This window comes from Labeo rohita, chromosome 18 (genome assembly GCF_022985175.1).
Source record: "Labeo rohita strain BAU-BD-2019 chromosome 18, IGBB_LRoh.1.0, whole genome shotgun sequence".
In the NCBI taxonomy this organism is placed as follows: domain Eukaryota; kingdom Metazoa; phylum Chordata; class Actinopteri; order Cypriniformes; family Cyprinidae; genus Labeo; species Labeo rohita.
This window is the reverse complement of record NC_066886.1, coordinates 30,091,743-30,157,127: the sequence shown is the minus strand read 5'-3', so window position 1 is coordinate 30,157,127 and position 65,385 is coordinate 30,091,743. Positions and strand designations below refer to the sequence as shown.

General features: G+C 37.9%; 1 protein-coding gene across 1 annotated transcript; it reads right to left on the bottom strand.

Moving 5' to 3' along the window:
• Positions 1 to 8,122: 8,122 nt before the first annotated feature.
• cdon (cell adhesion associated, oncogene regulated) lies at positions 8,123 to 52,305 on the bottom strand. Its single transcript, XM_051135267.1, has 19 exons — positions 51,895 to 52,305; positions 35,944 to 36,083; positions 35,508 to 35,786; positions 34,609 to 34,755; positions 34,371 to 34,514; positions 33,920 to 34,210; positions 32,160 to 32,429; positions 27,052 to 27,335; positions 26,262 to 26,436; positions 24,983 to 25,096; positions 23,993 to 24,199; positions 22,857 to 23,038; positions 20,227 to 20,332; positions 17,774 to 17,896; positions 15,309 to 15,500; positions 13,634 to 13,929; positions 11,616 to 11,695; positions 9,062 to 9,324; positions 8,123 to 8,826 (listed from the first exon to the last, which is right to left on the bottom strand). The coding sequence occupies exons 2-19, from the start codon at positions 36,014 to 36,016 to the stop codon at positions 8,672 to 8,674; spliced, it is 3,381 nt and encodes a 1,126-aa protein (XP_050991224.1). The 5' UTR covers positions 36,017 to 36,083; positions 51,895 to 52,305; the 3' UTR covers positions 8,123 to 8,671.
• Positions 52,306 to 65,385: the final 13,080 nt, after the last annotated feature.

Genomic DNA, 65,385 nt, shown 5'->3' with positions numbered 1-65,385 from the left:
TAAATCTATATTAAATTATTATGGGATCTCCTTCAATGCTTTCAGAATCTTTACATTTTAAAATATATGTTTTATATTAACTATTTTATTTATCAAAATAAGCAGAAAATAGCACAAACTTTGCTAAAGTGACTGTTTTAAACAAGTATTAACATATACATTATTAAAATAAAACATTATTTTAGCTCAAATATTTGTATCAATACTGTGTCCCTTTTACCCCATGCTGGTGAGCCTTTTACCTCGTGCGTGGGGTATACATTTATGAGATTTTTAATTTTTAAAGATTAAAAAAAAAAAAAAATGACTTGTATGATTTGTTTGCACACAAAATCTGTTGCACAAACATACTGTATGTAACTTTCTGCAATCACTTTTTTTTTGTTAGGGGGTACCTACCTTTAGCCCCGTTGTACCCTATATATATATATATATATATATATATATATATATATATATATATATAATGTATACAAAATTTTGTATATTTATATATAATGCATTTTTGCTAAATATATCAGGCACAAAACAGAAAAGTTTGTATATGATTTCTGTAATTTGTAACAAACTTTCAGTCAGTCTGTGTTTGTGTGTGCTTAGGTCTAGATATCCCTGATCCTGATGAAATCGAGTACATCCGGCAACATGTGGAGGCAACTGCAAACAGCACTGTGCACCTTCATTGTGGATCTGATGTGCCAACATTGTTCATCTGGGTCTTCTCCAGGCCCGGGACAGAGAGAAATGAGCCTCTGGCCTACAACTATGGCCAGGGCTCCAAACTCCTGGCCTTAGCCAGCACCCTGGGAGAGATTTCCTTGCTTACCAACACAACCACTCTGGTGATTGAGGGGGTCTCTGATGAAGCCGAGGGGGTCTACACCTGCCAGGCCTTATACGACATGGATGAACCGCCTAAGGTTAGGTTTTACTACACCCAGCTGCATCTGCAGGATGAGGAAGAGAGATCCAGGGGGTCAGGATTCCCACCACCATCCAGCGATTAAGTAGCAGTTTAACTAATCACAGATTTTTAAAGACGTGACCAGTGTATGTGATAGTATACAACGTGTAATTTCACTTTGATTCACTTAGGCTTAGACTCAGCTCCCTAAGAGTAACATTCATATTTAAACAAATGAGTTCGAAATACAAATAAACTGCTGTTCGCTGTTGTGTTGCTTCGCATTGATTTTGTAATTCAAATTCTGTAATCACATTGATATTTTTAAACCAAAACATCTTTAATTTCAACAAATCTGATATTCAAATCTAACTGACTCAACCGTCATCCAAGTTTCCATCATTCCATTTGAGGAACAAATAACACAGTCAAACTGTCTCTGAATATCTGCATAGCTAAATATTTTGTTTGTAAGTTACCACCAGGAACATAACTATCCCTTAGTGTGGGAAATAAACAGCTTTTGGCCTTGAGTAATGGATCCATAAACCACCATGTCTGGGCTTCTATGCTGCAATAGATCAGTCAGAAAACCAGAGCTACAGATATAAATATTGGTCACATAACTCAGTTATTTTTATGATGGGAAATTCAGCCTTGGCCATTGCTGTGCTAAGGCAATGGGATTGCACCGCAATTGTAGCATATCCAAAATGTTATGTCTACAAATTGTGAACAACAAATTTCTTTGGGGCACTGTTCAGTCTTTGCTACCTCTGATTCACTATACTGAGATTACTGTGATTTTGCCAGGTACAGTGGGAGATGGTCCTGGAGCTACTAACATAGTTCTAACCCAATTCCAAACCACAACCCTAACCTTAACCCACAATCAGGAGGAAATGATAGGTTTATACGCCCTAGATAGTTTGCCCAAAAATGATAATTATGTTATTATTTACTCACCATCATGTCATTCTTCCAAAATATGTGGTTGGGTAAATTCAGGACTGTGGCAGTACACCGAGATCCTTAAAGAGGCACCCAAGTTTGTCAACAGAAAGGTACTTGCACTTTAAGTAGGCTTACTCCAGCAAGTTTTGGTGCCAAACAACTTGATGGGTGAGGAAGAAAAATGCATAATGAGGAGTGCATTTCTGCCACCTCCTGGACTGGAGTGTGAGGCACTAAATGGCACTCAGGAATGTATTGTTAAATTTGCTTAACTATTGGGTTGTTTTTCACCAAAACCAGTTGAAGCAATTGAAAATGATCAGTAGGACACATCTTTGCTGACACTCCTAGGTGTTTAATGCAACCCAGTTTCATAAAAATATGTACTTCTGGGTACTTTTCTGCAGCACCATTTTTACATACGTTACTGCACGTTTCACGGCAGTTTCAAAGAGAAATGTCCACTTGTCCGCTAATGTCCGCTAAAACAGGTTCAATACGTGAACCCTTGCACGTTTTTATCACGTTGATATAGGTACGTATTATTGTATTTTTGTTACGTTGCTTCAGGTACGTATTGTGGCGGTTCAGAGTTCAAATATCTGGGGACTTTCGCTAAGAGTTAATGCTCCATCGCATTGAAAATATGCCCTACACCAAACCCAACCCTAAACCTAACCGATAGTGTTGACCAATGCAAAACTAATATAAAAACATATTTGTTGATGCAAGCGTGCCGTTTGAATCTTTCGTGTGTGCAGATTTGAACTGTTTTGTCGAAATGTAATTACACGGGATTCGTACCGGAGCTCTTCAATTCTCAAGTGCATCTCTGTACTGCGTGAGCTATCAAACAAACCTACCAGCTATGAAAAGCCATAGATATGAAGCTGGATAGTTGATGCTAACATTTAAAAGCATCAGTATTCAAATCTCCGAGCATATTAAAATAGTTTCGAACATAACATAATATTCTTCAAGTAAATGTGCAAAAATTTCGCTTTATTAATCAAAACTCTTTATTCCACGGAATGTATGGATACTGGATTCTGATTGGCTGGCAGGTATGCAGTAAAATCGTTTAATGCACAGGTAATTCCAAGTCAGTTTAATCACCGTTCTATATTAATGCGCTGCTTTAATTGACGCACGAAACGCGCACACACACACACACAGAGAGAGAGGTCAGAGGTCGCATTGCGCTGCGCACATACATAAACTTGTTGTCAGCGCTTTCCCGTGATTCCTATTATTAAAATAGCTTAGATACTAGATCGCTACATTATATTCCTCAGCAACAAGGTGGTAAAACCACTGTTTTTTATTAAATTCGTTGTTTGTAGAGAGAGACGCGCAGACGTACAGCATGCAGGCAGGTACGCACATACACAACTGTCATCTCTATCTCTCTCAGTCGATCGATAATCTACTGAAATAAATGCTATAATTCATTTAAATAAATGTGATCTTACCGCACTATTTCATCTCTGTGTGGGCAGAACGCTAGAGCTGCGTCATAACTGACGAAAATAACCGTCTTTTTTACCCATTCGGTCAAATATTGCGCTGCAAACAGCAGTACTACTTTTAACTTGTCTATAACTTGACAAATGACCATGAAATAAGCGGGATAATTAACGGCTTGTCGTCGGGCGTACTTAGCCTCCACTTTGTGCATTTAAAATCCTTTAATGCAATTATCCCTTACGTAAATCATACTTTGTGCGAAAAGGAATAAAAGGTGTCGGAGTTTTACTGCCTCTAGTGTTCATTTCTTTTGGAAACTGCAGTGATATGTACTTATTGGTACGTATTTTGCGTCTCGGAAAAAAATGCCCCAGGTACGTTTTTGCCATGAGACCAGGTAAGCTTTATTATGTGTTCTGCCACTGTATGGAATTTGCCAATCAGGATTTTCATTCATGTCTCCTTATCTTTTGCACAGAAGCATAGGAATATTGATCTAGTTATATCACACCTGTCAAAAATACACTAAGCGACAATAAGGACATGCACTCTTTTTCTCACTCCAACAGGCAAGAAAAAAAAGGAATTGACACATGGAGTCAGTTGGGATTGGAAAATGTTGTGAAGGTTGACTGAGGTAACGGCTGGTTCTGTCAGCATGTATAAGTGACTTGTCATCATTGGCCTAATTATGAGCAGAAACACAGACACATGGAACGCAGAATCGTAACACAAGTCTGACCTCAGGCATAACAGAACGCTTGTAAATTAACTTTACGAGACCTTTATCCCTTCCACACAACAGAAATGTAGTGATAACCATACATAATTCAACCCCCATATGGAATAGCAACCCAATCATCAGCTGATCTGCAAAGTCTTGCATACATTTCCTGTCGGCTGCGGAAATCATGGTCAAGAAAATGGTAGTTTATTTGTACAACGCTGATTATGGGGCTGAAATTTGCTTAAAATAATAGAGGTCTGGGGCAGGGCCAGAGTCCCAGAGTCTTTGAGCGGTTTTGCAACCTCTCGTGGATAAACGCTTTGGAAGCCGAGTCAAATCAGGCCACTCTCAGAACAAGAGACAAGAAAAGAGAAAGAAACGCGGCCTAATTCATGAGTGTTACATTCATTCAGGGTGTGCCAAAGAGACAGGCGAAGAATGGTGGGCGGAGGAGGGGGTTGGAGAGGGTGCTAACAGGTCCTCTCAGAGACTGGGGGAGGAATTTTTGGGGTGGACAATGGCCACATTTGTTCCCATGGTGCCCTTAATAAGGGGTCTGAGTGCCGAGCAGGATGCAACAGGACGGGGTTGAGGCAGCGTAAGTAGAAAGCGACTTTAGACAGAAGCAGGTCTTTATCAGGAGGTCCTCAACCTTATCTTCATCTCATCAAATGACCTGAGACCTCTGTCAACATCTCTCTTCTTTCCCTCTGTCATAGTCACTCTATTCTTACTTCCCATCTATTGTTTCCAGACTCTTTCTCAGTAAAGCAGGGATGGGCTGTTTTGGTCCTGGAGGGCCACTGACTTAGAGTTTAACTCCATCCATGAACAACAATCTACCCTAAATTCTAAGACATGAAGGTACAGAAGCTGTTACTGGGGCGGTACCTTTTCAAAAGGGACACCTTTGTACCTAAAAGCGAACCTGAAAAGGTACTGCCCCAGTGACAATGAAGTTACTTGTCCCTGTAGTAGAAATGGTTTTAGTACCTTGCCAAAAAGTTCTGATTCTCTTGTTCTAGAGTGTCCTACATTGCATTCAAGGCATACGTTTGATCAATGTCTGCATTCCCTGGGAATTGAACCCTTGACCTTGGTGTTTCTAGATTCTTTGTGCTACAGGAATGCCTTTGTGGCTCAAGCTACACTGATCACCACTCTAAAAGTCATCTTCACAATACTAAACCAAATTCACAAGTCCAGGAGGATAAGATCCAATATCATTGTGTGATCTGATACACTTCAGGTTTCTGAGCCTTCCTTTGCCTGGTGTTTAGATCCCAGCTTTGGTTTTCCAGCTGAAGCCCAGTGGAACCGAAAGGAAATTTTAAAATCCAGACCCCGTAAGCCCAGCCAGAATTCAGGAAACCACCTTGAAGAGGCCTGGACTGTGCGCTAAACGGTTCACCACAATCTGGCAACGGCAAGACCTCCTGTCTTTCCTGTATCTTCATTTTTTTTTTTCAACCAAGAATGACAGATGTAGGGAATAACCAGCAGGCCTGAATGTCTGGTGGCAGTGCTGGCACTACAATTGGAGGACAGTGAATGGCTTTACTGAGGACTTTGAGACTAAACTCCACTCCAACCAGCCTACTTTAATTAGAACTCAGGCCAAAATATAGTCATGGGTGGGCAAGATGTCATCACATGAATATTAAGTTTGACCACATGCGATTAATCTCTTATCTGGTTTGTAGAGCATTTAGCTAAATTGCAAGTTGAAGTAGGAACATCAATGACCTATTAGTAACATTACATTTAACAGTGATATGTAAAAATTCTAAACAACAACAGTACCTGGAACGGCTATGTAACACGAAGAATTCTTGAAATTAGACTGAGATGTGGGTGCAATCATTCTTTTTGATCAGTGGTCAAAATACACAGTGTATTTTTGCATTCTTCTGGCAGCAACAAACCTTCAGTGCTCTAGGGTGTGATAAAGTAGCATTCAAATGTCTGGATTAATATTTAGGTACGTTGCTATAAACATTGACTTTGACTTGTTTAGCAAGATCCTCTCCAAACTGTTGCTCCACCATGACAACAGCAAAAACTGACAATAAAATAAATCATTTGCACCAATTCCTGCTATACAGCACCTTGTGGAAATAGTGAAAAAGCACATACTTGTAAATCACTCATAAATCCACTCATAAAAATATATATATATAGAAATTAGTGGATGAATTTTATATCAGAAATATGAGGGGGTTTTTTGTGTGTTTTTATAATACTTAAGTTGGCTTTGGATGAGCTATACAGAGAGTATGTATCAGAGCTGTGCAGAGAAAGTATTGGATGTTCTATGCTCTTTTTCAGAAAGGGTGTAGCAAGGAGTCACTATGTGTACAGGGATGTCAGGATGACATTAAGGGAACATATAATTCATTTTTATCATCATTGTAGTTGTCAGTGATCATAGCAAAAGTTCAGGAGGACACATTTTTGAAGCTTTGTATCAGTAAATGCTCTTTATGGGTGGAGGGGGAGGTTGGGGATCTGAAAGTTATGGCTTGTTTCCATAGTACATCAAGCTCTTGCATCTCCACAAAAAAAAAAAAAAAAAAAAAACCTGATATGATACGATATCCCATGACTATGAAAGACAGTTTCCACCACTGAATATAAAAGGGCCGGTGCCAATAGCCTCATGGGTAGCGGGCTGACATATAGCGCCGTTGCGCTGTGGGCGTCCCGAGTTTGAATCGCGGTTTGTGGACCTTTCCCAATCCCACCCCCTTCTCTCTCTCCCACTTCGCTTCCTGTCCAATTACACTGTCCTATCTAAATAAAGGCAAAAATAAATGTAAAAAATAAAAAAAGGTTGTTGTGACTTTTTAATCTCAAAACTGAGACCTTTTTCTCAGAATTGCATTATATAAACTCACAATTGTGAGAAATAAAATCAGTATTTCGAGATAAAAATAGGAAAAAAACTGTTATAAAGTGTTATAAAATTTTGAGGTGAAAAGAAGTCTATGTTCTCAGAATTACAAGTTTATATTTCACAATTCTGACTTAACTTGCAATTCTGAGAAAAAAAGTCAGAACTGTGAGTTTACATCTCGCAACTCTGACTTTTTTTTACTCATAATTGTGAGACAAACTCACAATTCTGAGTAATAAAGTCAAAATTGTGAGATATAAACTCACAATTGCGAGTTCTAAAGTTATATCATGCACTTCTGAAAAAAAAAAATCTACATTTGCAAGTTTATATCTCACAGTTTTGACTTTGTAACTTGCAATTGCGAGTTTACATCATGCAATTCTAAGACAAAAAGTCATAATTGCAAGATGTAAACTCGCAATTATGAGAAAAAAGTCAGGATTGTGAGATAAAGTTGCAATGACCTTTTACTATCTTTTATTCAGTGGCAGTAATGGGCTTCTATACATGACAGAAGGAATTATTATGAAAAACTATAATAAAAACATCTTAATCCAGCCAGCCTGAAATCAGATAAATATATAAAAAAAAAAAACTGCAAAACGTGACAATGCACCATGCACCCTTTGGAAATCTGCTTATGTAGACAGTCAACTCGAGTACAAACCACATCTGAGGCTGGAATAAGGAGACCGCAGTAATGAGCTCCACTAAGCAACCAAACAAAAACGCTCACGTGATGGCAACACAACTACTGCCTTTCAACACAGAGTCTAGGAGGGTCAAAGGTCATTCAAGCACTCGCATGTTTGTTTATGGTTAACAAAGAGACGTGGAGAGCAGCGAGGAGGTGTGGCTGGGGATTGACTGTGGGAAACTTCAAAGAGCTGTTGCAATTACTGGATACTTGAGCAGATATTTCTGATATCCCTCAGGCAATGACAGTGCAGAATGCTTCATTGATTATAGTAGGAGCAACCTAATTTTAAGCTAGGTAAAGGCCGCAAAACCAAACGTTTCAGATGCGAGCTTGCGGGCCTTCATATGGTCCAGCTGTGGATTACACATGTGTTTTAGGTATGCAATAAACCATGTTGAAACTATGTTCATATTCATCCGTGTTTGGCAATTTGAGACTTTTGAGTACGGTATAGCAGTAAAACTTCAGAGGAGGAAATGGATAGGTGTAATACTTAATCTTCTCTTTATATTATTACAAAACTTTACACATACAATGGCTAAACTCCACACTGTGTGGAACAAACAAAAAAAATATAAAGTCAAATGAACGACAAAAATAAAAAGCTTCTCATCAAAAAAAAAAAAAAAAAAAAAAAAAAGCATAAATAATATAAAAGACAAACTTTTTTCTTACAACAGATACATTCATATGAAATAATATTTTACTACTACAAAAAAATAAATAAGTCATCTAAAGAGTTTTTGTGTTTACTTTTAAAAGTCCTCCCACATATGGGACCATTTCAGCCTTTGAGTCTTCCATCATCTTTGCATAAAAGTCTGTTTATTTCCATCCTTCGTTCCCTCGTCAGTCTTCTCCAGCTCAGCAAGCAGTCCATGTCAAGTCTCACAATGTCTCTGACCATTCCATTACTGGCTGTTTCATTTTCATAGAATTCATTCATGTTCCTATTCCCAATTTCTTTCTTATGTTTAGTGTGTTTGCATGTTTGAAAAGTGTTTTTTGCTTTAAATGTGTTCAGATCTCCTGCACGGTAGGCTGGATGAGATCTCCAGTCAGGCTTCCAGTAGAGATCCAGGGTGTTTTTTCCTTACAGTCCAGATCAGGCAGTCCCAGCCGTTCCCAACACACCACAGGACCCTCCGAGTCTTCAAGCTGCATGGGCTGAACCCCTGTTATACACACACACACACACACACACAAACACACACAAACAGATAGAAAAAAAATTATGCACCAGCTCAGTATGCAGCAGTCTAGTCAGCTAAAATAATATTGCATGATGGGTAATTTACAGTTTGCCAATGCAGTAATTTCCTGGACAGCAAGAAGAAACACTGACTTTCCTCATTCAGAGGGTGTGCAGTGTGAATCAGAGAGCTCTTTATAGCGCTAAAACTCTCTCACCTCTCTGCTGCTCGAGGGTGGACTTTGTTTCCACTGGCAGACAAGGGGAATTCTGGGAAAGGGGTGGAGCTTTGCTCTCCTCTGCCTCTTCGGCTGGATCTCTTTCCAGGGAGCCGTTGAGCTGTGGGCTGTCACGTCCATGGCAGCGAGACAAAACGGGGTTGAGGGGCATCATTTCCAGCCCGTCGGGTTGGCGCGCTGCCACGCGGTGCATTAGAGGGAGAGTGCCGCCCGGGAAAGTGCCATTGGTTTTTGTGTAACACCTGTCCACAAAATACAAACACAAGACATAAGTAATGGCCACCGCACGTGTTAAGGCTGAAACTTGAACTTTTTTGAAACAAATTCCAATTTAAGCATTTTCCAGATATTCTCATTAAAACACAGATATAAATGTGTGTCCTTTTGCCAAAAGAACAGGTTTTTGGCCAAAAAAACAACCAAAAAGCATTAAAAAAGTGGTGTATGTGACTGTTTCACTATATTTAAAGAACTGCATATTTTTTATTTTTATATTTTAAGTCTTTTTTTTTTTTTTTGCACAAAATACTTATTTCAGAGAGATACAATTCAAGTTTTTATTAATAGTTTAAACATTTTTCTTTTGACATTTCCCATTTCTAAATTTTTGGTAAAGTTTTAGTAATTTTGTGTATTTGGTTTTTTATATTAGTACTTATTTTTTATTCATTTTTAATTCAGTTTTAGTTATTTTAGTACATTAAGTTAAACCAAACATATACATATACATGCATACATAGGGATCAGTAAGATTTTTAATGGTTTTTAAAGATGTTTTATTATGCTCATCAAGGCTGTATTTATTTGATCCAAAATACTGAAAAAAAATGTAATATTGTGAAATATTATTTCAATTTAAAATAACTGTTTTCTAAGTGAATATATTTTAAAATGTAATTTATTCCTGTGATACAAAGCTAAATTTTCTGCATCATTACTCCAGTCTTCAGTGTCACATGATCCTTCAGAAATCATTATAATATACTGATTTATTATCAATGTTGAAAACAGTTGTGCTGCTTAATATTTTTTGGAACCTGTGATACTTTATTTTCAGGTGTATTTGATCAATAAAAAGGTTAAAAAGAACTGCATTTATTTAAAATAGAAAGGTTTTCTAATATGCACTACTGTTCAAAAGTTTGGGGTCAGTAAATTTTTTGTTCTTTCTTTTTTTGAAAGAAATTAATACTTTTATTCACCAATGATATGTTAAATTAATATAAAATGATAGCATAGACTTACATTGTCAGAAAAGATTTATATTTTGAATAAATGCTGTTCTTTTTAACTCAAAGAGTCCTGAAAATATTTGGCAGCACAACTGTTTTCAACATTGTTAATTTTAATTAAAAAATCTGCATATTGGAATGATTTCTGAAGGATCATGTGACACTTAAGATTGGAGTAACAGCTGATGAAAATTTAGCTTTGCATCACAGGAATAAATTATATTTTATAAGCAAATATATAAGTATATAAAATAAATAAATAAATAAATAAATAAATAAATATATTACAGTATTTGATGAAAAATCTAAGCAGGGGCAAAATGAGCAAGTACAATATCCATTATTAACCAATAAATGAATAATTAAATAACTCATTTCATTTCAATTACGCATACCACTCATTCATTATAAACACAAATGTGTTTACATCCCTTTTCACAATATACATTTAGTGTACTGTGCAGCATGAACATTCTTAAAAAGTTCTACTTTTGTGTTTAACTGAAGAAAGTCACACAAGTTTGAAAGGACGTGAGGGTGTATAAATGACAACAGAATTTTAATTTGTTTTGGTGAATAAAATTTTCATAGTACAGCTTGAGCCAGAGTACCAGCTAAAAACAAGCATCTCTGCAATGTTCAAACTCTGATCGCATCTGAGATCACAGATTTATTTCCGCGAGACTCTACGCTGCCTGACCAGACTCAACAGCCTGTGTCTCTGTGTGTTTGCACATGCTGATAAGACACTAAGGCTTTAACACACACACACACGCACACACGCACGCACACACACACACACACACTCACTCTCGTAATAAACACATAAACAAACAATACCTGAGAGTATAAATACACAAACAGATAACTGTATGCTCACTGTATGCTCACTCAAGAAGTAATCAGGGATAAAAAGTGTACACAGATGCACACGGTTAGTTGGTACGCTGATATCAGCTCCATTCAGAAGGATTTCCCTCTGCTCTCCCGCTGGCCGCGGCTAAATAAACACTCCGCTCATTAAGACTGCAGCAAGGGTGCGTTCAGTGTAAACTGTTACTGCCGGACACACTAGAGTACACAAACAAGCCTCGTCGAGGGGAGTTGCCATGTGTGTGTGTGTTTAGCCCAGAACAGAATAAGCTCAGGTCAGGGGTGAAATGAGAACCAGATGGAACAGATGATTGGTTTGCTGACTGGAGGCGTGCTGAGCAAAACATAATTCTGCAGGCATGTAAACACCAAACAGTAACAAGCTACTGGGCTTGACTTTTCCAGCATAACATTTCCCTCTTTCTCACCTGTTGTTGTTGCAGAAGTTTTGACAGCTCATGCAGTCCGACGAGTCGTTTTGGGGCAGAGCCGTGTATATCCCTCCGCCCTGCCACAACAAACACACGACAGATATAACACTAGCCATATTTCACTTCCAGTCACACAGAAGTGTTTTATGGTACTGTTTGTTACATTCAGTATCGCTAAACTACACTATAATGAAAATTATATAGCTGAGTAGATGGACCATGGAAGGATGCCTTAAACTGGCCTTTTACTATATTATATTTGACACTACACCACTGTACAATACCATGTTATACTATACTATACTATATGTGACCCTGGAACACAAAACATAATGGTCAATTTTTTGAAAACGTCACTTTGAAAAAAATCACCTTTAAAGTTGTCCAAATTAAGTTCTTAGCAATGCATATTACTAATAAAAAATTAAGTTTCGATATATTTATGCTAGGAATTTTTCAAAATATCTTTATAAAAAAAAAAAAAAAAAAAAAAAAAAAAATAATTTTGACCCATACAACGTATTGTTGGCTATTACTATAAACATACCCGTGCAACTTATGACTGGTTTTGTGGTCCAGGGTCACATATCAGGCTACACTATACAATACTGTACTACATTACACTATAACACAACATTTCAGTGTACTTTACTGTATTATACTTTATTGTAAAATTATTAGGGTTACCCGTGCACATGTATTTGAGAGATATCCCTTTTTTTCCCTCACCAAGGCTGCATTTATTTGATCGGAGATACAGTAAGACAGTAATTTTGTGAAATATTTTTACGACTTAAAGAAGTATTTTCTATTTTAATATATTTTAAAGTGTAATTTATTCCTGAGATGCAAAGCTAAATGTTCAGCATCATTACCCCAGTCTTCAGTATCACATGATCCTTCAGAAATCATTATAATATGTAGATTTGCTACTCAAGAAACATTCTGATAATTATAAATGTCATCAAATTTTCAAATATAGATTTTTTTTTTGTGAAAAGGAGTGTTGTCATAAAAAAAGGGGTGCATCAAAAGTGATCTGGACAAAACGGTCAGTAAAGATATTTACAATGCTATAAAAGATTTCTATTTCAAATAAATGCTGTTCTTTCGAAACTTCTATTTCCACAAAAAAATTAAATAGCAAAAACCATTTTCAACTCTGATAGTAATAGTAAAAACCATTATTATGATTGAGTACCAATAATAAATAATATTAACTGAGCAGCAAATCAGCATATTAGAATGATTTCTAAAGGATCATGTTACACTGAAGAATTCAGCTTTGATCACAGGAATAAATTACATTTTAAAAACAAAAATTTTAATTAGTAAACTGATATTTCAAATTATAATATTTCAGAATACAACATTTTTACTATATGTGACCCTGGACCACAAAACCAGTCATAAGGGTCTTTTATTATTGAGATTTATACATCATTTGAAATCTGAATAAATACGCCTTCCATTGATGTATTGTTTGTTATGATAGGACAATATTTTGTCGAGATACAACTATTTGAAAACCTGGTATCTGAGGGTGCAAAAAAATAAAAATACTGAGAAAATCACCTTTACATTTGTCTAAATAAAGTTCTTAGCAATGCATGTTACTAATCAAAAATTAAGTTTTGATATATTTACGGTAGGAAATTTACAAGAAGATTAATGGAACTTGACCTTTACTTAATATCCTAATGATTTTTGGCATAAAAGAAAAATCGATAATTTTGACCCATACAATGTATTGTTGGCTATTACTACAAATATACCCATGCTACTTACAACTGGTTTTGTGGTCCAGGGTCACATATATTTAATCAAATGGTTTACTGTATTATATCATGTGACACTTTACCACTCTACACTGTAAAATGGATTGATAGTAGTTCTGGATTCTAATTGCAACAGCTATAATACAAAAACTGCATGGGAACAAAAGACGCCAGCAATGACAGGTCCTTTATTACCAGAATCTAAGCACAATCACTCATGCACACATTTTTACTTACGTTATGAAGGTGATGAGGGTGTGAGTGATCGTACTCCATGGTGTTGTGCGGCAGAGAGGAGTCATGCGTGTGAGGATGCCCAGGAGGGTAGAGGCCTCCTGACCCGTTCAGCAAAGCCAGACCGTTGGGCAGTTTGTGGTGGAGGTGATGGCAGGCCTGGGGCATCATGGGAGCAGTGTGACCACAGCCCGTGTGCACGCTTCCATTCACATGGCTGGAGCCAGGCAGCGTGGAATATTCCAGAACGTGGCCGTTCATCTCCGCAGGCTGGTACATGTAACTTGGAGAGTCGAATTCTACAGAGAATATTTTTTTTTACATTAGTAATGATTTAATGGGTAGTTTATGTCTTGTTGTGTGACATGCTGAACTCCATCTAAAACTATTTGTTAACTCTTCTGTAATTATTATACAATGCTATTCAAAAATTTATGGTAATAAAGATGTATTTAAATTAATAATGTTATACCATTCATAATTTTGGAAAGAAATTAATTACTTTTTCAAATCAAGGATAGTAAAATACATTTATAAATGTAACAAAATATTTCAAAATAAATGCTGAATTGTCCATCAGTGAAAAACATCAGTTTCCACATAAATAATGTGCAGCATAATGGTTTTAAACATTAATAATAATAATAATAATAATAATAATAATGTGTTTTTTGCACAGCAAATCAGTATATTAGAATGATTTCTTTAGGATCATGTGACAGAAAACTGGAGTAATGATGTTGAAAATTCAGCTTTGCATCACAGAAATAAATTACATTTTAAAATATACTTAAAAAAGAAAACATTATTATTTTAAATAGTAATAATATTTCAAAATATTACTATTTTTTCTATACTTTTTATCAAATAAATGTAGCCTTGGTGAGCATAAGAGACTTCCAAAAATCTTACAAACTCCAAACATTTGAACAGTAGTGTAAATGGCAATACCTAACTTTTTTTTCTTTTTTAGAAAATATTTACACAAAACATAACTACACTAACAAATTATAGTCAAGTATATGTCAAAATTGCATTAAAAATGCTGAGGAAAAAGCACAAATATGAAATGATGAAATGAACAATGAAATTTACTACAAAAACCGACTAGTAGCAAACCAGAGTGTGTGTGCTATTAAAGTTAGCAGGCCCATTTGTGGCCTATTTCAGGGGGAGGTGTGTCTGTGTTACTACTTATACACACCGCTGTGGCCAGCGCTGTTTATTCTGTTACCCAATCTCATTGAGAGTGGAAGAGAGAGAAAAAAAGACAGAAAGAAAGAAAACTTCAAAGGGCTGGCTGTCGAGAAGAGGCAATGAAAACCAGGCCTGGATCAGGAGGTGGACTCTAATTCAATTACATAAAGAATTTATTGACATAACATAACCTCTCTTAACCTTACAGAAATACTACATAAACTAAAACAACACAGCGCTGCTGGTCTCATTACTACATATCTAAATATAAAAATAACAGTGGCTGCAAAAGAAACTGATACTTAAAGTAACATATATACTAAACAAAAATATACAACTTAAAAAACACAATGCTACAATGGTGGAAATTCAATCTTTTTTTTAATAATCATTTAGTACTGTGGTACACAGTGTCCCCAACAAGCATATAGACAAAAAGTCAAACCTAGACCTGGAAGTAAACAAGAAGTGTGGCACTTACTATGCAGACTGTTCTGCTGACGGTTCCTCCACAAGCACATGACAATGAAAACCAGCAGAATGAGCACCATGACGCCCAGAACACAGCCCACGATCAGGTAGAGCAGGCCGCCCGGCTGACTGGGTGTATCTGCAGGGTAAAAGCCTGGAGGGGTTATGGGCCGCTGGCTGGGCACACCTGGAGGTTGACGGGCTGTAGGGAAAGAAATAGAACAACGTGAGTTTGAAGGGATGAAACATCTGGGTGTCTTTCAAGAGAATATGTCACAAGCTCTGCATTTATTAGATAGTGATTTAGTGGTTTTTTTTTTGTTTTGTTTTTTTAACATTTACAGAAGGAAGTGCCCGTGCAAAATTCACTGACATGATACAAACTGTATTTCAGTTTTTATGCATATGCTAGGATAAGTGTACAGTGGGCAGGATGCAAATTTTGTCATCAGAGTGGTTTTAGCACATTGAACAGGTATATTTGTAGCAATACATTGTTACAAAGACCATGTTTCATGAAGATATTTTTTAAATTTCCTACTATAAATATATAAAAATTTAATTTCTGATTAATAATATGCATTGCCAAGCACTTATAGAGTGCAACAGTTGGAAGTTGCAACTGTTAAAGTAAAAATTCCATTACTTTACTCTAAAAGGGAATTGATTTTGAATGACAACTTATAAACATTTGAAAACTGTGAGTTTGAGGTTCTTAATAAATTGTTAACAGTGTGGGGGAAAGTTACTTTTAAAAGTAATGCATAACAATATTGCATTACTTCATAAAAAAAGTAACTAATTGTGTTACTTACTCTTTATAGAAAGTAATACACTGTTGCTTTTGCATTGCTTTTTGTCATATGGGCTGGCCTCACTTATTTATTTTTAAAATTATATTGTGTATATATATATATATATATATATATATATATATATGTATATGGAAACTGACCACAAAACCAGTCGTAAGTAGGTGTCTATTTGTAGCAATAGCCAAACATACATTGTAAGTGTCAAAATTATCGACTTTTCTTTCATGCCAAAAATCATTAAGTGAAGATCATGTTCCATGAAGATATTTTGTAAATTTCCTACTATAAATATATCAAAATTTAGTTTTTGATTAGTAATATGCATTGCTAAAAACTTCATTTGGACAACTTTAAAAGCGATTTTCTCCATATTTTGATGTAATCTGATTACATCACTCACGTTACTTGTAATGTGTTACCCCCAACACTGGTTGTTAATGAAAAGTTTAGGCTTTTGTCGAAGCCATCAGCTCACGCTTCTTTAACTTATTTTGTAAATCTGTTTAACAATGGAATTCCAGGTGAAAAGTTACATTACCCATAATCATTACAGATAATTGTGACAAGCAAATTTCATTATAAGACAAGTCTAGTGCCAGTCCACTCCCATGAAGTACTGTGAATGAGCAGTTTCAAACTACATAATATTTGTATGCATAATATACATATTTTACAATAAAACATCGTTTTTATATACATAACACCTTTGAATCAATACATTTAGATTTCTTCATTGTTTTTAATTTAGCTATGTAATTCACAATGCTTTACAGAATTGCAGTTTTTTCACTAAAGCCATGTAGTGTCTTTTTGTCCATTTTTCAAATACTTTTTTGCTTCAAATCAAAGTTCTATAACGTTCTGATTCACCCTGTAGATGGTTGGTTTAGTTCATTTGGTTGGTTATAATTCTGAAAGAAAGTCTTTTTAAAAATCCCTACAGGAAAACTAAATAGTAACAATACTTCCAGATAAAATGCTACTGAAAAATGGGCAGCACTGTTGCACTCTGTGTTTGCTTGGCCATTGCTAAGCTGCTATGCAGTTTGGAGTGATTTTAGCACATTTACTACAGTGTTATGGAGCCTACAGCAAGTCTCTATAATATTCTACTCTATGGATTATACTTATATGGATTATTTTTCCTCTTGTTTACTGTGTTCCACGTAAAAGAAATATGGTTAGAAACACACAGCTCTCCTTAACAAGCTGCATGATTTGATGAATCAGTCATGTCTGTATAACTAATGGGACAGGATAAATTATGCACCGTTTAATACTAATGCTCAAAAATTTAGGATTAGGGGTTTGTTCAAATCTCTAACCCAAGTTTAAGCAATAATAAAGCACCACTAACAAGTGCTGGCAGATAACAAAGCAACTGTTGTCAGTCTTAGACTCTGTGGTAGCAGCAGGTCTGTTTGCACTCCACGATTTTTATTTGCTCTGGCTGTGAATGACGCTCTGGTTTGATTTCAACAGTGCTGTATTAGGGCAGTTATCAGTAAATGATGTCAAGGAGACACAGCACAATGTCTCTCTTTGTCTAGCTACTAATAAAACGATAGCTCGCTTTCCTCTGTCATTACCGCAGGGGCTTTATGGGTTCCTGTCTACACGTTAAATATAGCATTCCTGTGATGGCACTTCAGCCTCTCACCTTTGGTCTCGCAGATCATGACGTTACTATATTCGCTCTCGCCGCCGTCGTTAAAGCACTGCATCTTGATGTCGTACGACGTCTCAGGTTGAAGCTGACCAATCAAGTGCCAGAATTTGAAGCCTAGGGAAAGGAGGCGGGAAGAGGAACGCAATGAATGAGAAGGGCTTTTCTCAAAGCATGTGTTGTTCTCTCCAAACCACAATTCATTTTCTCAATCTCATTTTTCTTCCTCGCACACACACACACACACACACACACACTCTCGCTCTCATTCTCACAGTGTCCCTGAAGGATTCAGACAGTTGCTTTGCTGCAGACAGACTCCTTATAAGGAAGCTTAACGTTTGTTCTGGCCTGGCTCCAGTATTCCCACTGAACACACTCAGGGCCCTGTGTACACACACACACACACGTCGTAGCAGCCGCTCACCACAGTCTCTCACACACGTATGTTGAGAGCCAGCTCTCTAATTACAGTTTGTGTCACAATATTTTATTTGTGTAGCTGACTTCTCTTTTTTAATACAGTGAAGACATGCTGTACACTAAACGACCAGCTGCTGTACTGCATAATGAGAGAGAAAAACACAAAACACAGACTTACAGAGTCGCACAAGCATTAAAAAAAAAGCATCACAGACTGTTTAGTGCAGTTTTTTTCCCTGCACACACAATACATCAGTGTTTCCAGCACTGCTATTAAGCGCCACTGCTGAATCAACAGTGACATGGCAAAAGACATATAAACTGTGACTTTGCAGTCTGAAGTTTATGTGATGAGAAAATTTAAAGTACCACAAAATAATACAAATATAATAAATAAAAATGTCTTCTATTGCACTGTTTTTCCTGGATATATAGCACAGACAGTGTAGCCTGATTCAAAAATAAATGACTCTTATGAACCAACTCTCGCAATAAATCGGTCAAAAAGAGACACTTACAAGGTTTGAATCAGCCTCCCGAATTTAATCAAAGTGGTCTCATCTGATTGGATCATGTTTATAAAAACATGAGGTTATACACACTTTCATAAAAGAATTGTATTATATTTATTATTTTAAAGTTAGCAGGAAATTAACCCTGTGAAGCCTGACATATGTGACCCTGGACCACAAAACCAGTCATAAATTTGTAGCAATAGCCAAAAAAAAAAAAACTAAACTCATTACTATATTAAGTAAAGAGCATGTTCCACGAAGATATTTTGTAAATTTCCTACTGTAAAAAAATTGAAAACTTAATTTTTTATTAGTAATATGCATTGCTAAGACCTTCATTTGGACAACTTTAAAAGCACCCTGGGTTCCAGATTTTCAAATAGTTGAACACAATACGCTTATATATATATATATATATATATATATATATATATATATATTATATAGAACATATTATTGAAATTTTAGAAAAAATATGTTTTTAAAAAATCTTCAAAAAAGCATTTTTTTTATATATACATTTTTATGGCTCATAATAGGAAAATATTTTTAGAATTATACTAAAAGGCTTTTTACTTAAAAAATATTAACTATCAATCAATATATATCTTCAGAATTTTTGATTAAGTTGATACCGTAGAGGCCTTAGATTAGAAAATGGTGTATCAAGTATGACACATTACACTTTTTAGGGTTAAAAATGACCCTGCTTAGTTTCATTATTCAAATTCTAATTCATGATCCAGTCCATTTTTTTTATGATCAAAATAAAGTCCCATCCTACATTTTATGTCCTGTTTCACTCAGAAATGTCGGATTACAAGTAAAATGGGTTGCAAACAGCATTTCACATTGACTTAAGACTATAACAGTCTGTAGGACACACTCCTGAGGTTTTCATAAACGCTGAGACTTATGAAGTCATCTTATCTGCCCAGCATGTTTCTGACAGCTTGTTGTTTGGATGGACGAGGAGAGGTTTATGGGGCCAATGTGAAGAGAGAGAAAGAGGGGGTAAAAAGTAAAAATAGGAGGCGGAGGAGAGGCGACGGCAGTTAACATTCCTCTCAGAAACTTGAATCCCTCTCTGAGCGGTCAGTGTTGGGTTTCAGTTCAGGCCCATTAGTATGGCAGCCATTTATTAAAAACACATTTTACACAGGCTCATTACTCTGAGCGCGGAACTCGCTACACATCAATCAACAGATTACGCTTTCTTTGTCCCGCCCCCTCTGAGACTGAATATATATTACACACTCATACTACACGGCTCTCTGGAATACTTCATCCTGATTGGTCTGCAGCACTTACCAAATACTTGTGTGTAATGTCTACAAAACTCTATAACTGACCACTGTCCTATGCAACTGCTTTCCTGTACAGCTGTGTTTGTTTCATTATGCATATTCTCACAGAATGAAATTTCAAATTTCACATCGAATTGTTTACATATCGTGTACGTCGCCATGTAATAAGAGCATCAAAAGAAGAAAGACACCATGATCTCACCTTCCACCACATCTCTCTTGTAATCACTGTCATTGTCGCTGTCTGTTGGCCGATAGTAGATGTAGAATCCCTGGATGGGGGTGTTGTTATTACTGGAAGGAGTGTACTATGAAAGAGTGGAAAAAAAAAATAAATAAATAAATAAAAAAAACATATTACATATATTTTGCTTCCTCAATATACACTCGCTAATAATTATGCCATCAAAGATAAGAACCTAACTAAAGTTTAACTAGGATCAAGACATCCTGCTCTACTTAAAACGACCACAATGTACACATTTGCATCACTTTATTTTTATTCTTAATAATGTCAATCATGGTTTCTTGCACCAAAAAGTCATAATTTAGTTTTACATAACAGTTTTACAACCTTTGAATGATATATTGTTTTGTTGCTGTCACTTTAAGGCCTAGTTTGACAGACAGAGTTCAATTAGGACATTTAAGTAATTTTTATAAACGTTCCTTAAACATTACTGGTGTCCATCTTGAGACAAAACAAAGGCACTGACATATTTAAAGATCAGTCAGTGCACGTTTCTTTCAGATGAAACAGCTCAGACTTACATTTTAGTCTAGGACTAGGCTTAAAGGAGAAGTCCACTTCCAAAACAAAGATTGACATATAATGTACTCACCCCCTTGTTATCCAAGATGTTCATGTCTTCTTCAGTCATAAAGAAATTATGTTTTTTGAGGAAAACATTTCTGCATTTTTTCCCCATATAATGGACTGATATGGTGCCCCGATTTTGAACTTCCAAAAGGCAGTTTAAATGCAGCTTCAAACAATCCCAAATGCGGTTGTAAACGATCCCAGCCGAGAAAGAAGGGTCTTATCTAGCGAAAGAGTTTGGCATTAAACAGCGTAGTAATTGTATTACTTTTATTAAAATAATCGATTGTTTCGCTAGATAAGATCCTTCTTTCTTATTTACAACCGCATTTGGGATCGTTTGAAGCCGCATTTAAACTGCATTTTGAAAGTTCAAAATCTGGGCACTATATCAGTCCATTATATGGAGAAAAAATCCTGAAATGTTTCCCCTCAAAAAACATAATTTCTTTACGACTGAAGAAAGAAAGACATGAACATCTTGGATGACAAGGGGGTGAGCAAATTATTTGTAAATTGTTGTTCTGGAAGTGGACTTCTCCTTTAAGCCTTGTCTGTGAAACCAAGGAAAAGACTTCTATACAACAATGACCTCTGTTAAGATTGGCTAACCTTTTACCTAAAGATTTAGTTAAAAATAAAATTTCTGTTTTTATTTATGCACCCAAACATGCATGACTGAATAGGGACAAACTCTACAAAAAATGCATGTTAAAAGCATTGCAATGGAGTGTGCAGTGTCTAATTTGTAAAAGCAATTCATTCTTTATTCAAGTTTAATCTTTTCAAAGAAATTGTTTGTTTCTTAAATTCAACTCTGGATTCAATCCAGGATCCAGATTATTTAGTCAGTAATGACAGATTTCGATTTGTTCCTTACACAATGTTTTTGTTTGACCTTAAATGAACTGCAGAAATTGTATGGACTACTTTTATGATGTTTTAATGTCATTTTTTAGGCTTGAAAGTTAAGTCAAAAACAAGTAATTTGAAAGTCAATATAAGTAATTATAATGGCACTGGAAAGAACAACCAGTACATTCTTCAAAATAATTTCCTTTTCCACAAAAGAAAGTTTGGAATAATTTGAAGGTTGATTACACCGCAAAATCGTAATTTCTAAATGAACTATTCCTTTAAGACACATCAAACCTTTTCTTCTCATGCATGTCTTCTAAAAATAGCTTGACTCGCTCTGTCCGTTCCACTCGTTAGAGCTGCATAAGTCCTCCTAATCTGTTCTGAACTCACACACACTTTTTCCTGCAAAACTGCACCAGTAACCATTGCCAATTACAGGTCTGTTTGGACATTCTAGGGTGGCTCTCAGGGGCTAAAGCAACTAACGCAGCGTCTGGAAAAGTGCACACACAAATACTCTGCTAACTTGCTGAAAAGCACTTCAGCACAACTGGCACTGCGGAGAAGAATAAACCTAGAAGGCATGTTGTGAGTGAGCTTGTTGTGGTTAGTTCTGGACAGTTTTGACACTCTTATTTTCGAATTAAGTATGAAATGTGAGCATTATTAGATTGGCTATTAGATATAAAAGGCATATGTATAAAACATTAACACACACACACACACACACTGGTTTAAACCCCTGAGCTGCTAATATGAGGTTCAGGGTTATTCCTTCATAGGCCAGAAACAGAAACAACATTTGTTTGTACAAGTGGTGAAACCCTTTTTAAGATTAATGTGCTAATGATACACATACAGAAGCATGGAATGATAGAAAAACTCACAGTTTATTCAGTGATGAGTTATTGAGTGCCTGACAGAAACGGTTCCAAAACCTAGTGAGCTGCCTCACTATCTGCTGCCTCTATATGCAGCTGTCTTTATTTTAGCCAGGACAGCAGCATATTTTGCTGCCTACTGTAAGCAACAACTTTTATGTCACTCTCTATATGCTGTCTAGATGGGAATCTCAGGTTTTGGGGTGGACTTAGTGTACTTAATTTGGCAGTTAATGTACAGTACTGCATTCGTGTGCCTGTTTTACTTACAGTCCAGCGTAACATGATCTGAGTATCGCTGACAGCGTCAGTGGAAGAGATGTGAGGGCCAGTGATCGGACGGTTTGAGACGGGTGGATTCGACAGGGAGACCTGGTATGGCCTGGAGGTGGCGCTAGCAGGGCTTTCACCATAATTATTCATGGCAATGACACGGAAACGATACGTGGAACCTGTCACAAAAAGATTTATTAGACCAAATGAGTTTTATTTTCATAGTATGCTCATAATACATTTATGTCCCCAGTTATTTGGACCAGATGGGGATAATTCACCCAAAATTGAAAATTCTGTCATTAATTACTCACACTCATGTCGTTCCAAACCCGTAAGACCTTGAATGTAGTAGCTGCGTTGCTGTCTGTGCAGGGTCAGAAAGCACTCGGATTTCATCAGAAAAATCTTAATTTGTGTTCCGAAGATGAACGAAGGTCTTACGGGTGAGTAATTAACGACAGAATTTTTATTTTTGGGTAAATTAACACTTAAATAGTTATTTAATTGTTAGAATTGGTCTTGAAACTAAAGTGTGAACCAAATAATATGTGATGCGATCCGAGATGTCACGCCGGGACGTTTTCAGGAAATTCGAAAAATAGCTCAAATGACAATTTTTTTTGTCAAAATTAGGATCTCATTACATTTTTATTCTATAACATCTTGTCTATCATCTCTGAAAATATCTTAACGAAATAGCGGTTTATTGCTGCAAGTGTCTTTCTCTTATGTTAAGAACTAACATACTATCTAAACATACAAGGGGTCATCAAAAGTTCAGAGACTAAGCCCATGCTAAAACAACTTTAGTCTGTTTGTGTAATGATGCAGTATAGCGCTCCTCACTTGATAGACAGCTCTCGTTAAACCTGTGAACTGAAAGTTAAAGCCGTCTCACTTTAAACCTGTTTTTCTCAAAATTCCATTCCTGAAAATCATAGCTATCAGCCAGCTTAACCTTTGTTACGTTCACGCTATGAAGAAAATAAAAACTGTTTTAAAAAGGGCTTTCATACGGTATCAAAACCTAAAAAAGGTAAAATTTCACCATGTGTTGGGTTTTCCTAGATCGCATCACATATATTTAAAGGACTGGGAATCAACCTGTGAAAACCCTGGTTTCACCTCACCTGGTTCCAGGTTACGCACTTCCACAGACAGTTTAAGCGGTGAGATATTATCAGCTGCAATGATCCAGTCACCACTTCTGCCCTGTTTCTTGTACTCCACGCGAAACGCCGTAATCGGAGATCCACCATTGGCTCGTGGGATCCATGTGACATAAACAGAGCTTTCTGTCGCCATAGAGATAGTTGGCCGGTCTGGGGCCTCAGGAACTTGGGGACGAAACCAACCAATTAGAAGTTTGGAAAAAGTAAATGCAAACTAAAGCCTTATTAGTCAGTTTTCCAAAAATAAATAGCAGCTTTCATGTCAAGTGCAAAATGTAAACTCTACATCCATCAGTGAAAAGAGCAAAAGAGCAGACAAAGATAAAATAAACCAACACACACAACAGACCGACAGCATGCCAGAGTCAATTGAGTACTTACTGAATGGGCTCTGAGCCATAGACAGAGACGCAAGCAGAGAGAGAAAGACAGAGCAAAATTTATGTGGCAAATAAAAGTGGGTCCATACCCATTACAATCGAAATGTGCACAAACACGCTCAGACTCTAACTACAGAAATACATCTCGCACATCTGCGAGTCCCTGCGCATGTTATAAGAATACTTCACCCAAAATGAACATTTACTCACCATTGTGTCATATTTTGACATGGAACACAAAAGGAGACATTTTGAACAGTCTTCTTGCACTCCTTTTCATATATATCAGCATACTGCATACTGAAAGTTCTCATTTGGCCTCAGAAGACAAGCCGTGTGGGCTTAAATTCTAGTAGGTTTTTTTTGGTGGTTAACAGTACCTGTTCACAGTATGGTTTCACTGTATGCAAAATAAGTATGAACACTTCAAAATATCTCCTTTTGTGCTCTGCAGAGCACATACAAGAGGATTTTCGTTTTTTTGGTGAACTACTCTTGGAGGTTAAGTATATCACTGATCATTAGTAAGCAGAAAGCAGTGTCAAAGTGTTATGGGATGTCCTCTTACCTCTGTCATGTATGACCACTCCATAATAAGTGTTAGTGGTTTTATCTTCCTGTGCTTTCTCTGGAAGAGACACAATTGGAGCCTTGGAGGGGTTCTTATTGGAGGAAGTCCTCTCTGAGAGGAAAAGAAAGAAACGCTATGATTTGATTCATAATGCTGTATTGTATAATACTGTATTGTGATGGAAAACATGGTTTGGTCTCAGTTACCAAACCAAGAATGTGCATTATGAGCAGCATGTGAGCAAGGAAACTTTGTGCTTTTTTATGCTTACTGTAATTCTAGAAGACGCATGAGCTAGAAAATAATAAAACATCTGCCTGTGCAATAAGGAAAATTCAATTAATTGCAGTAAATTATGTAAAAAATGCAAACTGATTACTTAAAAGTGCCATAGTACAGAATATAATATAATATAATATAATATAATATAATATAATATAGTATAATATATACCGTTAAAAGGTTTGGGGTTGTAAGCTTTTGTAAAATTTAATTAGAATTTACTTAGAACTATTTTTATATTTCATTTTATTTAGTCTTGCGATGACAAAGATAACATAACATGATCCTTCAGAATATTCTTCATTCTAATATGCTGATGTAGTGCTCAAGAAACATTTCTTATTATTATCTATGCTGAAAACAGTTGTGCTTCTTAACATGTTTGTGGAAATCATAATACATTTTTTCAGGTTTCTCTACTTTTCCTTATATTTTATTTTGTCTAAATAACTACTAATATTTGTATTTTACTTGTATTTTTACTTTTTACTCCCTTTTCTTTGTAGATGTGTATATCTGTGTAAGATGCTCTGTTTTTGTTTTAACATTTTGTCAGGGGTCTACAGATAAAAAAAAATAGCCTTTTTGGCTAATTCTGGCACATTTACAGTCATGTTTATTAATGTGCATTGGCCCTATAAACAAATAAAAAGTAAATAAAAAGTTCAAAAGAACATTTTATTTAAAATTAAAATATTTTGTTAGATTATAAATGTCTCTTCCGTCACTTTTGATCAATTTGCATATTTTACTGAATAAGAGTGTAAGTTTGCTTCAATTTAAAAAAAAAAAAAAAAAAATTGTACTGACTCCAAACTTGTTAACAGTGTGTATATGTAATGTAATATGCATTCATTTCTAAACCAAAACACAATTCTGGAGCTATTTTCCACTGTTCCGATTCAATTGTATGATCTAGTTCTGATGTAATCAAAGGCAAACAGCGAAAGTGAAAATGTGTTTCAGCTGGGTGAAATGCTAACTGAATTCTCACCCTTTCCAGTACGGAAGGTCAGCATGGCGGGCTGGCCCTCTCCTGCAGCGCTGCGGGCCACCATCAGAACCTCATACAGACTGGACGGCTCCAGCTCAGACAGGGGCAGGGACTTCTCACTGCCTGGCACCCGCACTGTGTGCCAGTTTCCCACTACATTACCCATGTCGTCCACCTACAGGGACATTCAGCACATGCACAGTCAGGTGATGGTTTTATCGTATGTAGTGATCTCATGCACACAGGTGTACCTTTCAAACCTCATATACGCTCAAAGTCTGACTTTGCACACATTGCATGTAAAGTTGAACAAAGAACAGTGATTGCTTTCTTATTCTCCTACTCTGAATCATGACAAAAGATCAACCCACTCAACTATTCCTGAAAGCGCAAGCTGTGTCACTTTTTCCTGAGCCAACATGACAAACGCCAATGCAATCTTGAAAAGAACCAAAGCCATTTTATTAGCCAAGGGAGCTTATTATTGAAGAAAACACAGGCTTTTAAAGAGGAAATGACCAACTTCTTACCAAAACGCTCTTGGCTGGCAGGTACTGCTGAATTGTGTTAGCACTGGCTTTACAGTAAACGGCACAGGGCGTTGTTATGAGTATGTGCTCATTCTCAAATCTAATAACTATAAATCTGACCTGATAACTAGTGCCAGGGGAAAAGAAGAGGGTGGAGCAAGATTCAGTCATTCTTGACGAGGTAATAACAGTCTACATTTTGTGCCCCACTTAAGAAGTATATCAGCAAAACATTAATAATGGAAAATATGATTTCCTACCTTGCGGTATTTAACGAAGTATGCATTGATGGGGATGCCCCAGTCCCGACCTGCTCGCCACTCTAGATCATACATGTTGGGTTTGTGCGTTTGCGGCGGGCTGATAATGATTGGTGCTTCTGGCGTAGGTTTTTCGCTGCTTCTTTCGGTGGGCGGCCCTATCGATTCGCCAATCCCCTCCTCCCCAGTGGAGGGGAAAAGTTCATCACCCTCATCGCTCTGGACAGGGTGGACAGAAGGCTGAGTCTCCATGGGAGCTCCAGACATGGAACTAGACTGGGGTTCTGTAAAAGGAAAAAAAGAGCAATTTTGGTCATAAATCTTTATTTTTTCAGATGTACATTTAATTATATGAGACTTATGGGTATATATGTAGCAACAGCCAACAATACATTGTATGGGTCAAAATAATCACCAAAAATCATTAGGGTATTAAGTAAAGATCATGTTCCATGAAGATATTTTGTTTCAAAGCTTAATTTTTGATTAGTAATATGCATTGCTAAGAAGTTCATTTGAACAACTTTAAGGGCGATTTTCTCAATATTTAAATTTTTTCTGCACCCTCAGATTCCAGATCAAATAGTTGTATGTTAGCCAAATATTGTCCTATCCTAACAAACCATAACCCAAAGAAAAGCTTATTTATTTAGCTTTTAGATGATGTATAAATCTTCATTTCATTTCGTTTGACTGGTTACACTATTTTAAGGTTCTGTTGTTAAAGTGTATTTAACCACATTACTATAGTACTTGCTATGGGGTATGTTTAGGATTAATTGCTTGTAATTATGCATAATTTCTTTACTATAATAAGTACATGCCACATTTGTAAGTACTGGCAATACGCAAGGCTGGAAACTACTTTCCACTTTCCAACTTTCCACTGGTGTTAAAATAAAAAGCTGGGAACCTTCAAAGAAGCATTTAATAAAGCTCTATTATTAATGAATTAATTTTTACTAAACCCCACCAGTCCACTTGGGAATCAGTGCTTCTGACGATGGCTTGGCAGCCGATCATCTGAACACAACTTGTGTGAACTTGGATTTAGTAAAAGGCGACAAAAACTGGCATTCATGTGGATTTCATTTACATGCAAGTACCCGTTCACCATGCACGTTGTATTCATGTCACCGCAAAATAAGGGTCAGATATCAACTGAATCATCCAGTTGAAAAGCAGTTGTAGGAGATGTGAGGTTTGTTGCTGATTCTTAGGGTCTCTCTTTCGTAGTTGTTGGGTGTGTGGCACTGGTTTACCTTACAAAACAAACAGCCCCAGAGTCAGTAACACTAGAGCTCAAACTGGGCCCGTCGCCAGCCACCACACATTCCTCCTTCGGCCATTAAAATACCGGAGTGAATCAGAGCCCTACACCAGCTCACAAACCCACCTTCCAATCATGTCCTGTTTGAGCCACAGGGCAAACCCTGAATGCTTCATGGGTAAGCCACAGTCTTACACCTGGCATCTGAAATGAATGATGAGAAGTGGACTCTTACATTTGAGTTTAACAATGCAAGACTCCGTCTAAAGTTGCCAGGCTGTTGCTGGGGTGTTCGGTGTGATTGCTAGGACATTGTGAGTGTGTTTTGGGTAGCTGCTTACTGGCACCCCGCTCACTTTCAAGTCAGTATGACATTCTGATCCCTAAATGTGATTCTGTTTCTCCCTACAAGTAAGTCTATTGGCCTGTCGCAATACTAGCACTTGTGTGTACACGTCAGGAAGTGCACAAGGCTGTCCCAGATCTGAAAAATGCCAAACCTCAGTGCCCTTAGCACACACTATTAAAGGGTTACTCCACCCCAAAATACAAATTTTGTCATTAATCACTTACCCCCATGTCGTTCCAAACCCGTAAAAGCTTAGTTCATCCTCTGAACACAAATTAAGATATTTTTGATGCATTCTGACAGCTTTCTGACCCTCCCATAGACAGCCATGTAATTAACAAGATCAACGTCCAGAAACGCAAGGAGATTGGTAAAATAATCCATGTGACATCAAGGGTTTAACCGTAATTTTACGAAGCTACAAGAATACTATTTGTATGCAAAGAAAACAAAAATAACGACTTTATTCAACAAATCGTGTCCTCCGTTTTCTATGTTTATTCACGCTTTGATTCGAATGAAAACAACGTATCCGTGTGTTGCAGCTGACAAAAAAACAGCATATGCCATTTGCATTCAGGAAATATGCCCCGAAATGGTGCTACGGTGATACAGAGACGAAGAATTGTTGAAGTCGTTATTTTTGTTTTCTTTGCGTACACAAAAAGTATTCTCATAGCTTTGTAAAAATACGGTTGAAACCCTGAAGTCAAATTGATTACTTTAATCTCGTCCAGAAACATGCTTTGTTTCTGGACGTTGATTGTGTTAATTACATTACTTTCTATGGGTCAGAGAGCTGTCAGAATGCAACAAAAATATCTTAATATTTTTAGCTTTTACGGGTTTGGAACGACATGGGGGTAAGTGATTAATGACAAAATTTTCATTTTAGGGTGGAGTAACCCTTTAAGTGCACCAAAGTTCACACAATCTCTAAAACCGCCAAGGAACAGTATTTAAGGCTAAGTGTATCCCATTATTCATGTTCAGGAACACACAGGAGAAGTTTTTAAAGGAGAACAACAATTTACAGATAATGTACTTACCCCCTTGTAATCCAACATGTTCATGTCTTTTTTTCTTCAGTCGTAAAGAAATTATGTTTTTTGAGGAAAACATTTCAGAATTTTTCTTCATATAATGGACTGATATGGTGCCCCGAGTTTGAACTTCCAAAATGCAGTTTAAATGCGGCTTCAAACGATTCCAAATGTGGTTGTAAATGATCCCAGCTGAGGAAGAAGGGTCTTATCTAGCGAAACGATAGGTTATTTTCATTTTTTAAAAAAAAATTTAAACACTTTTTAATCTCAAACGCTCATCTTGTCTTGACAGTTAGGGTATGTCAAAAAACTCCAATCATATTTTCTACCTCATTTTCAAAAATCATTTCAAAATCATCCTACATCGCTGCAGAAGTACTGGACCCAGTCTTCGACATATGAGCATGCAAAGAAGATCAAACACCCTTAACAAAAAAGGTAAAACAGCGATATAGGACGATTCTAAAGTTGAGAAAGAACATGAGATGGGAGTTTTTCGACATACCCTAACTGTCATGAACTGGAAAAAAAGTCAGGAAGAGCAAGACAAGACGAGCATTTTATACAAAAAGTATATAAATTGTACTATTTTTATGAAAATAACCGATCGTTTCGCTAGATATGACCCTTCTTCCTTGGCTGGGATTGTTTACAACCGCATTTGGGATCTTTTGAAGCTGCACTTAAACTACATTTTGGAAGTTCAAACTCGGGGCACCACTGAAGTCCATTATATGGAGAAAAATCCTGAAATGTCCTCAAAAAACATAATTTCTTTATGACTAAAGAAAGACATGAACATCTTGGATGACAATTATGGAGTACATTATCTGTAAATTATTGTTCTAGAAGTGAACTTCTCTTTTAAGGGAAGAAGTTAAATCAACTAGATATTACATATAATTTAGTAAGAAAATATACAATTTTTTACATTTTAGCTGTGCAGAGACGAGTATGCACATTTTGTAAAATGCCAAACTTATGCTTAGGTTCAGGGTTTGTTCAAATCCCTAATCATAAGTATGAGCAATAGTAATAACAATGCTTGCCTTAGCAAACACCACTAAGGAAAGCATTATACAGTAAATACTGTTCTGACATTTTGATCTTCTCTCTAAGTCTTTCTCCATTGTGACTCACATGTGCCCGACTATGTGTGATCATTAATGTCTGGTGCGGTGGGTATTATATAAACAATACAAGGGTGAGGCAGAGACACAGAAAGCGAGTTTGAGAGAAACAATCAGGCCTCAGACTGGCTCGGGCTGCACGTCATCTTGGTCAAAAAGGCCAAGCTCACTGGATGCCTTGCATGTGTACAGCCTGGATGCACAGGTTGCTGTACATCAAAATATAACTTTTGCTGTCTTTAAATTAATAACTGAAGTCATTTATATGCTTAAGACCTCTAAAAGGTGTATGACATAAACTTTTTGCATATAATGCATTTAAAATTGAACAGGAATACAAAAAAAATATTGATGACTCATCTTGTTTAAAGGGGCGTATACAATTTTTTGTCCAATCAGATGCTCTCTAGAATGAAAAAAGCCCCTCCTTCTAATTCCACCTGCTTTTGACCAGCAAAAGCAAGTCACAAATCACAGTTCATGGCTGTGACAAACTAAATTCTACTAGCTACTAAAAATACAGGAAATTAAACTGCTCAGTAAGATATTTTATGAGGTCAACACAAGTCCAATCAGCACCCTCAGTTATATTTAAAGCACTAAATCCAGTCAGCGTGAGTTGATCACGTCTAACAGTGTTTCTTCTGTTTCCAGCGGCCTACGGATCACGTATCTATCTCAAATCTTGCCATTAAACATAAACAACTCTGCTTTTACACTGACCTGCATTTTATCAGTGCGAAATAAATCACCCTTGTAGCCGAGCCAGGAAAAAAGCGATATGAGCCAACATTTGGAAAAGACCTCCGTCATGTTTTATCTATTCTGAAGTCTGCATATCTCTAAGCTTATCAATCATGTTTGGAGACACAGAGTAAGGCTGAGGAATAGCCTCGGAGGAGGGCAGGGGAGGGCTGTGTGTGTGAGAGAGATGTGAATTAATAAATATAGGGCTAGTTGTGTGTGATGTTGACAGCTGGGTGGTCTGGTCCTCGTCATAACCTTGTGTAGTTACTCCTTACATTCCGCTGTCCAAGAGCTTATCCCCAACAGCACGCACAAAGCTCACTCTCACAGCCTTCTCATTGCCAGCCAAATACACCCACCCCAACTCCCCTTTCTCCAGCCAACTCCAGCTAAACTTTCTGCCCTGCTGGAAGGATATACTGTCCCAACTCACTGTACAGTAAACCTGTATCTTCTGCTAGTAAAATTCTCTTTAAAGTTTCTATGATTACCCAGGGCATTCTGGGTAGTTGCCAAGCTTTGGTTAGGGTGTTCTGGAAAGTTGCTGCATTAGGGCATTGTCTTACCTGATTGGACATTGAGACTTCCTGCTGATTGTGCAGAGCTAATTCCATTGTCAAACAGGCACTGGTAGATTCCCTGATCTTGAACTGTTACTGAAGAGATTTGAAGGGAGGAGCCAGCGATTTGGAGGCGGGGTGAAGACGTGAGAGGGGCGGAGTTGAGGAGCCATGTGATGTTTGGGGTTGGACTACCACTGGCAGCACAGGTAAATCTCACAGAGGAGCCCACAGTCACAGCCTGATCTGACAAACCTTGCAGGATGCTTACTTGTGCTGTAAAGAGGGGAAGCGTGCTGGAGTTATTATACAAAATGAAATAATACAACTATTCCCCATTAGAGATGTAACGGCATAGAAATTTCTTATCACGATTACACTGACCAAAATGATCATGGTTATCAGTACTATCATGATATTGTTAAAAACGTGCTGGAAATGTTCAAAAAGTATTGACGATGATATTACCAATGATGTCTGAATTTTAAATGGCAATATGACTGACAACAGTTGATCCAATACCATGTATGAAATGCTCAAATAAAGCTTTAAAAAGGTGTCATAAAATGGTGAACCCCATATTTTAGCCTTTAAATAAAGAAAAGGGTTAAGTCAAAATCATAATTGGGTCATTCCGTGTCAAATCAACCAAATTTTCAGAAACTTCCCAGGCTCAAATTTTTGATTTTGCTAATATTATTTCTAAAGAAAGATAGACTTGTATAACGCTGAAAGCCAAAATATTAAATGTCATGGATGAATATTCACTAAGTGATCCACTATTTTGTTGAGGGAGGTCAAAATGGCAATTTTCACCTTAGATTCAGAGTCAAGTTACAGGGGGGGTAAAAATGACTTCAGAAAGATGGCAGCATCATTATCTTATTTTTACCCAGAGATTGTTAGTTCTATTAGTAAAATCTGTTGACTTTAGCAATCTTTGTTGCATTATGTGCCAATGGTGACTATTCAAAAATACAAAAACAGCACTTTTCAAGTTTTTCTCCAAAGTTTGCATGCCTGTAACTCAAAAAATTAAAGATATCTTAATGTCCTTTTAGATATTGGGTCTTAACAAACTTTTCTTTTTGGAATCTTCATTTTTAAGGCCCTGTATGTTCGGTTCCAGAGATAATGGAATTTCAATATGGCTCCAGGAGTAAATAGTTAAAATGTACACATTTTCAGTGGTCAAAAACCAAATGTGGGTCAGTTTGAAAAAATATGATACTTCCTTTCTTTTAAAGAGGAATGTCTGAAAAACAAATAATGTTGAAACTAGAGATGTATCTTGTTTCTTTCTGTCAATACAACTGCATTGAACATACCTGTCTGAGTGCCATAAATATTCTTTTTCCAAACTCTGAAAGGTGAAAATTGCCATTGTTACCTCCCTCTACAAAACAGTGCAAAACGAAAGTACTCTGTGTGCAAATTTAAAATTTGCTTTATGCTGGAGAGTTTATTTATTTATCCTGAGTTGTTCAAATCGTGGTAATCGAATACGGTTTTAATGATCATTAAAATATGAAACGGTAATACTATCCATGGGGAATTTTATCATGATTTATCATCAAACCGGTAATCATTCCATCCCTATTCCCCATGATTTAAAGAAACAAAATGACAGGTTTTTAATTTTCCAAGTTGGGTACCATGTCTCATTTTCTTGCATATTTTCCAAGAAAAGTAAACATGCAATAAAATATGTAAAAAAATTAAATGAGAAATTCTAACATGATGGGATATTGATATTAATTCCTTACCAAGCACATTCACATTGTAGTTGACACTGACCACAGCTCCACGGTCAGTCAGAACAGAGCAGCAATAATGTCCTCCATCACTCAGCTGAACATCATTTAACACCAGGTTGCTTTGCAACAACATCCATTTGGAGCTCAATGAAAGCTCCACCCCATCTTTAATCCATTTGACCTTTGAAGAAAGACTTCCTGATACAACACACTCAAGCGTCAGAGATCCAGACTGGTCCACTGTAAGACTGCGAGGGGTGACGGGATAGACGATCCTTACAGGTGAAGGGCCTTCTGAATCTGCATGAAAAGTGCAATAGCTTTATTAGCTTTCTTCACATTACAATTTTCCTTCCTTCAGAGACATGCACCCAATATCTAAGAACAGAAAAAGCATCTCAGAATATGTAGCTGCCGATTTTTATAGAAGGGAGAAAAATTAAGCATATGCTCAACCAACCTTTGACTATGAGTTTAGTGCCATGAGCCTCTACTTGAGCCTCTCGGGTTAGAGGATTATAAGCACCACACTTATACATGCCCTGATGTTCTGAAGACACTGACACAATCTGAAGATTCCCAGAGGGCAGGATTAAATACTCGTCTGAAAAACAGACAAAAAACAAACTCTCAAAATTTACAACCATTTCTTTACATGTTTCTGGAGGGTTTGGCAATTGAAGCTGTGTAGTCTGTACCTGTAGATTGTTCCAGCCATTTCCCCCGTATCCGGAAGCGTGGCAGCGCAGGTGGATTGCTGCGAGGAAGTGGGCATTCAATAACAGTAGTGTCGCCTTTATTTACAGTAAATGTCCTCCGATGGGTCTCGGCAAATCCCTCGATATCTGAAAGAAGAAATCAAAGGAGTGCTCAATCACTTCAAAGCAACACATGTAAAAGAAAAGTACACTGTACTACTTTTTACATGACTACATAAAAAGTAAACAAATAAATGAACATGCATTTTTTTAGTTGAAGGAGGAAGCTGCGCAGTGATTTGAGAGATATGAAACTAGCACAGCTAGTATCATAAATGGTTACCTTATTATACAATTTAGCAAGCATTATTCAAAGAATGTGCCAAGTGACCGATCAGAATCAAACATTTGTGAGAGCTGCGTAATAAACTGCATTCATAGCAGCAGCAGTTCACACAAAGCCCTTCTGTCAAAGAGGTGTTTATATTGGATTGTGAGTGGCAGAGAACATGTGCTTTCCACTGAATAATGCAGCCTTATCTGCAACCCTGATCAGGCCCTGGGTCGACCGCCGAGGGGTTTGCATCCAATAGGGCGCCCTTCCCGGCATCAGCTCTCGGTGCGACACAGGAAGCCCCCAAGCTCATTAAGGATACTGCTGAAGAGGTGTCTGGATAAGTGCCAGACTGAAAAGAAAGAACCATTTCCTTCCCCTCCAACACTCATCTACGGTTGGCCATTCTAACAGTGTTAATGGCTCGAGAAATCCGCCTTCTGACACTTCCTGTCTTTCTTCTCCAGCGACCTCTTTGAAGTGGATTTTTGTAAGAGTGTTGTTCTTACAGCTGCGCTGAAAGTGTATTTGTCCGCATAGAATGCGTGTGATCAAATGTGCCTACCTGCAATGCGCACTCGTGCGTGCCGGCTGATGATGGAGCCTTTCTCGGACTGAGCCAAGCACTGGTAGGAGCCCGTGAGAGCCGGTTGGAGAGATGAAAGCGAGAGGGAGCCTGGACTAAGTTCCACTCCAGACTGGTGGCTAGGGTCTAGCAGTTGACCCTGAAACAGCCAGCTGATTCTGGCGGTGGTTGGACGTACTGTGCAACGCAGGTGGACTGCACCACCCTGCTTCTGTACCACAGACAGAGGCTCCACACGAAAAGAGAGAGACAGGACGGCTAAAGGAGAGAGACATGGGGAAAAGAATTGAAAGAGATCAACAGACCATAATCCATAAATATTCCTCCTCCAGCTTGCTGAGAAGATTAGCTTGGATCATTGCATGTCATTTCTCTGTTAGCATTTCAATTCCAATGTTTTTTAAGTGTTACTAACATGGGCAGTTGAGGAGCAGGGTATGGCAGACGCACAGCACAGCGGACAATAATCTCAGGCCACTGTCCTCCATGACGCTGTTTCACCTCTGTGCACTAACCTGGGGCCTCACACACACCCCCTCCACACAGACTGCACACCTGAAACACATAAAAACAATTCAGAAACATTAAAAACTGTCATGGGCAAAACAAGACTGAACATGGTCAGTGGCATGGTTCATGCAACAGTAATCACAACAAAAGCTATTGCATGCAAAACATGAAATGTCGACACTCTTGCTACATATTTTGTGTTGTTTGTGGAGGAAACGCTGCAGAACTCTTCATAATTTAAAGTAAAGTGTATTTAAATACAGTCAAATTTGTCAAAGAGCGATTGCTATCAGAAACAATGCTATCAGAAGCTGAAATAATGTGCATATAGGCTAAAATTACAATTGTTTTGAGTGATTTAAGTGCATCACTAAGTGGTTGATATGGTGTCTCTACAATATTTTGGTCAAATCATTATGATTTGTTTTTAGCTCATATATTATTATGCAATGATAAAACCACACACAAACTACTTTGAAAGGTCACAGCATATTTCCCCTCAAAAAGCCACCCAAATGCACGCAGCATTCAATACACTATAGACCAATTTCCGTGTAGCAGCTTATGGAAGCCATTAAATAAAAGAATAAAAAAAGTTAAATCTGAGTTAATATTTCAAAATTCTGGCGTTCGCAATTCCGAAATTTTATCTCACAATTCTCATCATTCTCTCTTTTCTCCTCGCCTCCAAATTTATACGAGTTTATTCCCACACTTCTGTTTTTGTCCCCCAGAACTGACAAACTTTCTATTGTTGAGTTGACTCGAGTTGTAAAGTCTGAACTAGGAGATATAAACTTGCATTTGCAAGAAAAAGAGTCAGAATTGCGAGACAAAATAGGAAAATGCTACATAAAATGTTATAGGTTTAAATAGCATTATAATGCTATGAACTGCATATGTGAATATTATGTAGACCCATTGTTTAAATAAAATTTATGCTTTGAAAGTGGGGTAATTATAGCAGGTTTCATCCATTAGCCTGTCTGTTTAAATGTTAGTATTCTATAAAAAGAATTTGCATTCCGATTCTGACATCCACAGGCACAACAATATTTTTTCTTATCGCAGGGGTTTTACCCGTTTCCCTCCACTTGTTACCAGTGTTTTTCTGCCACCACAATGTGCGCACAGCTGCAAGTGACGTAACATTGACGTCTACTCCAAACTGGTCTATAGCACACAAACGACACAGAATAAGGTATGCAGGGAAGTTTAATATTTAGGAGTTTGTTCGGAGTTGGAGTGCCTCAACAAGCACCAATAACAAAAGTACATACATACACTTTCTACAGATACTGAGAAGCACTGTTTTCATATTTTTTATCTGTAGCTGGTTGAGAAGTTCATCTTGTAGGAATTACTAAACATAACATTTCACAGTTAATCCAAAACAATTCTTTCAACCTTTAGTACACATCCCTTTTACTCGCCTTGATCTTGCACAGCCGTCCCCCTAAGAGAAATTTCTTTCTGCTGATCTACGACCCATTCCCACAGAGCGCTTCTCTGGTGAAACAGAAATTCCTGAACTTCTACACCCCCTCACCCACCCTCAACCTACAATCCTTCTACTCCCTTGCTCTCTTTGCCCCCTTCATTTCTGCCCGTCTCCGACGGACTGCATTCGAGAGTCTGCTTGTGGTCTACTCTTAATATCACTATCCTGTCACAGTGCACTGCTTTCTCACAGACTCACTGTAGCCTGAAGAGCCTGCACATGGCGTTCACACACTCACACACAGTCACAAACGCCCTTAAAGAAAGACAAGGGGAGCACCCAAAGGGTGAGACACGGAAGAGAGTGAAAGGATCGTAATTAGGAGCATTCCTCCTTGCTTTTGAACCCATCCCTCCCCTAGCGCCAGTCCTCTGTATCTGGGCTGCGTTAATCCGGAGGGCCTTTGATCACAGGCTCCTGCTCTGTGAGTGTAGTTTGGGCCGGGGGCTGACAGACAATGGCCGCCCAGCTGTGATATTCACACTGTGGGTGCCATGGGGCTCTGTGCCCGGCCCAACATCAACCCAAAGGACAGGCCACTCGACTGGGTCAAATTAAAGAGGTTACGTCTGGGTGAGACCACTAAAGCTGAACAAGTCTGTGACAGGACACACACGCTCAAATGTACTCACATTCAAACATACTAATACTTTCTTCTTTTTTCTTTAGCAGTTTGATGAACATCGTGAGACCAAACTGAGAGTGGATTCACAACACCCTAGAATTCACCTAAAAAAAATGCCCTAGCAATCATTGCAATGCATATATCACAACATTGTGCTAAAACAAGAGCATATTAGCAACCGTACAATCAACTACCCACAACACCTTTAGATGAGCGCTGGACGTAAAAATAAATAGTTGCATTCTGAAAGAATTTATTATCCCATCATTCATTTCAGCTGCATTGAGACCTAAAAACACTCTTTGCCAGCATCAAACATGCACATGCATACATATCATCTCCCCCGCCCCCTGCGGGACCACTCAGAGGAAGACGAAGTAGGAAACACAGGAAATAATAAACTCTCCCAGCCTCCTGCTTACGCCCCCTCTAAACCCAAATGTCAAGGGTCAACAGAGAGCAGAAAGTCAGCGGGTGTCTGGCAGTTGTGGCCCCACCCCTTTGGGGTCACCCCAAAAAACAGGGTGATAAAAGGGTCTGCACTTGGCAAGCACAACATGCAAGGAGGGAGCAAGGCAGATGGGCCTTTAATAAATCTACACATTTTTGAAAACACGGTTCGTCAGCCCAAGGATTCTAAGGGTAACGTGTCTTGTCCACGAGTCCCAACAAGCCCCATGCAGTGCCCCTATGCCATCAGTGGAAACAATCTTCTCACTCCCAGAATAATAATATATAATTACAACAATAACAACAGCCTTGAATGAAACATGCAGACAAAAATGGGCAACATTGCCCCGTGTGCACATAGAAGGTGATGGTTTGTACCCTTGGAGGGGAGGGCATAACCCTGGATCAAGATATCTGGTGTGAGGAGTGACGCTGCAAGTCTTGCTATCTCTGCAACAGATCTGGCATGACGAGGAAACACAAGCATCATTCCTGTGTTTTATCTCTGTGCCTTTCTTTTGACATCCGCCTGTATGTGATAGGCTCAGGGCAGAGAGACACATTGCAGGATATCTGCTGTCCTCCATCAGAGAGAGAGAGACAGGCAGCTACTACTATATGCAGGCAAGAGAGACAGCAGGGAATTGGAGCAGTCTAGAGCCTTCAATAAAAGAGATATAAGTATAGAGAGAGACAGAGCGGGTAGCGGAGTGCTGAGACATGTCTGATAGCAGAAAGGAAAGGAAGTCCCCTATACCTGCAGAAGGCCTATATCATAAAGGCCACATCAAAAGAGAAGATTATGGACAAAGAGAAAACAGTACAGAAAGAAGCAAAGGGCTAACAAACTGAGAGAATTACAAACATTAACCTGACAGTGCCTCGGTTGATGTAACATCACTGTACTACCGGTGACTCATGCAAGAATGCTTGCTAATGCAGTTATTGAACCTATGACTGAAAAGCTTTATTCTTGGCCATCCATTCTTTACTGAAAGAACCTGCCTAAAACAGCCAATGTCCAGCATTAACCAACTAGAAACCTTATCCATCTTTCATTAGGCAATACATTTGGCTGGATTTTCCAGCAACCCTATCTAGTGGGCAAGAGCATTCTGTTCTCCAACAAACCCTAGACAAAAGTTTTAACTTAAGCTAGTTATGAAGCCTGATGGGGACGCTAGCACCACAGCATCCCATCCCAAAACAACATATGCTGGTCAGTAGGGGTGTTTGATTTACAGGGACAGATCTTTGGCCACTGTGCTACTCCAGAGTCTGCAAACGTTGTGGAAGACATCTCCTACATGCCTCTCTCCATTCTGTTTTTACATTTACAAGCTAGACTGAAGACTTTCTAAAGCCAGAAGAGAAGATTCACACACACTGAGTGTTTTTCTGAAAGGCTTCCAAAAAGCTTGATCTAACAGCAGTCCAACAAACCCACAGGCAGTTGATGATCATAAATCTCACCTTATCAGTTGTCAGAGTAAGAACTGTTTTTCCTTACTGTTTTCTCTCAGGAATGAGGGAGTAAGTCCAGGGTCAAACCTGAGATCCTGCCAAAGTGCAGGGAAGGAAGACAAGATTCCTTGGGGTGTCTAAGAGCACCCATCCTTAAAAATGAAAACTTCTGCCGTTTTACCAAGACTATTCCAATCATTAACTCATGTGCTGTACAGAGTATCCTTGCTGAAAGTAAAGATGTCTCTGATACCCTCATATCTGTATGTGACACATAGCCTCTGCAATAACATGGAATGCTGGCATTGGAATGCTGGGGCAATCTTGCAGAAAGATGAATGCAGTGTAAGCAGAAAATAACACAGGATGACAGCAAGGAAAATAAACAGTCTGACAAGCCCCTAGGTATGTGTGTGTGTATATGTGTGTGTAAAGGGGGTGGCAAGTGGCACCTGCAGTCCTATAAAAAAGGTGTGAATGAGAATGAGTCTTTTTCTGCAGGCAGTGCTTGAAGTGTCATCTGCCCTCTGCCCAAATCCCTGTCATACTGAGTAAACACAGACAAAAAAAAACCACAGGGTTATAGAAAGAACAGGTCACAACTGGTACAAATGTGGAGGCTTGAACTTCACAGGTTAAAAACAAACAAACCTAGCAGAGAAAGATTCACAAAATAAAAGCAAATGCTTGTCTTATTAAACAGACAATTGAGCAGTTGTATGGCTATGGTCATTAGAGATGTAGAAAATAACCAAAAACAGGGCACACACAGAGGCAGAAATATAAGTGGCACCATAAGAAGAAAGAGAATGAAAAACAGAACAGAAGACAAAACCAGGAGGAGGAGCAGAAGAGTAAGTAAATATCTGTTCTGATAGTCTGATCTGACCCTGTGTGGTAAAGTTGATACTCCTGCCATATCCTGAACCTGTCTACACTCGCCCCCCACAAATGCTGAGAGGAGCTGCTCTCCACACATTCCACAGAGAGAGAGGTGAAGGAGACAACAAAGAGGTACAAAGGTTACAAAAATAAAATAAAAAGAAAAATATGACAAAGACACAGTGAGAGAGGTGGAACTGAAAGAAGTAAGCCCATCAAAAGTGAGAGAAAGCCAAAAGAACAGGAGGCAGGAGACTATAAGGAAGGGAGTGCCAGTGGGAAAGAAAAGGATTCATCAGGAGGTGAATACTTGCCAAACCTTGGCTCGTTTCCCCAGATAATGCCTGACAGACAAATTCATACTTTGTGAACCTTGCTTGTAATCCTCCCAGTCAACTGACAGTACAATGTCTTGACTTGGTGCAATCAGAGAGGTCTGGAAACCAAGACAGATCAGGATAGGGAGAAGGACTAAGAGATTGGAAGAGAGGGTGGGAACCAAGGACCAGTACAGATGACCCGAGTGGGGATATAACAGACTACTATTGGTCCAAGTGGCAGGAATGAGGGCAGCTCCAGGCCATGCAGATGGGACTAATGAATGGAAATACTGGGCCTCTGAACTGAGCAGTGATTAAAGGGAGCAGACATTATTAAAAAGAGAGGGAGGAAGAGGAACAGGAGAGAGAGAGAGTCAGAGACATCTGTAAGGTACTAAGCATTAAAAAGGGATCATTTGCTCTTTTCTTTTACCATGAACAGAGATGGGAATCAAACTGCAGTTAGGCAGCGCTTATCAGCATTCAGAAGGCTGCAATGCCAAAGAAAGGGCAACCAGAGGTTAACCTTCAACAGCTCTAATTTGGTGTAAGAGTGCGTGAGTATGCATGTGTGTGAAGAGGCATTACATCAGGAGTTTGATGCTACTTCCCAGGACCGGCCTCCCCCAGCTGTAAAACGCAGCTTGTCTCTGTTGACAGGAAATCGTATCAGAGTCTACATAGTGCAGGCAGCCCCGGGGTGAGATGCTCGTGGGATGATGGGGCACAGCCTGGACGACCATGGCGTGGTTAACAGTGAAAGGAAAGATAGGAGGGGAGGAGACAGGAATGAGAACAGAGGCCCCAGGGATCAGACAGTCACCTCTAACAAAGCAATGTTTACCAAGAACACACACATCTCCTTCCCGCCTCTCTCCTCCCGGGGGGTTCTCAGCAGAAACAACCCGGTCTACCTCCGCCTCCTTCCCATGAGTGCCAGGCCTCAGACCAGGGAGACAGTGCTAATTCCTGCCCCGGGCAGCTTGGCCCTGGTCACAAACACTCCACACACAGATCGCCCGGTGAGACGGGGTGGGAGGGAGACCCTTAGCCCCAGTACAGTACAGAAGAACCCTCTTAATTGGAGTTTGTTCTGTGGCGTCTTGTTTGCCTGGGAATAGGAGGAGGAGGTGGTGACAGAGGAGGGGTGCAGAGGTAAGGGGGCAGTTTCCCAAGGTTTTCAACAACAGGGATTAGACAGAGGACTGAAACTCAATAGGGTCGTCTCGGACACTGGAAATGGATCTCAGGGTATCCCGCCGCACAAGGCCACAGTCAAAACTGCGGAAAAGCAACACGCATAACTAACAACACCCACAGTATTGTGGGAGCTACGGAATATCCTTCCAGCTGAGTTCACAGCTACTCAGAATCCTCGAGGGGACGTTTGCACACAGGAAGGGTAATTCTAATGGAGAGGAGGAATGTTACAGACAGGAGAGACAGCGGTTCTGTCTGCCCAGAGGGTGTGCTGAGAGACAACGTTGATAGGCAGGCTGTGCCAAGACTGTCTGATTCATCAGCCAAGCAGTGGAGGATGAGAACAAGTGTGTATGTGTGGGGGTTAGAATCGGCAGAGCATTGGATGACTTCTCCGGTAGATGACAAGCACTCAAATTCCAAAAGCTTTGACCTGAGAAAACAGTAACATGTCAGAGCCATGGCCTAGTTGAATGCACATGTTCCATACACATTGAGCTTTGGTGCTTGTGTAGGAAATGCACGTTTTAAATGTTGACTCTTCCCCGTTCCGTCCAGGTGCTCTTTAAAAGTCTTGCAAATTTAAAGACAGACTCCAGTTTTTGATAGGCTGCAGAAAAGTTGGAGGCAGCTAGAGGTTTTCCATCTACTGTCTGCATATCTTTGCTCACTCTCTCTCTCTCTTTGCTTCAGCTCAGATTCAGTCCTCCCTCGCCCTCCTGGATTCCATCACCTCTCTGTCACCATGGCAACTAAGCTGGACATACAGCTACACAACAGGTCCTGCTCAGTATCCCGCAGATAGGTCTTTGGCCTTCGACCAAAAGCACTTACAGGGCAGAGACATATATTAGAAGCTGCGATTCAAAGCATGCACAAAACAAAAACAAGATGACAGCAGGGCTTGAAATCATCACTGGCAAATAATGAAGACCAAGTACACCACTCCAACATTCATGCTGGCCAAAAAACCAAGAGTGTAAGAGATAAAATTCATAACTAGATGTGTAGTTACAAACTCAACCAAGAAAAAAAATTAAAGGTAAAAGGATTCATTGTGAATATTTGACTAGTTTAAGGGTATAATGCTGTGCCTCTTCAACCACTGGGTTTTCTCAAATTGAAAAATTAGCCTCAAAGAACAAAAACAAACAAGATGTAAGAGGCTGTGAAGGCTGAATTATACTTTCTGAGTGTGTTGAAAACCCCCCAAAAACATAAGGCCACTTCTCTGCCTTGTATGTACAAGCTTGAGGGCTCTGAAATAAATATCCACTCCAAACACTGCCTCTGACTGAATCTATTTAGGTTGTCTAAATGTTTATCTGTCTTGTCTTGTAGCCCTCTGCAAGCCAAGAGGTCATGTTTTCCAGTGCTTCCAAAATAACAAAACAAATTGTGTGGTGTGAGTTCAACAAATGTGCTTGTCTGAATTGCTATCACTGGCTTCATGTCAGATAGCTGAAATCTACGTCACGCGCAGGCTTCAGCCGTTCTGTGACCAGATTCTAAACAGTGGCATCAGACAGTGCCAAGACCAACATAACCTTAATAAAATGTCAAAATAGTAATAATAATAATAATAATAATAATGATAATAATAATAACAACAACAACAACAACAACAACAACAACAACAACACAGCTTGCATTCACTACATTCGCACTTGAAGGAGAGTGGCTGCACACTGGATTCAACCGATGGGGAAAGCTTATAAAAGGCCTCATTCAGAGCACCAATGGATGAGGTTTTACAGTCAAAGACCAGGAAGCTTGTTTGTCTGAGAATCATAAATATTATGTATCTCCCATCCTGTATCTTAATCTAATCTGGGTTGTTCTAAAGAGATGGGTCAGAGGCGTAACAATGCAGGGCTTTCTTTGGGCTTACCCTTGTAATTAATTCCTGTTTCCTCAAGCAGTTGAAAAAGACTCTATAAATGACCGTTTAACTTCGCTCCCCAGAGGGGCTGCCTCTTCCCGCATTGCGAGGCTCAAAATGGCACTTACAACCACAGGCCTCACAGTAGTAGTACCCACAGCGCCTCAGGCTCTGATCCACCAGTTATGCAGCCCTTCCAAACAAACAGTCTGTTTGTCAGGAGCAAGGGGGGAGTCAGTGGTGGCTGCTTTTGCCTTAATATAGTCCTGCTGATCAGTTGCCTGGCTTGGGCACTGGGCTATGGCAAAAACCCATGTCAGATGTCGCTTATGGGCTACAGTGTTTGAAATAGAATGCTGTGGTGTGGCTGGGCTGGTACTAAAGTAGAAAAAAGGAAAAAAAAGATACAAGGAAGAGTTCAGGCTACTCTTGAAGCTGAACTTAGAACAGGATCTGGTGAAGAAGGTTCAGTTCAGGAAGTCTCAGAGCAATGAATCTTGAAACAGGAAGGTGCTGAGGATGCAGAAAACCCCTCCTACAATCTGCTAAGGGTCAGGGCTCCCCTGTCTTTTTTAAAAGCGGGAACTGTCAGCAATGTGTAAAGTTCAGAAGTTCACCTCAAACATTACCCCAGGCAAGGATTTTCTAATTGTTCCATATATTGAGAAAGCCGTATGGGTTTATTTAACCAACAACAGCTAAGTGTGCATAATTTCATTAAAAAAAAACATTCTGAGTAATTTGTCTTCTCAATAATTATGATGTATTGTCAAGTATAGTGACCCAAAATTGGTGCTCTGCATTTAACCCATCCAAGTGCACAGACACAGCAGTAAGAAATGAACACACTCACACACACCTCCATCTTCAGTTCCTGCCGGTGCGGGAATTGAACCAGCGACCTTCGGGTTATAAGCCCAACTCTTAAGTAAAAACAAGCTCACTGGGGATTATACATTAGCTAATACCTGACACACGAATTTACAAAAATACTTGAAGTTTCTCCACCAAAAAAAAAACAAAAAAAACAGAAGTTCCTTTTGAAATTTTGTGGCAACAACATTTGGGACAGCCGACACAAAAATCTCAAATCTCGCATAAACTCAACAACCTACTAAAATAAGATTATATTAAAGTAAATATATACTCATTCCTCAATGAAACACGTTTAGTCATAGACCTACAACAGACAATGAAACAGAATTTGCATAATTGCATAATAGTTTACCCAAAAATCAAAGTTATGTCCAAGCGAATATGAATTTCTTTTTGCTAAACACAAAAGAAAAACTTGAAGAATGTGGAAAACAAAACCGTTTCTAGTTTTGCTTCACATATGGAAGTAAGTAGGGACCAGAAACAGGTTTGGAACAACTTGAGGGTGAGTAAATAATTAAAGAAATTTCATTTTTTTGGTGATTTATCCAGTAAATGTCAACACCTAACACATGAATAAACTTTGTGCAAAATAGTGCTGTTAACACATACACGAGTCAAAGCACATCTTTAAAGGAGAAGTCCACTTCCAAAACAAAGATTCACATATAATCTACTCACCCCATTGTCATCCAAGATGTCTTTCTTTCTTCAGTAGTAAAGAAATTATGTTTTTTTGAGGAAAACATTTCAGCATTTTTCTTTATATAACGGACTGATATTGTGCCCGGATTTTGAACTTCCAAAATGTTGTTGCAGTTGTAAACGACCCCAGCCGAGGAAGAAGGGTCTTATCTAGCGAAACAATCGGTTATTTTCATTAAAAAAAAAAAAAAATTTAAATACTTTTTATTCTCAATAAAAGTTCAATAGAAGTTCAAAATCGGGGCACCATATCAGTCCAAAAAACAATTTCTTTACGACGACTGAAGAAAGAAAAACGTGAACATCTTGGATGACAAGGGGGTCAGTACATTATATGTGAATCTTTGTTTTGGAAGTGGACTTCTCCTTTAATGCACTGAAAACTAGAATATTAGAACTGACTGTACCCATCATTTACCTTCTACTCTCCTGAAAAAAGCTATAATTCTTTTATTTCTGTCTTTGCAGTGCCACAAAGGGATAATGACAAGCTTGGAGATGAAAATATTATGATAGTGGCTCATATGCCAATTAATTATGCATTTTTGTTTTTGACATTAGAAGTATGATGGGTAATGAATCACGAGAAATAAATTCTTATTGGTGTCTCAGACCAGTGGGAGACGACCTTGGCGTCTATTGAATTCCATTGTGTTAGGATCATCTTTTTAAGAGTAAAATTTGCCGTGATACGCTGAGCGAGAAACAAAACCTGTGCGATATACCATTTACCCAATGTACATAACTGCTGGACGGTATCCATCACCACTACCAGGGCCCTAAATCACAGCAAAGCTCTGGCAGCCAGCCGTAATCCCTCTCCAGTTCCTACGGCACTCCAGAAGGACGACGGCTGTCAGCTAACCCGAACTAATGAGACCTGGACTTCAGGGATTAAAGGCAATTATTCCGGGTGGTGGACCAACTCAGTATCACTGTAGTTATGGTATGTGTAACGTACCATCATGAAATCTTCCAACTCTATGAAATCCTTTATACTGTTCGAAGCTGGACGTCATGGTCCCAATTAAAAAAAAACCTCAAATTTGTTTGGTGGTTCTTCTAATCAGAATGGGGTCGATTAAGTATGGAGTATGACGGTATGCTTGCCACATTGCATGACCACATCTGTCCTGTCTGCACGGAATGAAAGCAGGGCAATGTATTAAATATCTTCCGTATATTCACAACACAATGTATTTTGAGTACAAATTTAAAAATATTTTTTAAAACATTGTCCAGTCCAATGTGAAGCTATATTACTTCATCTCACCATCTACAGCCAATAGCTAATCTTGGAATGGTGCTGAGAGCAAAGATCATAGCCCCAAGCTAAATAAACCTTCAAACCACACAGCCCTACAAAATCACTTTCATCCCTCTCTGCCCAGGGCGGGGGTAAAAAGAAAGCTGCCTAACATCTGTTGGGCAGCACAAGCAGGGCAGAGGATGACTCCCTAAATACACCCTTAGTGCCCCGTCACTGATTCTCCAACTTTCTCTTTTTCGCTCAAGTCTCCCACGGTAACACGCCTAGGCTGTCGCTCAGAGCTACTCAAACACATTCATCACTCACTTATAATTTGCATTTACATTCTATGTAAACGCCCGCAGCCCAAACAAACACAGATGTAATTTTAAAACATAGAACAAAACTTCATCTGAATTGCTCAATCCACTTCTGCGATAACTCGCTCGCCTCTTCCACCCCAGACTGATCTCTCACAACAACCGCAGTCCTTACTACTTAGACAGGATTTTTGCTTGCCCATGTATTGATCTAAAGCAGAGTTTCCAACCCACAAAGTGCGACAAACTACGACAGACCACCAGAATGACTGGAAAGGCCATCACTGGGTCCGAATCATTACACATGCTTACATTCAAATTGGCCACTTAGCATACCTTTTCAACAGCCCCATGTGTTTATCATTACCCAGAACCCTTTAAGCGGCCAAACATTATTCTAGCGCTCTAAATAGAACTGCAGCGTTTAGCTCCAGTCTGTACTGGATAACCGATGCCCTGCTAATGATTTATAAATGCTCGTAATTAGTGAAGGAACACTGATGGGTCACGACTTTACAATCACAAAATGTCATCAAGTCATTTAATTGGGAAACTAAGAGGGCTTGATCACAAACATGAAAATGGAGAAACAAAAGCAATTGAAGATAAGTACTTCTCTATCCAATTTATCTAAAAAGATGCTAAGTTGTGACCCTAGAAACTAGAGGATATCAATTAACAGGAAATGCTCCCTTGTAGATCCCCCCTCCAGGACCTATCACAAATTGAGACTTGAATGTGGGTTCTCTAAAGGTGCCTGCCTGTGGCCCAAAGCCTCACCGAAAATATCCAGGGTAATGTTTTCTGGAACGTCAACTCCTCCACGTTCTAAGTGCAGCCCCTATGTAAGAAAAGTCTGTTTGAAACAGTGGAAGCATACGGGCATCATTACAATCCAGTAGCAGACAGAAAATGGAGATCCCATCTGAGATGTGGGAGCTTAATAAACACTATCAGCAAATGATCAAAGCCACTGGAAGAAAAGGTCAGGAAACTTTGTTTCATCCTGTTTTTACACTGATAAATAATACGAATGGCACGGGTATATTTTTTTTGCAAAAGCCAAAAATACATTGTATGGGTCAGAATTATTGATTTTTCTTTTATGCCAAAAATCATTAGATATTAAGTAAAGATCATGTTCCATGAAGATATTTTGTACATTTTCTTACCGTAAATATATCAACACTTACTTTTTTTATCAGTAATATGCATTGCTAAGAACATTTGGACAACTCTAAAGGCGATTTTCTCAATATTTAGATTTTTTTGCACCCTCAGATTGCAGATTTTCGAACAGTTCTCTGTATCTCTGCCAGATATTGTCCTATGGAAAGCTTCTCCATTCAGCTTTCAGATGATGTATAAATCTCTGTTTCAAAACATTGACCCTTATGGTTTTGCAGTACAGGGTCACAAATGACTGAAAAACAGAACACAATAAAAAAGTTTTATTGCAATAAAAAAACAGAGGGTAAAAAAGAGAAAAATAATTAAATATACCTCATTTACAATGCAGGAATTCAAACTGAAAATTACCATCTGTACAAACTGATTCCCCAGAAAAAAATAAATTTCCTCTGCTACATATGTACCCCTCACTCGGTTCTAAAGCGACGTGTGCAATTAAATATAACATAAACATTAATGTGGCAGTTTGTCACACTCTAGCAATACTTTTTGAAAAAAGCTGTTACTGGAAAAGTTACTGTTTTGAAAACAGCTGAGCCATCAAAAGATTAGAAAGAGACATCCTGAACTACACAGTGACTTGACAACAAACCAGAAATACGACCAAAACAACAAAACTGAAAGCTTCTACCACCGCAATGCATTTAAAACACAACTCAAGCTGCATATATGCTATACATTTGCGGTTATGAACTCTAAACATTGTTGTTATCTCTAACCAGAGCGACAGGAAACAATTTCGACAGCTCCAACTGTGCAAAGTGAGATTTTGTTGTGCAGTGATTATGATGAGATGATAAGCATGTTTAATCCATCAGCACAGTTGTATTTCTCACCAAACTTTATTCTGACAAGATCGTCTGAAGAATGAGAGACAGAGAGAGCCAACAGGTGAAAGAGAACGAGCTGGATTATACGTGACCAAGCTCAGCATTCCTGCCTGGATAAAAATAAAGACATGATAAAAGTTCACTCCACTGTCCTACAGTCTCTCATCCTCTGTCTACGCCTTTCACACGTCTCATAAGAGACCGCAACTTAACTACATAGCAATTTTCAGCTAAATGCATGGGGTGGTAAAAAGCTCTGAATGATTAAAATTAAAATGAGAAGAAAGTCACTGTCTTATATTCATTTATTAAACTTGCCTTTTCCTGGAGAGCACTTTTTAAAACTTTAATTGTGCCGGTATCTTGAGATCTCTCGGTCTCTTTCTCTCCCGAGCAGAAAGCATGAGGGCTTTGTTACCCAGCAGTCATGTTGTCCTAACCTCTCTGATCACACAAAAGACACTCACATGCCACATGTAGGCATCCATTTACGCCTCTTTAGAAGCAGAACATCAAAAGAGTCATTACGCCCACAGGAGGAACAATACACAGATACAAACCTCTATCTGTTGCCGGAATCATAAACATCAGTATGCAAATAAGCAGTCGTTTTTTTAAATAATCTACAAGCCTATGCATTTAAAATAAACAGATCCAAGATACGTCAACCTATGAAATATAGACTTAATCTATTCTGAAGTACACTGTTATTATGAGACATCTAAAACGAATTAATTTGTTATTATACAGAGAGTTTTATCTTTCAAAAGAGAGGTTTTTATGCAAATAGACACATTTCCTTAATTTATTTTACATTAAATAATGGCAATCTTTTCAAGAGGCAAAAAAACCTCTTTGACTCTGTTCAAACACTGAGAAGAGCAATTACTATAAAATATGACTAAATTTTGGCACAGTTTTACAAATACTAACCTATATTTTAATCTACAATTGAGAATATTTTCAAACCCCTTTAAACATTTATCTACATAATGAATTTGAACTCAACGGTCAGTCAACTACTAACACATTTTCTAATCTGTGAAGGGTTCTATGTTACATTTCTACAGTTTTATTGTCTTTCAATCTAGTGCTATTTGTTTTCCACAACAAAAACCCATGGGTTCTGTCTCACAGGTATCTCATTTCAAAGAGCTGAGTGTTTGGGGTCTGACTAATACATATTGGGGTGTTTGTTTTTTATCAAGAAATAGCTTTTATCAAACTGCAACGGTGATAAAGAAATCACCTTCTTTCCATGTTAATCAAGAGGTACCATTAAAAACATAAATTACACTAAGTGGATGTCAACTTGGGCACTTAAGAGGAAAGCCAACAAAAAAACAGTGTTACGTTAAGTGATTATGCACACCAATTCATTGTTGCATTTACATACAAGAACATGCATTTAATAGCCAAACCTTTCCTCAAGAGCTTATGAGCAGACTAACAATCCAAACAAAACACTTGTCACAGAAGAAAACTCGTCCAGTAGTTTAATGTTTTCATATTTACTAAGACAAACTCTACAAGTGGCCCCAGGGCCAACAGGAACATCATGTTGTGTTTATACAGTTCCAGTTATGATTAAAGTCACTGTCAGAAGAAAAAGAAAAAAACTAAAGTCAACCCAGTCTCAAAGAAAACTGAAATGGTTTCATTCATGGGACAGAAAGGGTTTTTAGTGCCACTTTTACACAGGAACAGACTCTAGATACTACACTTTACATTTGAAAAAAAGAGGTGTTTATGCGTTCCAACATAAAATCTTTTACATTTACACTTAGCTCGTTTCATTTTCCTAAAACTTGGTTTCTACACTTCAGGCTCCTTTGAAACTCTTTAATCTCTTTCCAAAACGTTTTAACTTTGTTTATACACTTTAAACTTTGTTCCTGCATCCTTTATAATTTTGTATATACGCCCTTTAACACTTTTAGTTTGTTTTAAGTCTTGAAATTTGATTTCAACAATTTAATATGTTTCTACCCTCTTTACATTTTGGGGAAGAGTTGTTTATGTGTGCCTAAACAAAACTTTTTCACTTGGCACTTTACATTACGCTTGACATCTATACAGTTTACAGTGAAGTTTGTTGTAAAGCTTTTTCACATCTAAACCTTCTGCACACTTTGGTCTGAGGGGGAAAAAGGATTTTCATCCATTTCCGAACAAAACAAAACACTTGGAAATGTACACTTTCCCCTCATGTATGATGTTTGCAGTGTGGACAGCTGCGTCTCCAGGAGGAAAAATAAGTGAATACACATGAACTTTTCACACTGTTACACTTTTCAGCGGAAGAGGCTCTTCACGCAGCACGTCCGTGGCGGTAGGTGAAGACTCTCCGAAGTTTCTTACCTTTTACAGGAGGGCAAAAGCCGCGGGCAGCCGGACACACTAGCAGCGAAACACATTCTCTTGATGGCAGATCCGCACGGGGCCCTCCATTAGACGCGGGCGCAAAGTGCAAAACAACGGGAAAAAATGGTAACGATATGCCGTTTCACTCGCCTTCTGTCCCAGACGTACAGACGCGTAAACGCCGCCGAGTCAAAGTACGTGCTCAAACCTTCAGATCCCGGTGAAGTTCGTAGTAAGTGAACCCTGCTCGTCTAACTGTTTCACTCTGTCTTCCCTTTTCCCTGCACACGTTCACTCTCTCCCTACTACTACTACTGTCTTTTTCTACACACACGGAGAGAGAGAGGGGATCATATTGCTCAGCAGCTCGTCAGAGCAGGAATGTTCCAGCCCTACAGCAGCAGCAGGGCAGAGCTTCAGTATGCAGGGGGTTGCCCTACTGCCGCTGCGTGTGCGTGTGTGTGTGTGTGTGTGTGTGTTTAATGAATATTACCAACATACCCGCCGAATGCACCACTACTACCCCAGTCATCCTCAGCCTGAATTTGAATGGAATTCTTTGCACTTTAACATTTCTTTACATTTAGTTCAGTGTTATATATATATATATATATATATATCAGAATTATGTGCAGTTTTAAACTGAACTGAGAATGCCTTTCAAATTTTAAAATTCTATTTTGGAATTTGAATTGCGATATTAAACAGGAATTAGAACTGTGATACAAATTTACTTAAAGCTGCAAACAGTGTTGAAAAGGCACTCGCACCTGGGGTCACCACCATCCGGTGGCTTTAGGAAAACAGCGAATGGTGGGCAATATTTAATATGGTAAATATAGAAGGAATATGTCAAAGTCAGTATGTTCCAAACTTCCTGCTATCAGGTGGTGGCGCTATGAATTTAACAGAATATTGGCATGTACATTCCCTGACAAAGGTCTTGTCGCCTATCCAAGTTGTAGGAACAACAAATAATAACTTGACTTCTAGTTGATCATTTGGAATCAGAAGTGGCTTACATGAAAGGCAAAGGCCTCTAGATTACGCTTATTTTACCAAAATAAAATCTTATCATGCCGTCATTTTTAATTATTTAATTAGGACAGAAAGGTCAGACTTTGCTTAGACAAAAGTCTTGTCACATCTTTAAAGGATTCAACCAATCACAGATTAGAGCGTTACCTGTGACAAATACTGTAATTAACACCTTCCCAGGTGTGTAGAAGAAGAACCCCAGCACCCCCAACCTTCATTTGAAATGCATCCTGACCTGACAGCATGCCAAAGATTCAACCACAGACCAAAGTGCTGATCATCAAGAGCCTGAAGACCAAGTCTCCTGCTGAGGTGGCAGAAATCTTTAATGTATCTAAACGTCAAGTGGAGAGGATAAGAAAAAGATTTGAAGAAACTGGTGAAGTTCATGACAGGCCCAGGTCAGCCAGACCCCATAAAACAACTGTTCAAGAGGACTGTTTGTTGGTTCGACAGTCCAGGGCCAGCCCTTTTTCAACTGCAGCAGAGCTACATAACAACTGGTCACCAGAAACCCCTGTATCTACAAGAACAGTCTGTCGAATTCTCTCACGCAGTGGTCTCAATGGCCGAATTAGTGCTCAGAAACCAGCATTAAACAGAAGACAAGGATGGACTGTGGAAAAGTGGCAGAAGGTTGATTTTTCCAATGAATCATCTATTGAACTGCATCCCAATCGTCACAAATACTGCAGAAGACCTATTGGAACCCGCATGGACCCCAGGAGTCACACAGAAAACAGTCAAGTTTGGTGGAGGAAAAATCATGGTTTGGGATTACATTCAGTGTGGGGGCGTGTGAGAGATCTGCAGAGTGGATGGCAACATCAACAGCCTGAGGTATCAAGACATTCTTGCTGCCCATTACATTCCAAACCACAGGAGAGGGCAAATTCTTCAGCAGGATGGCACTCCTTCTCACACTTCAGCCTCCACATCAAAGTTCCTGAAAGCAAAGAAGGTCAAGGTGCTCCAGGATTGGACAGCCCAGTCACCAGACATGAACATTATTGAGCATGTCTGGGGTAAGATGAAGGAGGAGGCACTGAAGATGAAACCAAAGAATCTTGATGAACTCTGGGAGTCCAAATGACTTTATTAATAAGTTATCTGAGTCATTGCCGAGACGTATGGATGCAGTCCTCCAAGCTCATGCGAGTCATACGCAATATTAATTCTTTTTCCACTGCACCATGACTTTATGTTCTGTACTGTACATTATTTCTGTTAAGTGACAAGACTTTTGTCTAAGCAAAGTCTGACCTTTCTGTCCTAATTAAATAATTAAAAATCAACGGATAATAAGATTTTATTTTGGTAAAATAAGCGTAATCTAGAGGCCTTTGCCTTTCATATAAGCCACCTCTGATTCCAAATGATCAACTAGAAGTCAAGTTATTATTTGTTGTTCCTACAACTTGGATAGGCGACAAGACTTTTGTCAGGGAGTGTAGATGTCTTCAATCTAGGACTTTGATTAAACATACAAAGTTTGGTGCAGACTGAACATATGTTTGAGTTAGTGCAAAGGATGACGTATTCTGTTGACAACGGGTGGTGCTATAATTATAAATTAATACTGGGCTTTAGATGTCTTCAGGCTAGGATTCTTACTAAACATATGAAGTTTGGTGCAGATTGGACATTGCATGTTTAAGTTAGTCTAAAACAAGTCATTTCCTGTTGCGCAAGCTTATAACAAAATATTGGCCTTTAGATGTCTTTAGGCCAGAATTTGTATCGAACGTGTGAAGTTCGGAGGCAGATCGGACATTGTATGGCTGAGCTACAACACCTTATATTCCCATGGTGAAACATCGAACTTTGTCAGGATGCCACAGACACGCCCTTCAGCGAAAACTCAAGATCTTTAGGCCTTTAGATTAGACTGACCAAATTTGGTGTTGATTTGTTTAAACCTCTAGGAGGAGTTGCCTGAAAATGACTTGCAGAGAAAATTCAAAATAACGGATATCCAGTCGAGTTTCGGAATTCATACCAAGGGAGTTTTTTGTAGGTATTGGTGTGTTACATGTTTCTACCAAATTTCATACATGTATGTAAAACACAGCTCGAGGGGCACTTCGTTGAAATTATATAGGTGGCACTGTCAAGCCATTTTGCTACACCCACTTTTGAAACCCATATTAGTTGTACCACTTTTGGTGCGTGTGCAAAGTTTTATGAGTTTTCGAGCATGTTTAGGCCCTCAAAAATGCGATTCGTTTTGGAGAAGAAGAATCTGAGCAATTCGAATAGAGTCCTCGCACCATTCAGGCTCTAATTAAACATTAGCAGAATTAAAATACATACAAATGTAACTACAATAAGTGTAACTTTTAACTTTTAGTGTGTTTGGCGTTGTCTAGACGTTTAAGAAAGATGAAAAAGTCTTGAAGATGAGAACAGTCCTTAGAGACATTAGCAGCAGAAAACATTTGTACAAATGTCCAAACTAAAACACAAGTGCTCACAATTAGGCCAGTTTATCTCATCCCACATCTAAATGTTTTAAAATCCCATTGATCTATCAGTTTACATCTACAGATAATTCAATTAAATTCTTTTTTAAATAATTGTTTTCGCATTGTTCTAAACCTGCGAAAAGTGAACTTCTACTGAGCTTTACTCAGACAGATGTTGGTGCGATTGGCAGGTGGTGTCCCTGTTTGCATGCCTCCATAATCCTCAGCAATGCAGGAGTTTTCAGGAAGAATGTGATATATTTGCACAGAGCACATTCCTCAGTCAGTCACCAACAAGGACAGTTACAAAAAAGGACAGTTTTAGAAGACCATACATGGATTGAAAACAGCATGCAACTTTTGCATTTGTATTTGTAGCGCCAGTGTTTGAGCCTTGTTTGAGTAGCTACATTCTGTGGGTCATTTTGGCCTCAGGAACGTTGGTTGGACGTCCCTTATGTTGTTTGGCTGGGACTATTTCCTCAGCACTTTGTGAGATGAGGGTGTGTGTGAGGAGAACTTCAGGTGTGGGAGGAATGGCTGGCTGGTTAATGTGTGAGCTTGTGTGTGAAGCAGTCATCTGTTCTGTGTATGGGTATGTGTAAATAACATAATCATCTTTGCACATGTAATCATCGGAAAAGACCAGTGATGGGACGGCCCACCCGGACCGGTGGACAGCAGGTGCTGCCTACCTTCTGACAGCCCATTCCAGTGGAAGGTGTGACTCAATTCCTTCCAGGTCTGCAAAGAAACATGCTGTTTGTGGTCTCAGCCAAGCTGAAGAGCCTATAGATTCCTGACACCAGAAAGAGAGAGCTGTTGGAGTGTAGAGGCCCTCTTATCTGACAACTGCTGCTTTTTATTCTGCTTGAGAGGATCTGGACATGCCAGCATGCCCTCGGCGCCCCACTTTTCTCCCTTTTGATTTTTATTTGAAACACATTTACAGCTGTTATCAATACTGAAATATTGTGAAATAAGCAAATCTTTGATTTTTTTTTTTTTTTTAGTGGTGGTTGCATCACTGTTGTTATTGCTAATATATTTGGGTTGTTCTTGAACAAGTATTAAAATTTGGCACGTAACTCATCCCATGCTGTGAGTGTTAAGTGTTATCATAGAGATGAACGTATCAATCCTCACATAGAAGTATTAAAAATGTGATTTTTATTATACTAGAGATTTCTTTTGTTCAACTTGAATGTTAATGCATATGATACATTTTAGAGAATTTTGGAACTTTGTAAGCGTTCTGAAGGAACTATTTTAAAATAACAGAAGTAGAATATTATAAGTTTGGAATAATGATATTTTTTTAATATTTTTGAAAGCAGTTATGCTCACCAAGGCTGCATTTATTTGATTGATAACACCATAAAAACAGTAATATTGTGAAATATTATTACGATTTAAAATAACTCTTCTGTTGCAATATATTCTAAAAATTTTATTTATTCCTGTGATGTAAAACTGAATTTTCAGACATTTTCAGATCCTTCAGAAATAATTAATGCTCAAAGAACCATTTCTTATTGTTATCAATATTGAAAACAGTTGCGCTGCTTTATATTTCTTTGGAAACCATAAGACACTATTGACAAAAAAAGGAAAGAAATAATTAATGTTTTTTAATTCAGAAAGTATGCATTAAATTGATTAAAAGTGACAGTAAAGACATTTAAAATGTTACAAAAGTCATTTGTGACCCTGGACCACAAGACCAGAGTTTCTTAAGTAGCACAGGTATATTTGTAGAAATAGCCAAAAATACATTGTATGTATCAAAATTATCGATTTTTCTTTTATGCCAAAAATCATTAGGATATTAAGTAAAGATCATGGTCCATGAAGATTTTTTGTCAATTTTCTACCGTAAATATATCAAAACTTAATTTTTTATTAGTAATATACATTGCTAAAAACTTCATTTGGACAACTTTAAAGGTGCTTTTCTCAGTATTTAGATTTTTTTGCACCCTCAGATTCCAGATTTTCTAATAGTTGTATCTCGGCCAAATATTGTCCTATCCAGCTTTGGTGAGCATAAGACGCTTCTTTCAAAAACTTTCAAAATCTTAATTATTCCATTTGACAGGTAGTGTAGTGAAATCATCATATTCTATAATTGTTCATTATGAATGGAAAACAAAAGTGTGATGTCTGCATTGTCGTTTCTTAATGTTCATGCCCATAATTACCCATGTTAGCTCCATAAATCACTAAAATTATCCATTTTATAAAGATATTGCTGACTTGATGTTAGATTAAAAAGTATCACCCATCTCTAACCATCAGACTTTTTAGCTGGTAACAATAGAAAGAGCAGAATTTCTCTCAGATATGAATGGGACATGAACCATAAGAATATTAAAATAAATAAATAATTTTGAGATTGGCCTGCTAAGCAGACATGCTAAAAATTACTTAGTGAAAAACGTAGTGACCACATGCAATACCTGCATAACCACCACCACCACCACAGTCTCTTACATCTCATATAATTAGATTTAATGTTTAATGTGTTTAGTTTTATTTATCCTCACACAATGTGGTCCATGGCCCCTTTTTAACTTTTTCCCGGCCCATATTATTAGCCTTTACCCCAACAGTTCCATTCCTCTCACCTCTCTGTACCTCATCACAGAGCTTTTCGCCTTCTTGAATGGGATTTTGCCAGGGAGAAAAGCTCAGCCCAAGCCTAGAGCAGCAGGCTGTCCGTGAGCCCTGCGCTGAATCTAAAGGCCTCTGTATTGGGCTGCGTGGATTCAACAGATTCTGGAATGAAATCAAAGTTGTTCACATGAACCGGACTCCAGGAGAGTAGGTGTAGACCTCTCTACTCACAGGTCATGTATGTAACATCTCAGATCTTTCTCGCTCTAGTTCATTACCTCTGTTTTGCCCTCCTTTCCTCTGGCTTTGTGTTTAGGGCTGGTGGGAGTGTGTGTGTGCACGTGAGAAGTAGAGAGCTACTGCGTGGCGGGCTCAGAGGCGTGGAGGGGGGGGCGGGGGTCGAGGGGAATAATTTGACACAGTCTAATGTGAAAGGCCAGAAAGCGGGCAGTCCACAGGGAGCAGGGGTCTTCATACAAAAGAGTTTGGAGGGGGTCAGGCACAGCAGTGAGAGACTTAGAGAGGCCGGAGCCATGCTGGGAAGTGAAGCCGGCTACATAGATTCCTCTCTGGTCCTGCAGTCTCTGTTTCTCATACCAATGTCAGTTCAGAATGAGAAACCATTCTGATGGCTGTGCACGCCTCTGAAAAGCTTTTATTTTATGATTCCACATCAGCTATGACTTTTAAAGCCTATGCAAGAGAACCACAAAATCGAAATAAATTAATCATATTTAGCTTTAAAAATGGAATGTGTGGCGTGTTTTTTTTTTTTTTTTCATGACAATTGTGACCCTGGACCACAAAACCAGTCTTAAGTAGCATTTGAAGCAACAGCCAAAAATACATTGTATGGGTCAAAATGATCAACTTTTCTGTTATGCCAAAAATCATTAGGATGTTAAGTAAAGATCTTGTTCCATGAAGATATTTAGTAAATTTCCTACCGTAAATATATCAAAAGTTTTTTTTTTGATTAGTAATATGCATTGCTAAGAACTTCATTTGGACAACTTTAAAGGCGATTTCTCAGTATTTTGATTTTTTTGCATGCTCAGATTACAGATTTTATCCAGTTGTATCTTGGCCAAATATTGTCCTATTCTAACAAACCATGCTGATTTATTCAGCTATATAAATCTCATTTTCAAAAAATTGACCCTTATGACTGGTTTTGTGACTGTTTTATGACTGGACCCAGTGTCACAATTAAGCACATTTTACTTCCAGTTTTCACTGGCACATTGTAACATGATCTCATTTTCATTATGGTAATGCATAAAAAATAATAAAGTATTATTTAAAATGTGAAATATGTATACATTATTATAGTGTTTGTAGTACTGGATTGATTTTGTGCTCATTTTAATTATTTATTTATATCATGCAATGTTTTTTTATATATATATATTTTAGATTATTTTACATATTAAGTATTTTTTAAGTATTATTTAAAATTTGATGTAGAAATAATAAAAACTGTTATATATTTCTTTTTATTATTATTATTATTATTTCTTTTTAATACTTGGTTTGTTGTATTTTACATAATTTGTAAGTCATATTGAGGATCCCTTGTAAAAACCACTGCATTAAAGTGTTAATAAAAACAATATTTTTGCAAAAAAAAAAATATATATATATATATATATATATATATATATTTATATTTATATTTATATATATATATATATATATATATATATATATATATATATATATATTTGCAAAAAAAACAAAACAATATATTTGCAAAAAAAGATTTTTTGCATTCCACCTCTAAACCTCAAGCACCTTAAAATTAGCCACTGTATCAGAAATCCCTCACACTCCCTTTCCATCAGGTGCTCAACCCATGGTCCTGTTTACTGTGTGCTTTGTGTGAGTGTGTGTCCCGGGATAATCAGGATCTGATCACTGTCAACAGAGTGTTTACGAGCTGCAAAGCAACACCGGGTAGTGTTGACTTTTCCAGGGGGGGCCGTGATGCTCCACTGTCTCTCCACCTCTCCCACTATCAAAAGGTCATTAGAGATAGCAGGAGTGCCATCAGGGCTTTGGGTTAGACTCAGGGGTCAGAGGTCAGAGTACACAGCTAAATCAAACCTGGGAGAATCCTCAACCTCTCACAGGAATGTGTGTCCTTATGTCAAAGGTTAGCCTATTAAATCCTGTCTGAAAGACCTCATTCTACTGTACGGGACTGGCATTCAATCACACAATAATATATGAAGACAGTAACTTTGAATATACATTGTAGAGTAGGATAAACTATATTATTCCCAAGAAAGACAAGAAATTCCTGTACAAGAAAGTACAGTGTTGGAACAGCAGAAAAGTCATTGCAATTTAATGTTATGTGTTTTGCATTGTGAAACAGGATATCTGTGATTTTATCATGGGAAATTGATTAGATCATTAAAATGGGTCACTATATAACAGATGGTCAGAGGAGAGGAAAATCACTGAAAAGGCATATAAAGTTGTTACTTCTGGAATTCAAAAAATACAAATAGAAATGTTTTTTTTTTAGAATTCTGAATTGTGCACAGTAAGACCAGAAAAATGTATTAGTGTCAATTGAATGTTGGCTTTAAAAAGATTTATATTTCTGCCCTTAATTACTCACCCTCATGTCGTTCCAAACCCTTAAGACCTTCATTCATCTTCAGAACACAAATAAGATATGCATCATGGTACTCTCGTGAATTGCAGCAGAAACTGACAAGGAAGAGAAGAAATTGTTAAAATTAGTCAAAAAATATTCTCGTAGCTTCAAAACATTACGGTTGACCCACTGATGTCACATGGACTATTTTAACAATGTCCTTACTACCTTTCTGGGCCTTAAACGTGGTAGTTGCATTGCTGTTTATGCAGGGTCAAAAAGCTCTCAGATTTCATCAAAAATATCTTAATTTGTGAAGGTGGACAAAGGTCTTATGGGTTTGAGAGTGAGTAATTAATAACAGAATTTTCATTTTTGGGTAAACTGTCCCTTTAATGTCAATTTTATGTGGGCTTGAACTAATTCTAAAATACTTGCAGTTTACAAAATGCAAAAAAAAAAAAAAAACTTAAAACTTAACAAAAATACAGAAAATACAACATGCATAGTTAATATAATTCATATATAATTCATAAAGAAGTTGATATTTAACAATAAATATTATATATTTACACTGTACTAGTTTCCGATATAGTAATTGCTCTGATTAATTACTAATTTTGAGTCTAAATCCATTTTAATCCTTGCAGTTGTATTTGGTAATATGACTGCAAAATATTATATTATATTATATTATATTATATTATATTATATTATATTATATTAAATAATATAATGTGACCCTGTACCAAAAAACAGTCATAAGGGTCTTTTTTTTATTAAATTGAGATACTGTATAAATAAGCTTTCCATTGATGTATGGTTTGCTAGGATAGGACAATATTGTCAATATTGCAATATGGTCGAGATAAATATGGCCGAGAAAAAAAATCTAAATATTGAGAAAATTGTTTGCATATGCATATTACTAGTCAAAAATTAAGGTTTGATATATTTATGGTAGAAAATGTACAAAATATCTTCATGGAGCATAATGTTTACTTAATATCCTGATAATATGATTTTTGGCATAAAAGAAAATTCAATAATTTTGACCCATACAATGTATTGTTGGCTATTGCTACAAATATACCCATGCTACTTATGACTGGTTTTATGGTCCAGGGTCACATATAATATAATATAATATAATATAATGCTCAATTATTAAGCTCCGTTCTTGAACATTAAACCCATTTTGTGAAAGTCACAGTGTATATAGTATGTAAAGAAACTCCCGTAACTGTTGTACAACACACGTAACCAATATCCCTCAGGAAGGCCATATATCTCTTAACTCAGACAGGTGTGTGTGTGTGTGTGTGTATGTGTGAGTGAGAGAGATTTGAACACCATGACCCCCCCCACCCATCTGGTTTGTGCATCACTGTGCCTAGATTGTATTATCCATTCTGGCCTCTCTGGGAATTTCATCAGTATGTTACATCTCACTTATTCACTCATCTCTCTGCACTCTGTTCTTTCTCACACACATACTCACAGACATTCTTTCGGTCTTAAACATAAGTCATTCATACACTTTTTTTGGAGAGTTTGCAGAGTGCTCATCTTATTTACTCCCCTCATCCTACTGTATCTTTATGTTCAGAGCTAAATCAAGTATACTTTGTGAAAATGAGAATATTTCTGTTTAAAAACCTAGAGAACTAACTACCTAGACATCATAGGTGCACTTCTGATTCAAAAGCTGTTCTAAGTTATCATACCTTGTTTTTGGTAGCGTGTTTTTATTACACAGACCTATATTTTATTAAAATTCATTGGGTTTTGAATGAAATATAAGCTTATAAGTAGTTCACCCAACCCAATCGCATGAGAAAGCAGAATTATTTTATGAAGTGGCGATTTTGTATGAATTTATTTATACAGTGATTCATACAGAAATGTAGGATTTTTAGAAAAGTAAGCATGAAGGTCCACCCCTAACCCTAAGTATCTGTGGGAAATGAATGAGATTGTCCAAATTCATATGTGCCACCAAGGTGCCAAAACATAAAAAGTGTAGTTACGAATTGCCATGAGAGAGTGTTGGTCCTCCATCTTGGATTTATTTAATTTTTCACCGATCTTGTTGCAATGCATTCTTGTATTGCGTTCTGTGTGAAGGACACATGTAATGCACATGTGAACTTTAACCACAGGCATATTTTTTCTGATCAGGAAGTTTCTCAGAATGCAACTGCGTAACATATACATGCAGCCAGGAGGCAGCTTTAAATTTTTTGCTGTCTTTTCCTCTCTGGAGAACATTACATGGATATTGTAGACAGAGTATCATGAAAGATAAGCTGGAAAGTGATGACACAACAGGGCTCATCTGTGATGGAGTGAGTGAATGTGGATCAGGGGACAAGGAGGGGAAGGAAGCAGGTAAAGAGAGCGATCAGTCACAGGGTGCAGTAAAGTCTCCTTCAGTCCCGCGGTGTCAGCCTCTCTGTTGATTTATAGTGCCGGGCGTCTGAGAACATCACAACACACTCACTCACACGGCTACATGTGTGTGAGAACATGTGGAGATACACACATGGAAGTATACATGTGGTGGGACAGGAAGGAGTATACACACATACAACTACTCTACTGCTCTTAAACTGGACCAAAACAATTTGGATCAGTCTTCAGGCACTTCTGATTACAAATATGTGTATTGAAAAAAAAAAGATATTTCAACAAAATAAGAAAAATTTGGACATTTTCATCCTGTTCAAAAGTTTTCACCCCCTGGCTCTTAATGCATTTGTGTTAAAATTATTCACATTTTCACAGATTCTGCAAGGGGTTTCCAAACTTTTGCATAAAACTGCATATATCCATACACTGTGTATATTTATAATTTGGTCATTTGTTGCATGAAGTAGCATAAAGTATTATGCACATTTTTTTTTTTTTTTGGGGTAGATGGATTACATGTCATGCATTCCTCTAAAATCCAGTTTAAATTTTTGGATGTGATTTAACTATTAAATATCCACAGTAAAACACTGTTTACATGTAGCAAACTCCACCAATACGAGTTACGTTTGTAACAATAAGTTTATCCTTCTAGAGCAGTAATCCACTGGTAAAATGACGATTTAGAAACTTAACTCAGCTGACAAATATTTTGCAATTAATAGTGTTTGAACAAAAGGATGACTTTTACATTTGCCTTTCTTTATAAATTTATGTTGCAACATAAGTGCATTACTATACACACTTTTCCTGGAGATGTCAAAATTAGATTTTTATTTTCTGTGGAAAGTATGTCACCAAAGCTTAACTTAACTTATGTAATCATAAGACTGGGTCGGTACTTCTGCAGCGATGTAGGACGATTTTGAAATGATTTTTGAAGTTCAGGGAGAAAATACGATCAGAGTTTTTTCGACATTCCCTAACTGTCTTGAGCCACAATACACAGAGTTCAAGGAGAGAAAGACAAAACGAGCATTTGAGATTAACTTAACTTATGTAATCATACACTTTTTCTAATTCATACTCTTTCCTTGTTACAAATCATTTCTATTTCAAATACACGCTGTGCTTATGAACTTTCTATTATTTTCATAAAAATAATACAATTTATATACTTCTTAATCTCAAACGCTCATCTTGTCTTACTCTGTCTGGACTGTTTTTCTCCAGTTCATGACAATTAGAGTATGTCGAAAAACGCAGAACCTGATTTTACCAAGTACGACATGTTCCTGGTTCAACATCTTTGTTGACCCTGGAACAACATTGTGATTAACCAATCAGATTTGAAAAAACAGTTTATAGTTTTTGTTAAGTTTAGGCTTACAGTCAGTGTTTGATGCTTGTACATCAGTGTCATTCATCTGCCATTTCCTCTGATTTTAGGGATTACTCATGGGTAAGGTTAGGTTTAGGTGTAGGAATGTGGTCAAGATTAATTTTTTGGATTAAAATGTTGTTCCAGGGTCAACAAAATATGTTGATCCAGGAACACATCTAACTCAGCAAAATCAGGATGTGTGTCGAAAAACTCCCATCTCATGTTCTCCATCAACTTCAGAATCGTCCTATATCACTGTTTTACCTTTTTTGTTAAGGGTGTTTGATCTTCTTTGCATGTTCACTTTGCGAAGACTGGGTCGGTACTTCTGCAGCAATGTAGGACGATTTTGAAATGATTTTTGAAGTTCAGGGAGAAAATACGATCAGAGTTTTTTCGACATACCCTAACTGTCTTGAGCCAGAATACACAGAGTTCAAGGAGAGAAAGACAAAACGAGCGTTTGAGATGAAAAAGTATTTCAGTTGTATTTTTTTAATGAAAATAACCGATCGTTTCAATAGATAAGCCCCTTTTTCCTCTGCTGGGATCGTTTACAACCGCATTTGGGATCGTTTGAAGCCGCATTTAAACTGCATTTTGGAAGTTCAAACTCAGGGCACCACATCAGTCCATTATATGGAGAAAAATCCTGACATGTTTTTCTCAAAAAACCTAATTTCTTTACATCTGAAGAAAGAAAGACATGAACATCTTGGATGACAGAGGGGTGAATACATTATCTGTAAATTGTTGTTCTGGAAGGTGGACTTCTCCTTTAAGTTAGGCAGCTGCCTTAAAATTTAAATCAACTTAAAAGTACAAGTCATTTTAATTCACTCTATTGTAGTGCATTGAAATGACTTGTAGTACTAAGTTAATTTTAAGACAGCTGCTGAACTTACGTTTTTAAGTTGAAACTGGTAAAAAACTTTTTTTGAAGGATCCTGTGTCACTGGACTGAA

Bases quoted from the DNA above. Each gene is read 5' to 3' on its own strand.
- cdon (XM_051135267.1), bottom strand. From the start codon at position 36,016: ATGGAGGACAGTGGCCTGAGATTATTGTCCGCTGTGCTGTGCGTCTGC. The intron at 34,515-34,608 runs GTACAGACTACA...TCTGTTTTTCAG, and splicing joins ATGGCTGGAACAATCTACAG to ACGAGTATTTAATCCTGCCC. The intron at 13,930-15,308 runs GTAAGTGCCACA...TATTCTCTGTAG, and splicing joins TCAGCAGAACAGTCTGCATA to AATTCGACTCTCCAAGTTAC.